The sequence below is a fragment of the Silurus aristotelis genome (genome assembly GCF_946808225.1).
Source record: "Silurus aristotelis genome assembly, chromosome: 20".
NCBI lineage: Eukaryota > Metazoa > Chordata > Actinopteri > Siluriformes > Siluridae > Silurus > Silurus aristotelis.
This window is the reverse complement of record NC_139593.1, coordinates 14,069,382-14,130,413: the sequence shown is the minus strand read 5'-3', so window position 1 is coordinate 14,130,413 and position 61,032 is coordinate 14,069,382. Positions and strand designations below refer to the sequence as shown.

Here is a 61,032-nt window from a genome sequence, read left to right as displayed (position 1 = left end):
TGGGATGACGGCCATGCAAACCGACTTGTTGCAGTTTGCGCCGTATGGTCTGAGCACTGACAAGCGACCTTCCGCTTCTGCAACCTCTAAAGCAATACAAGGCCTGTTCCGAGAGGAATCCTTCTTGGAAAACCTCTGTATGACCCTGGCCACTGTATTGTAACTCAGATTCAGGGTGTTACTGATCTTTTTATACTTCATAAAACTGAGGCCATCTATGTAATTCTCAATTTCTCAGAGACTCTTTGCCATGAGGTGTCATGTTGAACATTCAATGGTCAGTATGAGAAAATTGTACTCAAAGAACCACATTTTAACTGCTCTAATACAAGATACACAAACTTGTATGGTCCTCTCAAGCAGACAAAAACATGAGCATGATGAATAGGACTTGCGGCTTTGCAAAGTTTGTTGCCAGTTATTTAGACAGTAAATCTGTACTACTATACAAGCTTCACAATGAATACTCTAAAATATATCCAAGTTTTATTTCTATAGTATTGTCCCTTGAGAAGATACATTAAAATAGTTAGTGAAATGTGAGGGGTGTACTCACTTTTGTGAGATACTGTACATCCTGACCATTTGTATTGTAGCAAATAGCTGTACGTATGGTGTTTTTATTGCATATAAAGCAGAGACAGCAAATATACACACATCCCTCACTTAAGTAGAAGTACAGATACTCATGTTTTGAAAGACTCATAAAAGTTGAAGCACTGACCACACTTTTTCACTCAAGTTAAATTAAAGAAGTTTGGGCTCTGACACAAAAAATTATCCATTACTACTACCGGTTTTAGTGTCACTCTGGTAACTGGAGCTCACATCATAATAATATATTAATACAAAAGAATGTCCAATTTGTTATATTATTAATGTATCCAGGCTTAACAACCACTATATAGAACACAAGCAGAGAAGAGATGATGATCCGGTGATCAGGAACATCTCTGTTCTTTGTCATATTTACATTGCTGACTCCCTCTTTCTCATCCACATTAGCCAGACTTCTTGTTGCCTTCTGTTTTGCTTGTAGCTTTGTAGGCTAGACGACGTCTGTGGTGTGTGAGAGCCAGGAAATTATACACCAGTGGTTGGTCGAAAAAAGTCACATAATGACAAGACTTAGGTTGATGGTCTGAAAACGGCAACGAAAAAAAAAAAAATTATCATGTGATGAGTGTAAGTAGAAATAAAACTTTCAACAACAAATAAAACAATAGAAAATGCAGTGCAAATTTTTCCACATTGTGGGGTTTTTTTTGTTGTGTTTCTTTATGTTATTATTTATTCTTAATAAATTTGCAACTATTTCAAACAAACCTCTTTCAGGTTGTCATAATTAATTTAACCCATTTTGAAATACGGCTGTAACATAACAAAATGTGGAAAAAGTGAAGCCATGTGAATACTAGTAAAGTACTAGTACTAGTAAAGTAAAGTACTGGTACCAAAAGAACCTTCTTAAATACATTAACAAAGTATAGGTTTTATACATTACTTTCCATCTCTGCATGTAATTATAAATATATAAAATCATGACAATAATAAGTTTACATCACTATAAAGAGAAACTAGTATCAGCATTCCTACTGTTGTTACTTCGTTTAATATGTATTTCCAAGATACACTGTGAGATTAGTAGTAGTTCATTCATTTATTACTCATTTTTAGTCATTTAGTAATATTTAAAACATTTGTATTTGGAAATTGATAGACACTGGTGAAAATATTCTATACAAAACCAGTATTATTTTAGAATCTACAACACAATTTGTGCTGCTTGGTTTTATCTACTTATTACCAACATACACTTCAGATCAGTTCAAAAGCATGCAGAACATTTAAAGAGAAATAATTGATGGAAGAAATTCCTGAATTGAACTTGCCACAACATCTGTGTGGCCTTATATGTGCAGTTTTTTTTTTTTTTTTTTTTTTTTTTTAGTAGATGAAAAAACGTTTTTGATCATTTTTATAGATATCAATTACTGTTTGACTCAAGAGGCAGATGTAGAGGACAGGGGGGAATGGAGACGAATGATCCGCTGTGGGGACCCCTAATGGAAGAAGCCGAAAGAAGAAGAAGAAGAAGAAGAAGAAGAAGAAGAAGAAGAAGAAGCCGAAAGAAGAAGAAGAAGAAGAAGAAGCCGAAAGAAGAAGAAGAAGAAGCCGAAAGAAGAAGAAGAAGAAGAAGAAGAAGAAGAAGAAGCCGAAAGAAGAAGAAGAAGAAGAAGAAGAAGAAGAAGAAGAAGAATTACTGTTTGATTTATTAATATCATTTTATTAATAGATTGGTGTACTAAGAGTAACATTAGAGTCTTTTCACCTAAACTGAGTTGATTAAACAAGAGTTTTGTGACAAGATGATAATAGGAACATTATAGCCAAAATAAATCATAGTACTTTGGATACTTAAGTAAGGAGCAGGTTGAGAAGAGCCTGGAGAGGTGGAGATATGTGCTGGAGAGAAGGGGAATGAAAGTCAGTAGGAGTAAGACAGAGTACATGTGTGTGAATGAGAGGGAGGACAGTGGAGTGGTGCGGTTGCAGGGAGAAGAGGTGGAGAAGGTGGAGGAGTTCAGGTACCTGGAGTCAACAGTGCAAAGTAATGGAGAGTGTGTTAGAGAATTGAAGAAAAGAGTGCAGGCAGGGTGGAGTGGGTGGAGAAGAGTGACAGGAGTGATTTGTGATAGAAGAGTATCTGCAAGAGTGTGAGGGAAAGTTTATAGGACTGTGGTGAGATGTGTGATGTTGTATGATTTAGAGACAATGGCATTGAGTAAAAGACAGGAGGTGGAGATGGAGGTAGCAGAGCTGAAGATGTTGAGGTTTTCGTGGGAGTGATGACTATGGACAGGATTAGAAACAAGTTTATTAAAGGGGACAGTGCATGTAGGACGTTTTGGAGACAAGGTGAGGGAGGCGAGATCCAGATGGTTTGGACATGTGCAGAGGAGGGACGTGGGGTATATCAGTAGGAGAATGCTGAGGATGGAGCCACCAGGAAGGAGGAAAAGAAGGCCAAGGAAGAGGTTTATGGATGTAGTATAGAGAAGGGTGATCCGCAGTGGCGACCCCTAATGGGCGCAGCCGAAAGAAGAAGTAAAAGACTTTGGATATTTAAGTACATTTGATGGCCAATTCTTGTGTAATTGTACTCAATAAAATATTAAAAGGGAGCACTTTTACAGGAGTAGAATTTAATTTGTTTTGTTTATTTGTGGATTTAATTTCTCTAGCTGCTTGTGTGGCGTTTTCTAACACTGGTGTATCCACCAATTAGAAAACTAGACAACAACAAAAAAAAAATCCCCACGAGACTGCTAGTAGTTATTCACTTCCGCTTCCTAGTTTCTCTCTCTTCCGTCACTTCCGGCTTGCGCGCTCCGGACTCTCCGCGCTTATCTAGCATGCAGCCGTGCCGTTTTTGTTCACTTTAACTGCTCCAACTCCGTGCATTTTCCCCCCAGAGATTACTGTTTATCTGCGTTCACACACCAGCGATCTTTCCGAGTTTCCTTTGTGCACACGTGTCCACAGCGCGCGCGTTTCCGCCATGCCCAACATCGTGCTTTTCAGCGGGAGCTCCCACCATGACCTGTCCCAGAAAGTGGCTGACCGCCTCGGGCTCGATCTGGGTAAAGTGATCACCAAAAAATTCAGCAATCAGGAAACATGGTGAGATTTTTTTTTTAAATCTTCTGATTGGGGGGATCAAGTATGAGATCCTTGGAAGAGGTGGGGGGTAGCACGTGCACCTTAAACCGCGTGTGTGTTTACACAGCCGTGGTGCTCACGTGCTGGTTTCTCTTGAATTGTACGAGTGTCACGTTTTCTGAGAACTTTCTCTGACCGTACACACACACACACACACACACACACACACACGATCACATACCCACTTGTTAGGTTGTTTTAGTAAACACAACCAGAAAAAAGCAATATGCATGTCCAGAGGTTATTTAGCTGCAGATCTGGAAGTAAAATGTTGACGATCATTGCTCCACATTAGATCTTGTATTGACCCTCCAGTTTATTCATAATGGATTTGCTCAGATTTGCATTAGTTCTCGTTGTACATTCAAATGCAATAGTGAAACACTCAGATTTCCCCACATGCATTGGTCTTTGTATCACATGATTGCAACTTTTGGTATGTAGCTTTAACCAGGGGGGAAATAATAGTATACAACATTTACATTTATTGCATTTGGCAGTACTCTTATCCAGAGCAATTTACAACTGAGCAGTTGAGGGTTAAGGGCCTTGCTCAGGGGCCCCTAGCAAGTGGCAGATTGGAGTGGCTGGGATTTGAACTTGCGACCTTCTGACTTGCGTCCAATGCCTTAACCACTAAACTACAATAACAATTTTAACACATACAGTGTGGTACCTGTATCATTATATTATTTGGACATTCATAGATACACCAGCGCGCCACTGAGTATTAGTATCAGGGTCAGTTCTGGCATTGATCTCAACCATGGATTGGTGTCTGATCTAATCTGATGGTCATTTGACGTAAATACATGTCGCCAATGAGATTTCGCATGAACTTTGGACACAAGCCAAAGCATACTGTCCTCACTCCAAGGGTTTTGCATAGAGACAGTACCCGATGTTGGAAAAACTCAAATGTTTAAACTAGTATTGGAAATAATTGGGAAAAAATTGGTCAGAAAATCAAGGTATGCACTACTGCTAACAAAATGCAGCTGCTAACGTGCCAGATTCTACGATGCTGCAAACATTTATTGATCAGTTATAGGGAAATAGCTATAAAAAATAAACTATAAATAACTATCATTGAGCCTAATTAATTAATTCCGGAAATGGTCTTCCAGTTTGAGCAGTTCGACTTGTTGCTGGTTATAAAATGACCTTGCTGTTAAGATTTAAAGTCTCAGACAGAAAGTCTGAAGGTTGAAAACGCATTGCAAAAGATTAAACTTGTCTTAAAGGTCTGATTAGTTGTGTGTAGCTGCATTTTATAGTTCTCAATAGTTCTGGTAGCTGACCAGTTTCATTTATTGAGAAATAAAATGTCTCCATAAGTCTAAAAACCCTCCACAGTGTTGCACAGGTTATCTCGTGATCATAGGTTACTGGAACAGTGCTGAAATACGTAATCTACAAGATCTGTCCACAAAGCTTTACCTACTTTTTGTGGATTACCAAATCACCCTGAGTGTGGTGCAAGAACCATTATCTAAAAAAGAAAAAAAAGGGTCTATCACAGTTGGATAAACCAGTGCTGATGGGTCTACTGGTCAATGGGTTCAACATGAACGTGGCCATGCTGGCGTTTAGGCAGGTGAAAAATTTTAATTAATATTTTTATCAATAATTTGATAACCGATTAAAGGATTACCACTTTGAAGAACATCTACCTGTGTTTGGTAAATATTTTACCTCAGAATTACTTAGGGAGAACATGTGCTTTTAGCACTAGTACTTTTGGTACTGAAATGTTGACATTATTATGTTTAATAATGTTACACAAAGCATTTTTATTTATTTAGACATGTACCCCTAGTCTTACTACTGATATGCCTGAAAACCTCTGTATACCTGAGGTAGAAAATGGCTACATGGCTTTCTAAAGTTTGAAGTTCATTGTTAGCGTTTTTTCTGATCAGCCAAATTAACCAAAACAAAATACAGTCGTCCTTCGTTTATCGCGGTAGTTACGTGCCAAAACTGACCGCAAAATAACGAATTTCCGCGATAAACAGACCCCAAAAATGCCCAAAAATCAACAAAGGATGACTTCAAAGGATACTACAACCTATAAATAAGCGGAAACCTAACGGTTTATTTTAATGCTACTAATTTCTTGTGCCAAATTTAAAATCGCGTTAAAGTGGGACCGCGAGATTCGAACCGTGATAAATCGAGGCACGCCTGTAATATATAATGGTTTATACATTCATTTTATTTTATTTTTTGTTAATTAAGCTTTAACCACTTACCTTAACCTACTGCTACTGTTTCTGTAGTAGCAATAAGCTAGGTGACTAAGTGAATCCTGAAAACAAGAATTGCCCTCAGATCATGAGAGAACTTTTACAATTGTTTTTTTTTTTTTTTCCTTTCCTTCTTCTAATCTCGCATATAGATCCTTGTTTTTGTTCCTAATCGATTTGTCGTGGTCCCTTTTTCTTGTCCCCTCACGTGACACGGTTGAAGACGCATAAACAGAGGGAGGTCAATCTCCTGTCGGGAATTTTTTACACAAGTGCTGACTTGAGGAAACACACACACACATCTAAGACTCACGTGCAAGCAAATGTATAGTTCAAGTCTTGAAATTGTATTAATGCATCTTTGGTTTGAAGATAGAATCTAAATTGTAGAATCATTTACTTTGAAATAGCTGCACACGTGTGGGGGACATGGTAGCTCAATGGTTAAGATATCGGACTTCTGATTGAACGGTCATGAGTTCAAATTCCAGCATCCACTGTTTTTGACCCACAACTGCTCAGTTGTGTAAATGTGATAACTGTAAGTCTCTCTGGATAAGTGTGTCTGCCAAATGCCATAAATGTGAAAACAAAAATACTCTATTAAAAACTATAAGTTTGAAAATCAGTTAGAGATTTGGGTACAAAACCATGTATTCTACAGTTACTGCCACAGTTTTATCTTTTTTTTACTGTACTATTTCTTCTTTGATGCTATGTACAAAAACAATTATTGCAAGTTTATAGCTTTGTTCATAAGCATCATAAAACATATCTACTAATCATGGCATTCTTACCTGGAGTTGAATTGGTAATATTTGTGTATATGTACAGTACAGACCAAAAGTTTGGACACACCTTCTAATTCAAAGAGTTTTCTTTATTTTCATGACTATGAAAATTGTAGATTCACACTGAAGGCATCAAAACTATGAATTAACACATGTGGAATTATATATGGAATTATATACATAACAAAAAAGTGTGAAACAACTGAAAAATGTCATATTCTAGGTTCTTCAAAGTAGCCACCTTTTGCTTTGATTACTGCTTTGCACACTCTTGGCATTCTCTTGATGAGCTTCAAGAGGTAGTCACCTGAAATGGTCTTCCAACAGTCTTGAAGGAGTTCCCCGAGAGATGCTTGGCACTTGTTGGCCCTTTTGCCTTCACTCTGGGGTCCAGCTCACCCCTAAACCTTCTCGATTGGGTTCAGTTTGGGTGACTGTGGAGGCCAGGTCATCTGGCGCAGCACCCCATCACTCTCCTTCTTGGTCAAATAGCCCTTGATGCCTTCAGTGTGACTCTACAATTTTTATAGTCATGAAAATAAAGAAAACTCTTTGAATGAGAAGGTGTGTCCAAACTTTTGGTCTGTACTGTATGTGAAAGACCCTAGTCTTGGAGAATAGTAATCAGTGTGGGGTAGTTTAGTACATAATTCAGCAAAATAAATAGGTGTACACTGTTTCCAGGTTCATCTTATTTCATTTTGTTATAATTCAGGGGAATTTGTCAGTTGAAACTGTAACTTGAGCGTAAGATTAGCTGATGCAATAATTTCATATTGCAGCTCCTTATACAATAGTTTGGTCTTTAATAAAAGGTGCCACAAACTTTTTCCTGTTAAGCAACATTAATCTAACTTAATTAAGGGCTGTGGGCTAAAAAAAAAAAAAGATCCATTATGCCGAACATTATATTAAAATGAAAGTTTACCTGAAATCTGATTAACTAATGCAGTTTTATGTTTCTGGTTCAGTGAAGTACAATGAGAAACGTACTTTACTTTAATTTATTGTACAATAGAGTTCAGTGCCTAATAGAGCTATTCCGTGATTTCTAATAAGAGACATCAAGCCAAAGTTTTCCCAAATGCCATTTTTTTTCCATCTTGTTTTCCAATTTTCCAAATTAAAGGTCACTACATGCCAATCTGCAGGCTCTATTTTGGGCATTTCTGATCTACATGTTTTGTTTAGGCAACAAACTGAGTACCTATGTAATACTCAGAATAGTACTATGTTGTTGATATAGAAATATTATATAATTCCATTACTCTGTGATGCGCTGTAGATGTAATATGGATGTATATATTTTTCTAATGCATACTAATAAGCCATTATTTTCATTAATTAAAAACATGCAGTTGTTAATTGCCTGCTCGTTCAAAACGTATTGCCCCTATTAAAGCAGTTCATAATGTCGCAATTTTCTATTACCTGGATGTCAATAATACGAATAACCGTATTGACTACGTTCATGTTTTCTGTTGCAGTGTGGAAATCGGCGAGAGCGTGCGAGGGGAGGATGTGTACATCATACAGAGCGGTTGTGGAGAAATCAACGACAACCTCATGGAGCTGCTGATCATGATCAATGCATGCAAGATCGCTTCGTCATCACGCGTCACAGCAGTCATCCCCTGTTTCCCCTACGCCCGGCAGGACAAAAAGGACAAGGTCAGGAACCTTTTGATGAATCTTTGCTGAAACGTTCAGTCACAAATGCAGCATTATAGATTTAATTGATCTTCGCTCTCGCTCTTATTTCTTGCTAAGCATGAGATTTTGTAGATGACCTACTTGGAGTTGAAGAATAATGTTTAGCAGTAGATTAGAGGACATTGCTTGAACTTGTTAACCCTTCAGTATTCACTATTTTTATGTTATAGCAGTATGTTTGCTCAGATGCATTTGTGGCTACGACACAAAAACAGCACGGTTTTACAGCCGAGACTAAGTTCAGGGTTTAAGTGTTTAAAACGAAGTATATGTGACTTCTTAACATTGACCATATGTGCAAACCTTGTCACAGGTTTTGCAGACCTCTTGGAAAACTATTGTATTACTGGGCTTTAAAAAAAACTACCACCTCATCCATTCACCTCACCTATTCAGAGTACAATATGTCATGTTTGGTTTAAGATTTATTGCTATAATGCAGTAATTACAATAAAAGCAAATGTAATTGCTGTTTGAGCTAAAGGCTAAATGATTTTCTTTCAGAGCCGTGCACCAATTTCTGCCAAACTGGTGGCTAACATGCTGTCGGTAGCCGGAGCAGACCATATAATCACCATGGACCTCCATGCTTCACAGATTCAGGTAATGACTTGACAGGCAATGCAAACCTTTTTTTCCATGGATTGGCATTTATTTGTCACATACAATTGTGGTATAATATGATTTTAATGAATAAAACGAATGTTCATATCATCAGAGTTTTGCAGCTCAGCCAGAAAATACATGGTCGAGTATAGGACCGTTTCTTTTCTCCCTTCACTCCCAGCATCTTACCAGTCTTGTCTACTTTTGCAGACATTTGTCCATGTGCTTCTTGCTATATTTCTAATTAAAGATGAACGAACAAATGCCATAGGTTTAAGCCACGGCATGTTAATAAACAAGTTTCATTTCTTAGAGCGTGTCAGAAAAAACACACATTCCAACTTCTTTTTTTTTTTTTTTTTTTCTTTACAATTCCAGTTCAAATGCTAATAATGTGTCTCAAGCTCAGGCCTGTTTGAGCTAAATTGCTTACGACATCCACTGTGCAAACCAGTTTATGACACACAAAAATTTCATAGCCGTTAACAGCTGCTTACAGGTCTACTAAAATGTATTTATCAGTAGTTGATAATACAAAGTAAGCACTAGAAAAGGTACAAACTTTAATGGAAATATAAAAAAAAATCACACGAATGAAGGTAGAGGGAATTAGAACGTGTGTAGACATAGTTCTGTGTGTAAATGTGTACTGCAGTGGTGTGTGTGTGTGTGTGTGTGTGTGTGTGTGTGTGTGTGTGTGTGTGTGTGTGTGTGTGTGTGTGTGTGTGTGTGTGTGTGTGTGTGTGTGTGTGTGTGTGTGTGTGTGTGTGTGTGTGTGTGTATATATAAATTTATTTTCAATTAATAATCGTTTGTCTTACTGATGCACCAAGTCTCAAATCATGTACGAAAATCCACCATGATGCAAACGTCCAGCAATTAAAACCGTCCGTGTGGAAACATAAAAGTTCTGCTTGGTGTCCCGATGATTTGCGTAATTTAAAACACCATAATTGCTTAAACATTTACTAGAATATTTTGTCTTCATGCTCAATGTTGAGTTTGGTTTTACTAATAATAAACAAATATGAATGCTTTATGCAAAAGTATGTTTGTTTAGAGTATTAAAAACTTGAAAAGTATTAATTCAAGATGTATTTAGAACAGATTTTTTTATAAAAATGTGCGATTAAGTTGCGATTAATCACGATTAAAAAAAATTAATTGCTTGACAGCCCTAATATACGTGTGTGTAATTCAAACATTTGTTTATTTGACATGGGAAGTTTATTAAATGTTTTATCATTCTATTAAAAATAATCCGAAATATCAATGAAGTAAAAAACTTTCTGGCATCTAATTTGCACTTTGTGGTGTCTTTCGGCCTCCAGGGATTTTTTGACATTGCCGTAGACAACCTGTACGCAGAACCTGCAGTCCTGCAGTGGATCCGAGAGAACATACCTGAGTGGAAAAACTGCATTATTGTGTCACCTGATGCTGGTGGTGCTAAAAGGTAAGCTAACGGATAGTGGCCTTTGATAGTGGAACTGCATTGTAGAAAGCTAATAGTTTTTGTAATTTATCTTATTTATTACTAAGTAAATAATGAAGTAATTCGGTGATCACATGTTTGTTATGCAAATTAAAGGAAGGCATTGGGGTGGACTTTATATATATATATATATATATATATATATATATATATATATATATATATATATATATATATATATATATATATATATATATATATATATATATATATAAACTTTAATGTAGATCAAAAATCCTTGTGTGTGCAACTGCATTTGAAAAGTGGAAGAGTAACAAATACGATGATGTTTGCTAAGGATTGTGGGTGTTCTGTTCTGAGCTGTTGGTTATCTTAGGATTTCTTTTATCTTAAAGACATCTAAAAGATCAAGAAAATCAAATACAGGCAGAGGAAAAATGTAAAAAAAAAAAAAAAAAAATCAATATCGGAAAAGATTTTGAACGATCAGGGATGAACTTTAAAATTTCAGATTATATTTCCTCAGTCTGAATCTTTGGCCTTTTCAAAAGTCAGTATAATACACGTTTTGAAATACCGACTTTTCAGTCGATTTGAGAGCTGCCATGTATATCAATTTCAGAAACTGATATTTGAACGTTCAGTGAGGAAGTTTGGACTGATGAAGCTGTTGCAAATTTTTTTTTACATTTATTACGACATCATTTTCACGTGATTAAGTTTAAATATGTATACATGCCCTTAGGGTGACTTCCATCGCCGACCGGCTGAACGTGGAGTTCGCTCTCATTCACAAAGAGCGCAAAAAAGCTAACGAGGTGGACCGGATGGTGCTGGTAGGAGATGTAAAGGACCGAGTGGCCATCCTGGTGGACGACATGGCTGACACGTGTGGGACCATCTGCCACGCTGCTGATAAGTAGGTCAAAAGGCAATGCAAAAAAAAAAAAAAAAAAAAGGCACCCGTAAACACATGACTGGTTTATACCATAGCCTCGAGGTTATAACGCATCCTGGGAAATGCTACATTCATCTTAGAAAGTGACAGTTTGCTCATGGTGCTTGATTGTCACTTGTTGGAATGGACCTTCTGGCTTTTTTATGATATAAAATAGTGCTAGTTAGAATCTATCAAATCTGATGGACAATTTCTTCAAATGGTTTGAGGGTAAGCCTGAGGGAAATGACAAGGCATGGTTTTTCTGCCATTATTGAGAAAAAAATGAGGTTAAATGATGCCTAAGTTGAGATTTCTTTAAACTACGGGCAAGTAGCGACTGTAGGATTCATCTGAGGAATTCACTTGTTTTCCTATTTTACAGTCATTAAGTCATTATTCACTGTTTAATAAGTAATTGCGTATAATTATAAAACAAAAAAACGATTAATTCCCACTGTCCTAAAAAGGAGTATTTGCACAAATTCTATCTTTAGTGCACCAAATATCCATAATCTGTATCCATAATCGAAGTGGGCGTGGCCTATGCAATGTAGTTGGTGCTGTTTACCCAAAAGGAGCAAAGGCTTTAAATGTATTTGATGTTGCAAGGAATTTCAGCTCTAACTTAATCTTTGGTATGAGACTTAATAGCCAGATATAGACTTTTTGGGGGACACCTGCCTTTTTTTGACATGCGTGGTTCTTCCTTAAACTGTTTCTTTAAAGTTCAAGGCACACAATTATATATAATGGGTAATATAGGTAACCGATGTCTTTAAATGCGGTTCCCTCGAGCTAACGATACTCAACATAGAGCGTGAAGAAAAATATTTTTGTAAATGTTTTAAAGTAATTATGGTTGCTTAAATCCTCAGGACCAAAAGGAAATGTTGCCGTGTTTCCACACGGACGGTTTTAATTGCCGGATGTGTGCATCGTGGTGGATTTTGGTGCTTGATTCCAGACTTTGCGCATCAGTAAAATGAATGATTATCTAGCGAACCACTTGTTATATCTCTAATATCTGCCGTCTTTCTTGTCGTGTTATCAGGCTGATCTCAGCCGGTGCTATAAAGGTCTACGCAATTCTCACCCACGGCATCTTTTCGGGTCCTGCGATTTCACGCATCAACAACGCTCCCTTCGAGGCTGTCGTCGTCACCAACACCATTCCACAGGAGGAGAAGATGAAGCAGTGCCCCAAAATACAGGTATTCTTAAACTACAATTATCAGTCTTGCTCAAATCCTGAATTATTCAGAACATCATCTCGTGATCTGGCAACATGGACTTTGGGGGGGGGGGAGTACAATAATTAAAGGGAGATTTATGATTGGTGCATTTTACATGTTTATCCAATGGGAAGTAGCTCACAGTGGCTAGTTTTACCTTCCGACCAATCAGGTTGCAAGTTGGAAAGCAAGTAAGGAAAGCTTATATAATTGGCTTTTTATTGAGGAAACGTAGGGAATTTTCAGACATCATCAAAATCATTTCTTCTACAATGAATGTGTGTGAATAATAGGCAAAAAAAACCAAATTGAATAAAATGTAGTAGAAATAAACATAATTAAAATAAGAATTTAATATTTTGAGTTAATAGAAATGTAATGAATTTGATATGTTTAAATTTAGGGGGATTATTTAAATAATTTTTCATTTTTATAATTGCTGTAAGGACACTCTGATCAGTCCCGTTTGTGTTCTGCATTTATGGTTGGCTGAGTGGAAAAGTGTCACGTGCTCCTCGACCACTGTTAATCTGCAACTTGCTGTTTTCCGTTACGTGCTTTTATAATTTGTACGTCTCTTTTCTAGGTCATCGACATCTCCATGATCTTAGCCGAGGCTATCCGGAGAACCCACAACGGCGAATCCGTCTCGTACCTTTTCAGTCACGTCCCGTTGTAGAAGAGAAAAGCAGTTGCATCATCTTCCTCCTCCATCACCAATTCCAGTATCGTTTTCATGCGGGAGACCAGAGAGTCATTCGCATTCGGTAGCTAACAGCAAGCAGCCGGCACGTGTTTATCCTGCCCACGTCACTGTCTTATTAGCATTCCATTCACGCAACAAACTCTGGGACAGTTTACAGTGGTTCCGTTTTTCATCTTTCCATCAGCTTTATCCAAATATCTGATGCAGATTATTTCCTTTTTTTTTTTTTTTTTTCCCCCCTTCCCGTTTTGTCTCTCAGTATGTGGGATTGTTGTGGGCAAGTACATTTTATTGCCCTTGTTTCTTTTCTTTTCAAAGACACACACGTGTAACATAGATCCCGTACACACAGTCATTGTAATTTAGCATCACAAAATTACACATTATTTGGTCAGATATTTAGTTCTGCATTTGGGATCCCAAAAGGTTTTGTAGCATAGACGAGATGCCAGTATATCCACACACACTCACACTCACACTCTCTCTCTCTCTCTCTTTCTCTCTCTCTCTCTGCCTTTTTATGACCGTGTAATTCTAGGCATTATTCAACATTCAAGCTCATTATGTTTTCAATCCTGATGCCCCATGAAACGGATCGGTTCTTTGGCTCGAGTCCACCATCGTGGTCTTCAGTGCAGCACAACGCATTGCAAATTAACATTCGTAAGAATTTAAGAATCTCCATTTGCACAATGAATTTTCTGAACTGCAAGTAACCTGCGATCGTGTTTTTATTTTTACGCACAATTCATTTAAATGGCTTCGTAACCTTCATTTAAAACTGTTCGAGACTTGCGAATGTTCAGCTTTGTACAGACCTCCAGTGCCGGGCTGCACTGCGTTTGATTTTCCATGCACCAATAAGAGCAAACGGTCACGGATAATGCATGGAGTTAACATCGTACAATTCCAGACAGATTCTTTGTATTGTACCGTTTATCCATTTTCAGGCACATCATGACACACAGGCACATATATTCTTTGGAAATCAGGTTTACGTCCAGCACTGACCATATCTACGGTTACAAACGTGCAACTTTTAAAACCGCACCCAACGGTCACGCACCAATACGCCAAGTATCGAGTAACACTAAATGAATTGAACGTGCACGTGACTGCAAGATTTGTGTAGAAACCTTATACATTCCATGTTCAATTCCTTTCAACAGATTTAGTTTAAGAATCAAAAAAGAGCTGTTCTACGCTTCTATTAAACGCTTCTTTAGACAACAGTAATCATTTTCGCCAAGGGACTCGTATTGCTTCCTGTATAAAGAAACCGCAAAGTGAGGTCGTGCAGTTCACACGCATAATTACGAGCTCCCGTTTTCCTTAAACACGAGTAGAGCGTCGGAAACTGCAATCCGGACAAGCGTTTCAAGTGTTACTGTCTTAAAGTGACGATGAAAATAAAAGTATGCTTTGACAATTCCTCTGTGGTGGTCTCTTTCGGCTTAGAGGTGTGAAGTAACGCCTACAATCACGTTAACGACGTCACGTCTTCACGTTCTCGTGAGTGTTGAATCCTTCCTTCGTTCTGACGTGGATTAGTGCACGTCTTTTACATTAGACTACGATTAGAAAATCTAGATTTTGCATTTCATTTATAGTTGCATTCGAATTTTGCTGTTATCTTTAACGCTGAAGTTTTTTGTTGCCGCTTGGAAACCTCTGGACCACATGAGGGCGCCTCAGTCATGTTTATCAGCCAAAATAAGAATGAAATGACTGCTAAACACTAGGATAAACATTAAAGAATATTTGGATAGACTTTATTACTACTATTTATTTATTTTTTTATAGGGTAAAGGTGATTCTTTCAGGATTAATGTTATGCCAGGAAATTTCCCCCAGAGCACAGCAGTCACCCTCTCCATAGAGGTCAAGCATTATGGTCTGTACTGTTCTCTGCTTAATGTCTGGAAAGAATGTGTTAATGTTTTTTTTATTCGTCTTAGTAGGTTCATGCACTGCAACCCTACTATGAGGTATCAAAAAGATATCAAAAGCACTTTACGATTACAGACTTATCACCTTACAGACCTTATCGCCCCTGCACAGCAATACATCGTTCCCTGCGAATTCTGGAATATGTCCCATCAAGCACCTTCTGCTTTTCGCACTGTATGTCCACAATGGCGTCAGGTAAACTTTTGGATCCTCATCTCCGGGGAAAAGGCGAGAAGGGTTTGGAGAGAGAGCATGTGAATTGTTCTCTGACGATCGTCATGCACAAGTGGCCGAATGGTTGTAACATTTTTTTTTTTTTTGGGTTGAGCTCGTTGAAGGTCTCGTGATCTCAGTGATGATGTTTTGCGCTTAAAGCACTCGCACCACTCAAAACCAAAAAAAAATTACAGATTTCACGCAGAATTTCACGTTTGCTCTTTGTTCTAACTGGCTCGCCATGATGAAATCGCAGACGTGGTAACGCACGTATTCAAAATAGCACCAGTTAGCGCCATCAGTCTTGATACCATCTTATATAAAATCCCTTTTAATGTAATTTGGGGGCAATGTTCTTGCAGGCAGTCATATCACAATCTACACTGACATTCTCCCTCACTTATAATACAGTTATACATATCACATATACAGTGGCCCCCCCAGAACTCACAGGGGTTATGTTCTAAGACCCCACGAGTTCCGGATAACCGCGAGGTTTTTTAAAAAAAATGAAATTTGTTAGTGAAAACATCGTTAAAAATTTTATTTCTTACGTTCCCGAACATTCGATCCCGCTGCGGATTCCCACGAATTTTAAGATAATCCGCAACTTGCTGTTAGTAAGGTTCCAAACGTGAAATCGCGAATTTTCCGAACCGCGTTGACTGTAATCACAGACCACAATATAACAGTGAGCATGAGTACATAGAAAAGGATGCCAGACCATGACAAGACATTGAATCTGCACATGCATTAGACCTTAATAGGACTTTTGGCAGGGATGAGAATAAAATAAAATAAAAAGTCAAAGTGTGATCAATTTTCTGGTTCCTCAAACCTTGTACTAATGCTCAACATGCATTGGCTTTACTACATATCTACAAATTAATCTAACTGATGCCCACCAAAGCATGATTAAGCAATAAAACCACATCAAAATGGTTTCAACTTGCAATCTCGACTGTCTGAAATGGCAGGTAAAAGAAACTGTGGAAAACATGGCAAGAACTGGAAGACCAAGAAAACATGTATGAAAAGTTCAGCTGACAACATTGTTTGCACAAACATGATCTGAATGAAAGAGTCATTAGAAGGAGCTCTTATGTGTTCTCATCATTAAAGTGAACAACTGTGTTTTTGCAAAACAATGTCTAGATGAGCCAAAGGCAATTTTGTACAGTTGTTGTGGATGCTGAATTTATACAAAAATCTTTGGCATACAATCACCACTCGGGCAAGCCTTTTCTCTCCATGTGCATCAGGGAGCATTGGTCACCCATGACCCTGTCGCCGGTTTATCACAGTTCCTTCCTTGGACCACTTTTGATAAATACTGACCACTGCAGACCAGGAACAGCCCATAAGAGCTGCAGTTTTGGAGATTCTCCGAACCAGACGTCTAGACATCACAATTTGGTCCTTGTCAAACTCGCTCAAATCCTTACCCGTTTTTCCTGCTTCTAACACGTTAACTTTGAGAACAAAATGATCACTTGGTGCCTAATATAGTCAAGTCAAGTTTATTTCTATAGCGCTTTTCACAACAGACATTGTCTCAAAGCAGCTTTAGAGAAATCAACAGTCAAGGTGAACGGTGTGCATTTAGCTGTGGTGAATGTGGCAAGGAAAAACTCAATTAGATGTTATGAGGAAGAAACCTTGAGAGGAACCAGACTCAAAAGGAAAACCCATCCTCATTTGGGTGACATCAAGAGTTGGATCATAAATCTTTAAACAATACAGAACACTGGAGAGTGAGAACTAATATGAGCACTAAAGTGTTATTATAAGTAATGTGCTTTATACAGTCTTTATGGTTATGAAACTAGGAGCTACTGAGCAACTCATAAAATAGCTTGACATTTGTGATCATCAAAGATCCAACACCAGCTTCTCCATGCCAGAGCCTTTAAACACTCCAGGAGGTCCAATGTCAAAACTCCACACGTAGTGGGATCCAATTGGCACTGGTACGTCTCTAGATGGTTCGGAGTGTTTGCGAGTTCGGCATCTACTTCTTTAAAGGTCCATAATCTTCATGAGGTGGGACGTGACTGGAGCTGGCCAAACCTCAGGATGCTTCGGGATGGGGAGAGAAAGAGAAGCATATAATATAATATAATATAATATAATATAATATAATATAATATAATATAATATAATATAATATAATATAATATAATATAATATAATATAATATAATATAATATAATATAATATAATATAAATGTATGCAACCCTCTAACAGCTGCCATGATGGAGATAATCAGTGTCATTCACTTAACCTGTCATAATGTTATAATGTCATAATGTTATGCCTGGTCTGTGTATGTGTTTATGTTATGTAAAGAGGCAGTGGCACAGGGAAGGTTGTACAAATAGATGGAAAAAATGGATTCCAATGAATGTGAATTTTGAAGCTTTTGAAAGTGTTAGGGCAAATGAACACACACAAAAAAAAAAAAAAAACAACAACATTGTAAATAACATCAAAATCCATTATGAACTCCACTGTGAATATATGTAGATAGATAAATCTCATGTGTGCTCAAGAAGGTCCAAAGATATCCTGTAATTTGAAAGATTATTTGCAAGGAATGTTCATTAAAAAGGAATAGAAAGACTCCAAGTTATAAGCAGTAATGTCTGTTAAATAGGGTGTTCCTGAATACTGACATAGTTTGCATATCTCACAATACATTTTTTTATAGAAAAAAGGTCGAATAAAATGTTATAGTATATATTAATTATGCGTTCATCTCTTGCACAAAAAAAGAGAAGTATATATTCACTATTATGAATTAATTTCAGATTAGGCAGAAGTGTCTTTTGTACTGTGTATATATAGTAATAAAAGGACACACATCAGGGTCCACTACATCAGCAACCCTGTCTGGAAAAAAGAAATGTCCAAAAAACATGATTGGACATGTCGGATCGAATCGGCGGGAGGAGAACAGACGCAACAAAATATTATTTCCACGTCTGATTTTTATTAAAAAAGGTAAACCTCATTACTAACATCTATGTATAATGACAGTAGTAAATGCGATCAGCTAGCTTGGCGATGGCTCAATCTCAAATCTCTCCTTGCTTCGTACACGAGTGCCCTTCATAGGTTGTGACGCCATTACGTTGACACCCTAAACAGTGCACTACGCGACTAAGAAATAGCAGTTTGTAATACAGCCGTCCAAGTAAAACGCTGAACTAAGACTTTTTAGTGCTAGTGTCAGTGCCTGGGTTAGCTAGCTTAACTCTGTGCATAAACAGAAAACAGAATTTTGCTCTGTTTGGACAATTCACTCGTATATTTATCTCGATTGTATGATTTAAGACAAACGTGACGGTTGCTAACAGCTAGCTGAGTAGCATAACAATGTGAGCTAAGTACATTTCCCCAGTGCATTTTAACATGGACAGGGAATGTATTTCAATATGTTTTCAGAATTATTTCAAATATAAAAAGGGCATGTTTGGTATATTATTGTTTTTGCATGGCGCAAAGAAGAGCGCCGATTTTTAAACATGAAAGGTAAGCGCTATATTGCAAAAAAGGAAACAAAAAAAAGGGGCATTAAACATGCAGACAATGCGCATGCGCGTTTCCGCCGTGTATCATGAGCTAGGATGTTTTCTGATGTATAGTGAATTATTTATCATCACATATTATCAATAATTTGTGGGTATTTATGACGATTAGGGTCTTAAATGTAGCTTTTCTGGCTATTGAGTGGGTCAAGAGATAGTTGTAGGCTTTAAAACCTTGAAATAAACAGGCCTACTGGACAAAGCTTTATTACCAACGTCCAAAACTCTTGTCCCCTATTGTCCACACTTTTAGAATAAGGATGGCTAATCTAAAGGGTCTACATGGTTAAATATTTAATAATCATCATAATTATATTCAACTCATGAACAATATGTACTGGAAATCTTTTTATCTTTATTCTATCTATATTTCAGGAAGTTACCAAATCAAGAACATCATTATTTAAGCTACATTTGACAACAATGTCCATCAGCTATGGGGTTTGTTACTTTCTAGAAACACTACACTGAACACACACACACACACATATATATATATATATATATATATATATATATATATATATATATATATATATATATATATATATTAGGGTGTAACGGTACACATATTCGTACCAAAATTTCGGTACAGGGCTTTCGGTTCGGTACACAGGTGTACCAAATGCAATCCTTTTTACTTGCGGAACATTTTTACAATCTGAGTTTCCCTCTATAACGTATTAGGTGGCGGACCAAAAGTTTGTTTAGTCTCCGCCTTGCACTTCCAGCGCATTTATTATTATTATTATTATTAAACTTGAAAACATACACAACAATGCCAAGGGGGTATAAAAAATGAAACTAGAGTTAATGCAGCGTTACTGTGGTTACTGGAACTAAGATTTGTTTTGCGTATGCGTGAAAATGCTACAGAATCCATAGCGTTAGCCGCCAACCCGGAAGTAGCTAAGGGCTAACACTAACGCTAATGGATTTTTCTAGCTTTTTTATGTCCAGCTTCAAGAATTTCTTTTGAAAGAGGAAAATCCCTATAATTCTGAAAGCCATGTACTGATAAATTCCACACATATACGTATATATAAGTTAGAGGTGCACTTACTTCAGTGCTACTGTGAGGCAGAACGTGGGCTTTTGTGCAACCTGTGCATTGAAGGTTGAAAAACAGCAGTAAATTAAACCAGAAGAGATTTGATGCACATGATCTGTGTGTGGACTGTTTGAGTTTTGTGCAGAAATACAGGAAAAGGGTTTGATTCCAGAGCTCAGTATGGCAGTGTTTAGGTCAGGTTTACATAAACTATTACATCTTACATTATTATACTGTTCATAAACTTTTGTTAGAGTGTCAATATAATGGCTGACAGAAGGTGCATCCAAACACAAACAATTTTTTATACAGAAAGTCAGTTTTCCAAGCAGAACTTTCTATTTATTTGTACATGTAAGAAATAAAATTAATAAAAAAAAGTTTTTTAAAGTCTTAAATCTTTTAAGATCTCTGAACACAGTTGTCCGGTTGTGTGTTATACAGGCCACATTGTAGATATAAATCAGATGCACCACTGCTAACAAAAAAATGAAGGAAGGAATAAAAAATAAAATGCAGTCTATGTTGGTCACAACCATTACCACAGTTTTTTGTAGTCACTGCTATTGATGTGTTACACATAAAGTCAAAGCTGAGTGAAAATAATAGCAGTCAGATATATAGATGTCTTTTTACAATCTTGGGCAGAAAGAATTCAACCCATTGTTGTTGTTGTTTTTTTTTTTTTCCCACACATTTTTCGTAAATCTTAACCTTGGTCATACTGTTACGCTTGGCTCCACAAAGTTGTTTCAGTATGGAATATGTACACCGGAGAAACCTAGCATGCAACCTCGTTATGCAAATGATTTGAAAAGCTATTACACAGTTTTACATTCTGCACATGTTCGAGCTCCAGGCTCCTCAGATCAGGTATTCCGGTTTTCTTTCACTTGCTCAATGCTGATTTGTTTAATGGTTAACTTTAATCTTTGTAGAAAGTGAATTTATTCAGATGTCAGAAATCACTACTTTAGTTTTTTTTTCCATCGTCATCTTAATTTTATTCTGAAATGTTTTGTTTTTTGTAAGGAGATCTTTTTTTTTTCTTCTTTTTTTTTCCTTATGGCACAAGTCCACAACACAATCAGTCTTACAGCAGTCAATGGCTCTTCTGTGACTAAAGACCTGGCTTCAAGCTATATGCTATGTAGTTCTGTAAAATGCCACCTTGTCTTGACATGTATGGAGAAGGTGTGACATGGCAAAAAATTAACTTTTCTTCTTTACAGCTCCTCCAAGACTAGTTTACCCATGGCTTTTAACGGTGTACACAACCAGTTGTTCATTTGGCACAACATGGCACTGAATCCAACATTCATTTAGCATTTAGCTAATCCTGTCTGAGGGTTAAGGACTCGCTCAAGAGGCCCAGCAGTGGCTTCAATGTGGAGATTTGGCTGAAGAAGTATAGAAGTGTTTGCATTGAAACGCTGAGGCTCTAAAACCAGACAATTTGTGCTTCTATAATATTTTTGAAGTCACAGTTCGGTTCAATTTCGGGAGAAGATATGCGAAACATAAAATTGCTTGTCGGGTTTTTTTTTATTTATTTATGCAGTTTATTATTAACATTTGTGAACATCAACAGTTTACATTCTTAAAACAATTTTAAATAGCTGCTTGGTTAAATAATATAAAACTAATATTTATTATTATTTTTTAAATTATTTATTAATGTATTCAATTTATTAGTAATATTATTATTATTATTTCATACAAATTTAAATCAAATTAATGCAATACACCTTTTTAAATAGATTGATAAAATTGAGTGATCAATTAAATTGGCACAAATTAAATTAATGAAAAAATTTAATTAAATTGTTTACATTAGTTAGACCCCATTTGGGTAATACAGATGTGTGTGTGTGTGTGTGTGTGTGTGTGTGTGTGTGTGTGTGTGTGTGTGTGTGTGTGTGTGTGTGTTTTAATATAGAATTTTCTGAAGATATGATCTACTTAACTGTTCCACTTATTTTAGCATAACTTATCAGATTTCTTCATTCCTTCCACCCTTCATTCATTCACTCCCTCGATATGACGAATTGTCAGCCCTACCGAACAGCAACCCTCATTCCACATTGCACTAACTCTTGTTTCTTTTGTTTTTTTTATACCCCTGACATAGTTGTGTATGTTTACAAGATACATAATAAAAAAAATGGTGGAGACAAAACAAACTTGCGGTTGCCACTTAACACGTTCCGGAGGGAACTCAAATTTTAAATATGTTCCGCACGTAAAAAGGATTACACGCATTCGGTACACGTGTACCGTTAGACTTATATTATTGGGTAAAAACTGGTATCAATGATGTAACTATACTTTGTTTGTGTTGTGTTGTACTGCAGGCTCCGTCAGCGTCTCCATGGCCCAATGATGCGCCGTCACTGGCTGCTGGTCGGCGCTTGCGGATGGGTGCTGCTTATCCTCATGTTCGTCAGCAAATTCATCAACTTCAGCATCAGAATGCCAGACGGTAAAAATCCCAGGGTCACTTTTTAATTGATTTGCATTGGACAAACTATTGCATTTAAGTATTTTTGTATATAAGCATTTGAGGATTGTGGCATATTGTGCATCTTTAAGCAACACAGAAAGGCTCACAAATGGAGGTTACATACATTTGAAGCAGCCTAACTTCTTCTACTTTTTCTTTCGGCTGTTCCCATTAGGGGTCGCCACAGCGGATCATCCGTCTCCATACCCCCCTGTCCTCTACATCTGCCTCTTTCACACCAACTACCTGCATGTCTTCCCTCACCACATCCGTGAACCTCCTTCTTGGCCTTCCTCTTTTCCTACTTCCTGGTGGCTCCATCCTCAGCATTCTCCTACCAATATAACTCATGTCCCTCCTCTGCTCATGTCCAAACCATCTCAATCTCGCCTCCCTTACCTTTTCACCAAAACATCCAAAATGCGCTGTCCCTCTAATAAACTCTTTTCTAATCTTGTCCATTCTCGTCACTCCCAAAGAAAACCTTAACATCTTCAGCTCTGCTACCTCCAGCTCCACCTCCTGTCTTTTACTCAATGCCACTGTCTCTAATCCATACAACATCGCAGGTCTCACCACAGACCTATAAACTTTTCCTTTCACTCTTGCAGATATCCTTCTATCACAAATCACTCCTGTCACTCTTCTCCACCCACTCCACCCTGCCTGCACTCTTTTTCTTTACTTCCCTAACACACTTTCCAGTACTTTGCACTGTTGACCCCAGGTACCTGAACTCCGCCACCTTCTCCACCTCTTCTTTCTGCAACCGCACCACTTCACTGCCCTCCCTCTCGTTCACACACATGTACTCTGTCTTACTCCTACTGACTTTCATTCCCCTCCTGTCCAGCACGTACCTTCACCTCTCCAGGGTCATAGTCCAGGGAGACTCCTGTCTGACCTCGTCCGTTAACCTGTCCATCACCACTGCAAACAGGAAAGGGCTCAGGGCCGATCCTTGATGCAGTCCAACCTTCACCTTGTACCAGTCTGTCGTTCCTACTGCACACTTCACTGCTATTACACTGTCCTCATGCATGTCCTGCACCACCCTCACATACTTCTCTGACACACGTGACTACCTCATACAATACCACAACTCCTACAACTACTACAGTACTGTTACTGATGTACATTTGTTAACGCAAACTAAAATGCAGTTCTAAATATGTAACACGGGAATAGAAATTATCTAAATGATTTGACTTTCTATATGTAGACCATTACTTCTTGTTCAATCGCACTGAAATGGAACTGAACTGAATTAAATCTTTTTGAAATTCTATGCTGCATCTGTACGGTTGTAGCCCAGTCAGTTATACCACACATTCTCCAATGTAATGTCTTTTAATCTTGCAGCCCAATGGTTATGGGTGTTAATAATTATACAAGGCACTGTAGGTTTTGGTCCTAGATTTGCTTATACTTAGGCATTTAAAGACATGTTCTTTGTTTCAGACTACGGGGGAAGGGCTGTGGTGTTTAACTGGACCTCTACATTCTTAAAGAGTGAAAAACCTCTAATTCAGCTTTCACAGAACCCAGCCTCACAGCCGTATGCAGCGGTGAGTCAGTCAGCTTCATGCCATATGCCTTCCTGTCACTCTTATGTACTTATGTACAGTATTGGGGTGGCACAAACTGTGCATACACTACATATAATAGTAGAACACAGGAACTATATTTGTTGTCACTGTCACTTTAATACTATCACAGCTGCCTAATTCAATAACATAATGACTGGTAGCACGATGGCTTTGTCTGTCATGCTGCTGCTCCACACTGCTTATTTTGTCATGGGAACAGATCGTCCTGTGGGCAGCTATTAGAGTGTTTTTTTTCCACTTGTGTGTGTGTGTGTGTGTTTGTGTGTGTGTGGTGTATTTTAAATTTTTATTTTTTTATTTTATTATATTTTAATTTTTTTTAGGTTTTTTATTTCTTTGGTTGTTTGGTTTTTTTAATTTATTTATCTGTTAGGGGTTTTTTTTGTTGTTTTTCTGGTCGATTTTTTTTTTTATTATTATTTCTTTGGTTGTAGTTTTTTGTAGTTCTTTATTTATGTATTTTTTTTTTGTAGGTTTTTTAATTTTATTTCTTTGGTTGTTTTTTTTGTACCCAATTATTTAGAGGATGCTGTTTGCATGCAGGCGTTTATTAATGTTCGAGTAAATACGAAGTCAAGTGACTGCTGTGTTTTCCTGACTCTCTGCAGGCGGTACATTCAGTATCATCACGCGTCACCGCTTCCAGCGCGCGACACGTGACATTTATTTACTCACACTCGCTTATCAGTTTCTCAGCATTCAACACATAATTAGGTTATTTTAACAGGATTAGCTCAAAGCGAGTCAATAAAGCAGTATTCAAACATGGAAATTCTTTTGGAGAGAAAAATTATTTACTTTTACTTCAAGGTACTCGACTACTTCTCTAGGTGATCGAGTTTATTTCCATTACCAATCACGGCAGTGTGAGCGAATTGAGCTGAATCAGCGAGCTCGTTTATTATGCGTGTAAAGAAATGAGACAACAACTTTTTTAGAACAGCATGTCCTGAAGGGCTTTATTTATATCTTTACTCTCAATCTACAATCGCTTATGTTGTAAAGTCAGTTTATGTGGCTCACCTGCCCTTGAGTATCTGTCCAAGCCGTTACTATAGAAAAAAAAGGCAATAACTAATATAAAGTTGAAATATACTCAAGTCAAGAAGCTTTTATTGTGATTTCATCCATTTATAGCTGACCCAGTACACAGTGAAATGAAACGTTCCTCCAGAACCCTAATGCTACATTAAACCACATAGAGCTACATAATAGAAAAACACAGAGCTGAGGACTAAAGTTAATGTGTCCTCGCCACATAAAGTGCATCGTTAGCAACCAGAGCAAGACAACACAATAGTGCAGACAGTGTAGGATAAATACACAAAACACAAAAGAGCACTGCCAGACCTGCCAAACCTACTACACCTATATATATATATATATATATATATATATATATATATATATATATATATATATATATATATATATATATATATATGTATGTGTGTATGTATGTATATGTGTGTATGTATGTGTGTGTATGTATGTATGTATATGTGTGTGTATGTATGTATGTATGTGTGTATCTATGTATTGATGTATATGTATGTGAGTGTATATAAGTGTGTGTGTATATGTATATGTATGTGTATATGTATGAACATCCCATTTCACATTTAGTCCCTATTTGCTGTTATAATCATTTCCACTTTTATGGAAAGATTTTTGTACTCATTCAGCCATAAGGGTTTTAGTAAAAGTCAGATACTGATGTAGGTGAGGTGAGGAGGCCTGGGCTGCATTCCAATTCATCTCAGAGGTGTTCAATAGGGTTCACTCAAGATCTTCCACTCCAAACCATGTAAAGCATATCTTCATGGAGCTGGGTTTGTGCACAGGGACATTGGCATACTGGAACAGGTTTGGGTCTCCTAGTTCAACTGAAGTGAGCATTTCATGCTACTGCATCCAAAGAGATCCTATATAATGATGTGTCTCCAACTTTGTGGTAACAGTTTTGGGGAAAAAGGACCACATATGGCTGGAAAAGTCAGTTGTCCCAATACTTCTGTCCATACAGTGTAAATTTGGTTGGGGTTAGAAAACACGAAGACATTGTGTATACAGAAAATATATAAGGACTTTTATAAAAAAAAAAAAAAAAAAAAAAAAAAAAAAAGCATTGATATTGAAGTGCACTCTATATTTGTGTAGTCTTCAGGTAGCCCAACTCAGGTGGAGCTCTCAGACTGGGAGTCAGTGACTGTGCAGCGTTTGCAGCTATTATCCAGCATCTGCAGGAACTCCTCTCTCCGGAACCTCACACACACTGCACTGCGCAAGTTCGTCCTCGACCGCATCTTCGTTTGCGATAAACACAGGATTCTTTTCTGCCAGACGCCCAAGGTGGGCAACACACAGTGGAAGAAGGTCCTCATTGTCCTCAATGGTGAGAGAGGGTTGTTCAGCGCACACAATTTAAGCACTATACTTGGATAGCGATGATGATTTTCTCTCACATGTCTTGATTGTTAACATTTAGGAAAATTCTCCAAGGTGGAAGACATACCCGAGAACGTGGTCCATGACCACGAGAGAAACGGCTTACCTCGCCTGTCCTCCATGAGTGACGCAGAGGTCGCGGAAAGGTCTGTAAATGTTCGCTTTACCCCCAATGATTTGATGTAAAATTGCATAACTGCACATTGATGGTATTGGTATGGTGACGTCTCTCCCAGATTTAATCCATTCAGCCAAATATGACATGCAGTAATTTATTTATTATCCACAATAAAACTGTACACTCCAGTCATTACAATAAAAGCTTAATAAAACTATATGAACATTGTGTTACCATCAAGCCTGCTATGCATTATTGTGCATAAACAGAACTATTTAATAATGCAGTAATGACTACAGAGTGTTCTACTGATTCATAAAATTTCTTCTTATTCCAAATACAAAGAGAGAAATAGTTTTTTATTATGAAAGAACTCACAGCTGTCTGGAAATACGTTAACTATATTATAATTACTTTTATGATATCTTTAATGGAGCGGTAAAATTTTTCTGTGTAATCTTAAGAAAAAAAAAATGTATCCCTACGTCCTGATTGATTAAACACCATCTGAGATAGGGGTGTAATGATACACAGATTCGTACCGAGCTGTTTCGATACAGGGTTTTCGGTACGGTGCACATGTGTACCGAATGCAATCATTTTAATGTTAAAAATCGAGTTTACTCAACAAATATATTAAGTGACTACTCGATCCATACGGAAAACACGTTTTTTTTTCTTTCCCTGCAATAGAATCTTTTTTATTATTATTTTTATTTATTTATTTTTTTTAACGTTTATCGTACAGCTTAGAGTTTTTTCCTAAAATTAGAAAATCCTGACAATTTCCGCATATCGAGGGAGTGAATGAATTAAGGATAGAAGGAATAAAGATATTTGTTAAAGGTTGCTGAATGAAGTAGAACAGTTAAGTAGATCACATCTTTAGATCTTTAAATTAAATATTAAATGTAAAACACACATTTATATAAACATCTGTATTACCTAAATAAGGTCAAACCAATTTAAACTATTAAATTTCTACAATTTGTATAATTTTATATAATCAAATTAATTTGTGCCTATTTAATGGAGTACTCAATATAATCAATATAAGTGTATTGCATTAATTAGCTTTATTCTTTTTTAATTTTAACGTTGTTTTTTAAATTTTAAACCAAGCAGGCATTTTATAAATTATAATTTTTTTTTAATGTCAACTTTTGATGTCTACTGTTACACCCCTCATCAGATTAAGTGAGACCCTGTTGTTATCTGCCTATTGAAAAGAAAAAAAAACACCTCTAATATCATGATCCCACTACAGCCCTTACACGTTTCTTTTAAATCATTTCAGATTAAACACATACTTTAAGTTCTTCATTGTCCGAGACCCATTCGAGCGCCTCATATCAGCCTTCAAGGATAAGTTTGTGGAGAACCCGCGTTTCGAACCATGGTACAAGCACAGCATCGCCCCAGCCATCATCCGCAAGTACCGCAAAAATCACCGGGACGCCTCAGGGAGCGCTGGCCTGCACTTCGAGGACTTTGTGCGCTACTTGGGAGACGAGTCGGGCCGGAAACATCTCGACCGCCAGTTCGGAGAGCACGTCATCCACTGGTTAACCTACGCTGAACTCTGTGCCCCCTGTGACATTTCCTATGATGTAATCGGCCATCACGAGACACTTGAGCAAGATGCTCCATATATCCTCAAAGCTGCTGGAATTGAGGACATGGTATCGTACCCCAGCATCCCTAAAGGCATAACGCGCTACAACCGGACCAAGGTTGAACGCTACTTCTCTGGGATTAGCAAAAGGGACATACGACGACTTTACGCTTGCTATCAGGGGGATTTTAGCCTTTTTGGGTACCACAGACCTGACTTCCTGCTCGACTGATATTTGTATTTATTACAGTTTTTTTTGTTTTTTTTTGTAACCGGAGGAAGTGGTCCTGATGTCAATCTGGTCTTCCTGTAACTTTCGGTCAAACCGAATTGACGTGTGTTTGGCGGGTGGGGTGGGAGTTTTACGACCTCATTATGGGGCAAGAGAGTTGTTAGGAGATCATCTAAAAAGATCTGCGTCCAAGAAAATGTCACTTTAGAGCAAATAACAGATACGTATTCTGACCTAAAGACTACCTTTATGAGATCTAGTTTTTTTTTCTTTATTAATGCACTCATATTGAAATGTAATTCCCCCCCCTACATAAATGGTTGCCTACTAATAGAATAATACAGAGAATTCCCCACTATTGCTTTTCTAATAAACAATCTAAATGTCTTGGACTGAATGTGAATCTTTATTTATAGTTAAATACAAACAGATCAGTGAATAGAAATATCAAGCAAGGATAAGCCAATTATGTGTCAGATCCCCATTTGCTCTCTCTTCAGTGAAAAAGCACCTGAAAAAACCTTTCCTGTTCACGTGTATTTTCAAGGTAATATTGTACATTTAGTTCCTTCCTTTTTTTTTTTTTAGTTTGAATCACTTTAAGCAAATTACTAAATATTCCTTTCTATCACTGAATACAGCTACTGCTATTACCGTCCTCGATTGCTGTTTTGCCGACCTGACAGTATTTTTATTCGTGTTCTGTGAAAAAATGTATTTAATCTAAAACCACATATAAAAGAGCCTTAGGTCTTTCAATAATTTCAGAATTACAAAAATAGATTCACATGATTTTTGTGTCAGCCTGGTAATGTGAACATAACAAATCAGTTTCTATACTTGTACCTGATTATTTCGCTTTAAATCAGAATCCACCAAAGAATATCCATTAGTTCCTTTACATTTACATACATGGATGCATTCATATAGTTATGCGACGAGCACAAGATCCTTTTCGGCCCGAATACCGAGGGAAAGAACGCCCTCATTGTATTCTCTAGAGAAAAACCTCATGGACGACACACAGCGTCTTTGTCTTTAGGGAAAACCATGATGCCTGGTGCTGTGCAGTTTCATTGTCCATGTTTAGGATGTGTGAGTTGGATCCCAACTGCATGGCAATGTAACAGGAAACAACAGTAATGTTTCTGTTATTATACAATCTGGAGTGATGGGCTAAACTCTGGTTGTGAAATATTGAAAATATTTTTATATTGAGGAGCCACAAAAACAGTAATATAACATTAGTGATAAGGATTGCTATATAAAAAATATCCATTTCATATCTTAAATGGGATTCATAATTTGGCATGATAAATACCGCATTTTTCGGACTATAAGCCGTTTTCCCACATTTTGAACCCCGCGGCTTAAACAACGAAGCGGCTAATTTATGAATTTTTCCTGGGTTTTTCCAGGTTTCACAAACTTCAAGCCAAAAAACTGAACCCCATAACATTAGACCAATGATATTTCCGAATGGAAACGAAAAAACGCACCTCACCTGTGTTCTGAGCTGCACGGCTTCTTGAGAAAAAAACGTTTTTCTTAAACGCACGACGACGCCAAAAGATAAACTCCCGAGATAAATAGTTGTGAAAGGAAGGAGGAAGACAGTGAACAATGACTTTCTTGGTCGGCTACTGTTTAGATACAAGCCGTTGTAACGCGTTGAGTCTGGGTGAAGGGAGAGCTCGCTAACTCCAGTTGCAACAGAAATCATATAAGCACAGACAGGTTTCCAAAACTCGTGCTTTTTAATTTTTCTTGGCAACAGCGTTATGGGTTAGTCAAAGAAACTTAGAAATGAGCATCAGAAAATAATAAGGACATAATCCTCGGCCTTGCACACATGCAGTGATAGCGGAAAAATGCAGTGGCATGCTATTCCCAAAATACCACTATGCTCCTAAAGGAAACGCAACATATTTCACCCGTTACACCGTGTAACAGACACTGTCTTTCGTTAAAGCCTTTTGTAAAGTACATTTGTGTGGTTTATAGACAGGTGCGGCTTATTTATGTTCAAAATAAAAATCTTTGTCAAATTCAGTGGGTGTGGCTTATATATGGGTGCGATTTATAGTCCGGAATTTACGGTTATAATCAGTTGGGACCCATCATTTAACCTCTGATTTGAATTAAAATAATTCAGTAGTTTATATAATAGATATTTAAGATTTGCCTTTAAAATGACCTAAGCTGTTTGTTGACATAAGCTGAATAATACTATATGAGGCAACGTTAAAAAAATGTTTTTCTCTAAACTTACAAAAGGATAAACTGGGACTTGACCTGGAACTTTAGTAATCGAAGTGTTGTCTAATAAAATAGACCACCACCACCGGCGGGGGAAAAAATTGTTTTCACAGTTTGTAGTGCCGAGTCCAGGAATAGACACTTGACCTATTTAGTATTTAGTTTTTTTTTTTTATAGAGTTCTATAGACCAGAATGCACCACAAGCACTATTTTTTATAGTCTGGTTTCTTACTGTGTGCTGAGATGACCTGCAAGAATTTTTAGATCCTAAAATGACTGGAAATTCAATTTGTCCTCTTTTGACAAAAGTAAAAGCAAATACACGCCATTTTTTCGGGGCTATAAGAAATCTTTCCCTTAATGCGATGTCATAGTTGCCAGGAGAATGAATTGGTATTTGAGCTGCTTTCTCAGTAAGTGAGTGCATCACCCACTAGAGGGAACAACATCTAAAGGACACCATGTTCTCATCACGTCCCCTAGGTGACAAACAATCTACAGAACATTGGAATAAATCCTAACCAGGATGTGACTCACTTTTCTTTGTCTCAACATGAAAAATCGTTTTTATAGCAAATTATCAATCGAGATCAGATTCAAAAACTCGATAATTAATTAATCAATAAACTGAATATTAGAGAATGATAGGCCGATCATTTTAACCAGAGTAGAGCTGCAAGTGTGAGATATCAGGTCATGTTACAGGAAGTAAAGTATTAATGGGAAGAAGCCACAGTTGGAAAGGGTGATGGCTAAACTTTTAGTAGTTAACATCTTTAAACGTGAAAAAAAACAAACAAAAAAAAAAACGTGTCTGTGTTCTTAGTGACATATAAAACTAAATAGAAACATCGAGTTTTTAATTTTTTTTCTGATTTAACACAACTCCCAACTCTGAGGTGTGCTTTGTGTTCCTGAAAGCCACAACATCTTAAGAGTCTCGTCTGTGACTTGAAGGTCAATCTAAAAGGCCGTCATTTCTGAAGGGAACGTGAGTGTGGGCAAAACCGCGGTTGCCACGGCAACGCGCTCCCTTTCGCCGTCCTCCGTGTGCCGTGTTGCATGCTCTCTTTTGTTGAATCGCGTGACAGCTGGGTTTCATTTATAACCAAGAGGTCTTTTTTTCCATCTATACAATTCCCACGTAGTTAATTCACATGGAACTTGAAGGAAACCGTACCCCGCTGTGTAAAGGCCTTTTTATTGAGCGATAATGTGCTCACGGACCTGTGCGCTGTAGGGCATGTGAGACCGAGGTGGAAAAAGAAAAAAAAAATGGAGATGGGGGTGAGGCCGCTTGAGGAGAAGCAAAGCAAATAAACCTGTTTTATTACTACTTCTAGCGTCTATTACAAGTAACCACTTGCAGAAAAAGTGGGGGAGAATGAGCGAATTTGTTGCCAATCTAAACACATTTGCCCTTTGAAGGAGACACTTTATAGTTAATCCAGCTTACTGACTCAAATACGCTATGGCAGGTCCATCAGCTGCCATGTACAGTGAACTCCAGTATAATTGGCACTCTTAGTTGTGATAGTTAAAATTATAAGAAACGCCCTGTTGGTAATCTAGGATTTATTTGACTTACTATATTGCAGTGGTAGTTTGGTGGTGCTAGGATTTAAACTTCTGATCAGAAGGCCAACATCTTAACCGCTTAACTACCACATTTCCGACCATTCACTAGTGATGGGAAGATTGGATCATATTAGTAACTTGGTTCTTTGAATCTCGCTCATCAAAATGAATCTTTTTTTTAATCAATTAGTTCCTTTCTTCTTTTTCTTCTTCTTCTTCTTCTTCTTCTTCTTCTCTCGGCTTCTCCCATTACGGGTCGCCAAAGATCATCCGTCTCCATACCCCCCTGTCCTCTACATCTGCCTCTTTCAAGCCAACTACCTGCATGTCTTCCCTCACCACATCTATAAACCTCCTCCTTGGACTTCCTCTTTTCCTCCTACCTGGCAGCTCCGTCCTCAGCATTCTCCTAGACTCAATTAGTTCATTTAATTTCTTGAATTCTTTAATCACCTCCATAGCACCTATGGGAGTCACCTGACAAAAAACGAGTGATTTGGACCAGAATACTCATGAGATAAACTTCTCAATTCTGTTTTCTTTTTAATGCACCGCATAGCGTATATAGGAGTCACGTGATAAAAGAAGAGAGTTGAAAAAGAGTCAAAAAGTAAACTACACAATTCTGTTTCCTGTACATAATTAATGGAAATTTTGCGGTGCTTTGCTCATGCACGTCCAGCAAAAAAAATCGTTCGTTCGGACGCCTTATCACTAATATCTACAGGTAATTCACAGAAGCTGGAGTCGAGTCAACAAGCAGTTCGTTGTGTCTTCTGGCTTTCAGGTTTTCACATGGAGTCTGCAATCATTTCACCCTCCGCTCCAGGGGCTCTTCTAATAAACATCACTTTAACAAAGTAGTACAAGAACATTGAAGATAGACCTGGGTTTCCCCCAGGGGAGGTAAAAAGAGGAAGATGACAAAGGTGTTAACAGTGGTACATGAAAGCAGCTTTGGAATACAGTGCAGTGGAGGAAAGTCTGCTTAAGATCTAAGAAAGATAAAACGCAACAGATGGTGTTTTTTTTAGGGAAAGTAAGCTTAAAGATGTAGGTTGTTTGCACTTAGCAGGCATCAGATCACTAAAAAATGAAGCTAACGAGTGAATAGGCAGTACGTTTGTGTTTAGTGCGCCAGCTTAGACGGTTTTGTCAGCTGTGAAAACAATCTTAGGCTGATGTTCAGGAGTGCATTCTCCTGTTTCTGCATTTCTCTTCATGTTTTATTCCACTTCGAGTACTTGATTACGACATCTTTTTTTGGAAGCTTGTAAATGAATTGTTGGGGGTAAAAAAGTTTTTTTGAACACACTGCTGCGATCTCTGAACTCTTGATTTGGTTAAGCGCTGTGGTAACAAAACCAAACATCATTCTGATCTCTGAACTCTGAATGTTTGATTTGGTTAAGGACCATTGGAACAATCCAAACATGATTTTCTAAGAAATATATGACTGTTCCCAGAGAGGGCAAATTATATAAGCGAACCTTTGGGCCTCTCCGTATTTCTCTGAAGCTTTTGGAACGGAAGTGGCTCATTCCAGCCAGCACCTAAACTTGCTCATACATGTGATAGCAGGATGATGCCGACGAGCAAAAAGAGTATTATGATAGGTTTCATAAATTGGTGAGTCATCGTGCAGCAGCTGCAGAGCCTGAACACGTGCCATGTGAAATGAGCGCACGTTGGAGACTAACTTCATCAAAATAGCTCGAGGCAGCCATTGTGAGCCATTATACAGTGCTCTTTATTGTAACTTGCATTTTATGTGATTATAGCTTGTGAATAAAGCAGTTCAGATTTATACCTAGCTTTCTTTCGAGGAAAGTATTTGCTTTTGCACACAGCTCACAACAGAAGTGCAGTGGTATGATGATCAACATTTTGATTGTGCAATAACTAGTTCACTATTAAAAACAACCAAAGATGTTGTTACTTTTTATAGACTGTTGTCCTGAATCCCAGAATAGACTTTTGACCTATTTAGGTGGGGTTTTTGTAGCACATCGAGCTCTGTATTCTGTATTATGACAAAATTTATTTTTTTTAAGCATTTTTATACATATATTTGATTTATTTATTTTATTCCAGCTTGTTATTTGTCAGATATACGTTAGAGTGTTCTCATTGTCTTTGGTTGATCTATAATCATACTCCATTGTACACGGGCTGCTCTGAATGCACTAATGGCTACACAGACAACAGATGGTCAAGCATCTGATACTCTTCAGTGTTTGTTCCAGTTTGTTGACAGGCTTTAAACTGGCGAAAGTATTAAACAGAGTTCCTGTAAAACCAGTAAACACAAACAGCTTGATCAGTAGGTTGTGCAGGTTGAGATGTTGCACAATGATGATGACATGATATCACTTGCTACTTTGGCCAGCACTAAATGCTAATGGTCATAGTTTGCTGTGGCATTAAAGCTATAAAAGGCATCATGGTTTTCGCAAGCATTATCCAGCAATATGCTTTTGCATGTTTACTTTTAGATTATAGAGTCTTAGCCTTTTTCAAACATATACAACAGCTGCGATCCTGAAGACTTTCTCATCTTAGGCAAACAAAGCACCAACTTAGCCTGCTGTGATCACATAATCTGTTTTACAATAAATAAATATAGGTAAACAACACGTTCCCTGGGTAAATGCTTAGTGCGTACAATGCATGTGTATGTGCGGAATGCTTAGTGCGTACAATGCAGTGTATATTTTCATCCCCATCTTAAAAAAATGTCCACAATCTGTAGTGTTAAAATCCTGAATTTAAATGGACACAACTGGGATTTTTGCCATTTAATTTCCACAATGTATTTCTGTGAAAGGGTTAATTAAACCTAAAAGCAGCTATTCGTTTGATGCATAAGCATTTATCTCTTTAAGTGCAGCGCTCGGTAAAGCCAATTTTAGCATCTGCATTCGTCTTGCTCCAGCACCGATCTTGATACATCTTCTCAGTTGGATTGAGGTCTGGGCATTTACTGGACCTTTCTAACAACTCCACTGTGTAGCTTTAGCTGTATGTTTTAGGTTGTTGTCCTGTTTGAAAGTAAACCTTCCCACCATTCCCAAGTCTTTTGAAGATTAAAACGTTTGTTTTTCTATAGTATTATCCTGTATTTGGATCCATCTAACATCTAGCTCTCAGTCCTGACCAGTTTCTTAGGTTTTGCTACTAAAAAGAATCCTTATGATACACATAATACTACCACCACCATGTTTCACTGTGGAGTGTTCTCACGATGATGAACATCGATGTTTCCTTCAAAGCCACATTTAAAAAATGTAGTTGAAAACCTTCAAAGGAGAACTATCTCTGGAAAGAAATGTACAGAATGCACTAAAGGGTGTGATGGTTAGGTGTTGATCATATAGTGTAAATTGTATTTATAGCAGTAGGGCAATGTTAGTTGTTCAGGATTAGTTTTAAACCTAAAACAGCGAGGTTAAAGTAGAATATAAAGATAATAATAGAAAAAAATTATGTCAGGAGAAGAGTTTTGTAAAACTTCATAATTTAGCTTCTTCATCTTGAATTTAGGTCTGGAAACAAAACTTCCTTTCATGCTATGTGTCTGTTGTATTTCGAGTTGCTTTTTAGCATTTGGGGGCATGATATCTTTTTTAAATATGACATTCATTACTATTATTAATTAACAAATACGACGAGTAAATCCCATCCAGCCTCGTTGCTCCTAAACATGAGGACTCTAAGATCTTCTGCCAAAAGCATTCATGACATTGAAGGAACTCCCTGAGGTTATTCTTAATGTTATATAAGTACTGTAAGTAAATAGATTGGACTGTATGGACATTGTGCTTCAAAGAAGGTAAAAATATATACTACAATATTCTTGTTCATCCATATAATTCAGGATTGAGTTTGTTTTTTATTTGACAGATTATTAGAAAGTCTTTTTTTTTTTTATAACTGGAATATCAGGTTGGGTTGAAAAGGTTACCTAAGCTAAATGCTATCATTGTTTCCTTTTTATTTGTTGTTCTTTTACGTAACATGGCTCTGTACCAAATATTCAAATGAGTGTTCTTTTACAGAAGAGAACATCGTGTTCAATGTGTTCATGCAAGTAATGTCACTGATCTGCTTCGGTCACAGACATGAGACTTGTATTGTTCTGATAGAACAGTTTATAAAGTAAGCCCGAGGTGATGTGGAGGTTAATCAATTATTTGACAGACAGAAGCAAAGTGATTTTATTTCACATAAACTGCACCAATCGTCCAACAATATTTTTTATTTATTTATTAAAAATGGCGCATATATATACATACACTATATTGCCAAAAATATTGGGTCACCTGGTCATAAGTATGTGATTTTTGAGCATTGCATACCACATTTAGTCCCAATTTGCTCTTATATTTCCCTCCACTCTTTTGGGAAGATGTTCCACTACATTTTGGAGTGTGCTTATGGATATTTGTCCTGGGCCTGGGGGTGCAGTAGGGATGATATCAGAGCTCTATAGCAGGGCACTGAAGATCTTCCTCTCAAAAGAATGTAAACCAGATCTTCAAGGAGTTTACACATGGGCATTGCCATGCTGGAGCAGGTTTGGGTTTCCAAGTTTAAGTGAATGCAAAATTGTATTATACTGCATCCAAAGAGATTCTATGCAATTGTGTGCCTCCAGCTGTAACAATTTGGAAAAGAAGCACATATAGCAGGAAAGGTCAAGTGACCTTATACTTTTGCCTATATATATATATATATATATATATATATATATATATATATATATATATATATATATATATATATATATATATATATATATATATATATATAGTCTTTTTTCTTTTTTTCTTTATTTATTGTGGAACATTCAGAAAATCTAACAATTACGAATAATTTATGAGAAACAGTTCATGTTATCTGTGTCCTCATCAGCATCTTTATGCTTTTACTGATTTCTGACAAACTGCTGATACTGACGACTTCTTACATGATAAGCCTCCAAATAAGTCAAGCATTTAACACAAAATACCACTATAGAAATCGTAATATAATAAAACTGTTGTCAATGCTGCTGTTATTATGAAGAAATTTACCAATCAGAATCGAGAATTCAACAGTGCTTTAAGTACAATGGTACAGATTTGTTAGTAATGAGATTTTTTTGTTCTTGTTGTTCTTATGACTAGATACAGGTGTAGTGGTTTAAATAGTAAAATGCTGAATATGCATTTGGTGCGTTACAGAAGAAGCTGATGGTCTCTGGTACTCACTTCGTATAAATAATTAATGGGTTAATGGCATTTGAATGGACATTAAAGAAAACATTAAAGTCATCTGCTCTTATAGAACCACAATATATGAAAGTTATTAATAAAGCAATCATTAAATCTCATTGTAAATGAGATCCTACTATTTTTTTTTTATAGTTTTTTTTTATATTTCTAGTCAGTGAATTAGATCATTTCCTGGTTCTTTGACTGGCATGTCCTTGGCTGCCAGAGTTATGTGACAGACCTAATAGGAAGACAGTTATATGACCGACCTACTTTAACATGGAACTGCTCTCAAAGGTAAAATATAAGTCCAGAAAATAATAAGACTAATCTAACAAGTAATAAATGGTTCTAAGAAGCATAAAAAAAAGCAATGTTTATAAAAAAGATAAAACCAAAAAAATAATTGTAATCAATTTATAGTTATTTCTGATGTTGAGGAATGTTAAGGTTAACACGTATCAACCGTTCCCTCACCATCCCAGGTCTCATTTATATAAAAATATATGTATATTTTTTTAGTTTTCTCTATAACACATCACCAGTACCACCTTATCAACAACTACTAAACGTGTTTTTAAACTCCATTTAGTGCCACACCAGCCCCATGCTTTTCTTGACTAAATATAAATTCCCAGTCGTAGGCAATATCAAATTATATCTCTTAAACAACATGCTGTCTGTGGTGGGGATTCTTCTAGAGCATTTCGTACCTTTCTGTTTAGAATAATCATGCCAGGTTATGTAAAGACAGGATTGCATGACAGACCGTATTATGGAAGCAGGGTTATGTGACAGATCTAATAGGACGACGGTTATGTGACGGACCTACTTTTGGAACCGGTTCTAAGGAGGAACTGCTTCCTGTGAACATGTATCAATAGAAATGAAGTAAAAATAGATAAAGTATGAAGGAAAAGAGAGGCTCTGTGGGGAAGGTTTTATGGGTTACACTCTGTTCAGTCTGAAGCATTGTACAGGTTGTTACATTGCTATGCATTTAAAAAGGCTGTTATATAAAAACTTATAAAAACACATGTATACATAACTTTTTGGGGGGAGGGGGTGATTGACAGGGCAATCTGAGGTGGTGTAGGGTAGTCAACACTAGTTGTGTTATCTCCTACTTTAAGGTTACACAACCCGTGTGTGTCATTATATAAGTGAGCTACATAATGTGCCAATGGGAGGAGGCTTTGGAGGTCACGTGTGGTGTAGTGGGCGGGGCTATAGCGAGGTGTTTATTGTTATGTAGCTGGGTGGATGGAGCGCTTCTTCTCCCGGTTTACTGATCTTCATCTTTTGTTTTTATTATAAAACTGGTGACGATGATGATGATGCTGATTATGTAGCTAAGGCGTGTCATGCTGGATGAAATGGACTCCTCGGACTGGGTTTGGAGGGGCTTTCAGAATGGAAAGGCGACGCGTCGGAAAGCGGGGAGAGGAGACGAAAGCGCGAGCGCGCAGGGTCGTGCGGAGGACAGCCGTGACCGGAGGAGCGCGTGCTTTCTAGGGGGACCGCGGGACGCACCGATTAGATCGTCGGCGTCGCCGTTGCGTGTCGCTCGCGCCTGAAACGTGACCGCGATCCACCGGTTTAACGCTTTTGTCTCGTCTGGCCAGTGTGTGTGTGTGTGTGTGTGTGTGTTGAACCACAAGACCACGTTCCTGTTCTCACCCCCCCAATCAAGATCAATGGTTCTACAAGTGGCGTCCCGTGTAGCGCAGACCCCGGTGTGTGTGTTTGGAAAGAGAAACAGTGTGAGCTAGGGAGATCTGGATTGTGAAACATTTACGTAATTAATAGGCGATTAAAGAAGGAGGGAGTGCGCGTGCGATCCGGTTAATGACCTCACGATTCATTAGGGCGTTTGAATTACACTTGTGACGTCACTCTGCCCTGGACAGCATGAGGGAGGTAGCGTTCGGAATCGTCACCAAATAAAACCTGGGACTTGGACTCGATCGGTTTTGTTTATTATTGATTCCCGTGTTCAAATAATAGAAACATTCAGTAAGAATGGACACCGGGATTCAGAGTTCTGCGGAGCATTTCGGGCGCGAGCCCAGCTCCCCGGGTGTGTGCGCGGAAATGCTGGAAGTGGCTGAAGAGGCATGCCGCGCCGGGGATTACGAGCTGGCCGTCGAGATCTATTCGTCCCAGCTGTCCGAGCTCCACAAGCCCGACCGGGGACTTTGTCTCCGCAAAGCGGACGCTCTGGCCCGCGCCGGGCGGATCGCCGAGTCTCTGGACTCGTACTGCGTCGCCGCGGACCTGCAGCGGCTCCGAGCGGAGGAACTGCGGCCGCTGGTCGAGAGCATCGCGCGCTCGCTCCGCACCAAGGAGCCCCCGCAGCCGGTGGCCGCCACCTGCTTCGACCGGGACGAGCTCGACGACGGCGTGCACGCGCTCGATATGTTCTCGTGCCGAATCTGCCGGGGTCTTCTGTCCGAGCCCACCACGCTCGTGTGCGGCCACACGTACTGCAAACGGTGCTTGGAGGACACCGTGGTCCACGAGTGCAAATCGTGCCGCGCCAGTCTGAGCGGATCAGGGTGCACCATTGGCCTCCGGGCCAACGTGATCCTCAGCGGCCTGCTCGACAAGTGGTTCGAGGCGGAGAGTAAATGCAGGAGGTTCTGGCTCGAGGGGGAGAACTTGTGGAAGAAACAAGAGCTGCAGGGTGCCCTGGAGAAGTATAACCAAGCTGTGGAAATAGGTAAGGGATTTCAGTGATTGATGATGTACACGTGTGTGTGTGTGTGTGTGTGTGTGTGTGTGTGTGTGTGTGTGTGTGTGTGTGTGTGTGTGTGAAAACCTGCAGCATGTATTGCTTGACCTACTTCTCCTGGTAACAGTTATAAAACATCTAGAAGAGCTTTTAGGACATTTTTCTAAAAATAACTTGTGCCCTCAAATTTACCAGACTAGATCACACAGCATCCAGTCCTTCATGATGCCCCTTTGTTATAGCTCATGTGTTATGTTATGCATCATCCACCTGTTGAATTGACTTTATTTCAGGAGCAGACTGTGGCTTTGCAAATCATCCATTGCCCTATAATGCACAAGGAGACATTAAATAAGTGTTTGACTATTAAATAAAAACCAGTAGCAGACACTTACAGGAAGGGTCCAGACAGAAGGTAGTAATTATAGTAGCGAGTAATTAAAGGATTAATATGAACTACAGATATGTACTCCTAGGAAATAGCCTGCACTGAGCCTGTCTTCATACGTGGGTCAAAGACGGAAAGGTTCTTCATGCATTTATTTAAAAAAAACTTATATATATTAGAGAACGTTCCGAAAGGAAGAAAGCGAGAGATCATAGATTTTATAGATAGATATATAATGATAAAACTTGCAAAATCGAAAATGAATCGAAATAGTATCGGAAGGCAAATCTTTTTTTTTTTTTTCTAAATTATAAATTCACTGTAATTATTGCATTTAAATGAATCATTGCTTATGATTTTTTTCTTGATCTTTTGAATTTCTGTTGATTGCATTTGATGCATATTAAACCCCCTTTTTTTTTTCTTTTTTTTTAATTATATTTTGAAAACCCTTTCAGCATCCAACCCATACAGACTCATCTAATTTTAGCTTTAATTATGCAGTGTCAGGAGAATTCAAGTGTCAGGATCGTGTTGATGTCCCATGACTTGATTCTTAATAAAAAGTAAACGAGGTCGTATAGGTGCTTCTTTTAAATCATGATTTGAAGGGGGTCAGTGCAATGCTGGGGTTAGCAGAGAAATCTGCTTTCTATTCAGCACGCCTGCATCCTGTTTCTGTCTGCTATCTGCTAATGCCTGACCTAATTCAGCCCATCAGGCCCTATATTCTGACCCGTTTGTGTAAGGGAGATGGGTGGAAAGAGACGAGAACTCTCATGCAGTTTGAGTAATGGTAAATACACAGGAAAAAATATGTGACTAGCATTTCCAGCAATGTAAGTCTGGATGGTTTTTTTTGTTAAATACAGATCAGATGCTTTTAATTGTCTCCAGGGCCCCTATTAGACAGATCTGTATCTATACTTAATATACTTAATTTTTCAGGGAATTGAATAGAACAAAAATAATGACTGTGAAATGTACCGAAGAAAATAAACATCGGTCTATATTCAGCCACATCGCTACAGAACAAGAACACGGCGATCTCTAAAATATGTTTTTCTGGCTCACGTAAAGCGTCCTCTCGCTCGTCATGCTTTCCAAGCGAACGTTTCCGCCAGTGAAGCTGCTTTTAAAGATAGACAGTCTGAAATTCTGTCAACATGAAGTATTTGATTATGCACCTTTTCTGATGGGCCTAGTCAAAGTGGTTAAGCAATCGGAAAACCGTCTTTAGTCAAAATGTTTAGTTTAAAGTCTGATTACTTTAACTCGCTTGAAATGAGTTTTATAAGCTCACTAGAACAATCAGGATTTCAATATAATTATAAATTCCCCCTAAAAGAAAACCTGGGAAATGTTCACATTGAAAAAAACAAAACTAAAAAACCAACGATGCTGCAGATATCTTTCATATCCTTACGTCTATAGAGAATCAGGGCTTTCCTGCTTGGCTGTCAATCAATTCAGAGATCTCTACTGAAGTTCCTTCGAAATTACAGACTATACCCAAGTGTGGTATTGTGCAGCTTGGGACTTAGCCTTTCTGTTCTTCCTGCTATCGTTTCCTCTTTTCACTAAAGGAGCGTGTAGGCGTTCATATTGGCGTGTTCGCCTCATCTAATCTCTCAACATGCGGACGAAGGCGGCCAGTGAGTAAACACATAAGCTCAATTGACACTCGGCGCTGGAAAGCAGCCCGACTGTGGGATTCGCAAATTTTTGAACATGACAGCTTAGCTTTAAAAGCAACCGGTCATGTGCCTAGTCACAGGTTTGCACATTAGTTACGCTTCAACCGGGCGTTCGAGGAAAATGCAACGAGTAAACAATGGTGGGGGGATTTGTATCTTTTGTTTTAGAAAAATCTAGAAAAAGTGACGGACATCGATAGATAGCGAATGAAACGTCATATTTTGGGAACTTGAGAATTGATCTGGTTCCTGTTAGGATGCGCTACATTTCTGAAGTACATTTTGATCCAAGAAGCTGAACGGTTTAAATCAGTTCTTAATATATTGTTTGCTCTCCGTTCATTGTAGTAGCGCAGAGTACAATTTCGGCTTTATTGAGGGAGAAAGAGGCTCTAGAGGGAACATTGTGTTTTTGGTATATCTGGTATAAAACAGGGTTCAACTCTAAACAAGCTTATGTTACATAAGGCCGGGGTCTTATCATGAGCTGTTTGATCTAACTTTACCCTGATACCATATTAAAACCTGATGCTTAGATAAGATGTTCTCACACCGGCCAACCCTGTTTTTTTTGGGAATGTGTAATGACAGTGAGGTTCTGAAGTAGTAAACAGGTCCTTGTGGTGAAGCATTAGTGAGCTACAGTATCTTACAAAAGTGAGTACACTCCTCTCATTTCAGCAACCATTTTAGTGTTTCTTCTCCAGAGACAATACTATAGAAATGAAACTTAGAAATATTTCAGACTAGTCAATGTGCAGCTTGTATAGCAGTACAGATTTACTGCCCTCTAAAAATAACTTGACATACAGCCATTATTGTCTAAAAAGCTGCCAACAAATGTGAGCGAACATGTTAAAACTGTGTCCAAAGTGTCAATATTTTGTGAGCACCACTGAATTCACCAGAGCTGCACAGGTTGTTGCTGGGATCCTCTTCCTTTTCCTCCATAATGACATCGCTATTATCGTTATTATGTTAGAAAACTGGCGTTTGGCCCAGTTTCTGAGGGGAGGGAATCATACTCTGCTTCAGAATTCCACAGTACATGTTGGAATCCATGTTTCTTTCAATGAACCACAGCTCTTCAGTACCAGCAGCACTCATGCAGCCTCAGACCATGATGCTACCACCACCATGCTTGACCATAAGCAAGACACAGTTTTATCTAGTTTATAGGTCTCATCAGCCCACAGGACATAGTTCCAGTAATTCATGCTCTCGGACAGGTTGTTTTCAGTGAACTGTTTGCAAGCTTTGTCTGTTTTCTGAAGCAACTTCTGCTCCTGACGCACAGCACAAGGACTTAACTTTTTTGATGGACCCTTGCAAGGTCTGTTCCAAGTGAAACCCGTCTTTGAAAACCTCTGTATGACCCTGGCCACTGCACTGTAACTCAGTTTCAGGGTGTTTCCGATCTTCTTATAGCCGAGGAGAGAGCAACAATTCAAATTCTCTAATCCTCAGAGAGTCTTTGCCATGAGGTGCCATGTTGAACATGTGTTCAGTAACAAGTGGTCAGTATGAGAGAATTGTACTCAAAGCACCACATTTTAACTGTTTTAATACAAGATACACAAATTGGTATGGTCCATACAAAAAAAAACTAAACATGAAAAATAGGACTTGTAGCTTTCCATGGTATTGTCCCTTGAAAATATATACAAAAATGATTGATTGAAATGTGAGGGGTGTTTTTACTTTTTGCTCACTTTTTGTGAGACACTGTATATGCTGGGATTATTTTCTGTATATGGATGAAATGTGCCAGGTGTTCAGATGAGCGATTCCAACTGGTGACGAAAGAAAAGGAAAAAACAAGAATAAATGAACGGAAAAACAACGAGGGCAGACGCTTCTGGACATATGTGTTGCTTACTCTGTGGCATATTTACAAATTCCTGAATAATAAAAACCTCTAAATCCAAACACTCTAAGCCTAAAAGGCACCAGATAGTCAAGCGTAAACTGTAATAAAGGTAACATGTAACTGATGTGTCCTTTATGATTGTAAAACCGATTTTCTTCCTCTTTTCTTCCACAGCGTCCTCTATCGCTAGGTTGCTAGCACAGCGGGCTGAGCTGAACATGGACATGAAGAACTTTAACCAAGCGATCCATGATGCAGATAGTGTGTGTCGGCTTCTACCAACTTCACCAAAGGTAAGAATATAGACGAGGATTGAAGAGTTGAAAAAAACTCCTCCGCCAAGATTGCGTGCATGTGTTGGTCATTTTCCTGTGACCTCTTGAGCTCCCGTTCAGTTGCCTGCCACATTCAAAGATCAAGTGTTCTTCAGTCAGACTAAAGCCAAGTGCACACTGTGAGTTTGGCCACGAGTTGGTCGTACGCGACAAATTTCGAAAATTCCAAAAGATTCCTATAATCCTAGGCTAAAATCTGTAGCCTTTGATGGTTGGTTTTAAGGGTTCACCGACAGCATGTTAATGGGGGTTTGGATGGTTTTTGTCCTCCGATCAAATTCTGCCAGTTTCAGATTTCCGAAACGTTCCTGCAGTGTGACATCTGCAACGAACGTCAAACCGAGAACCAATAGGAGCGCTGAACCCGATGACGCAATCAGCGCAACAACTTTAAACCACCTCAGGGAAAATGTGGAAACGAGTCAGGTGGACATTACCGCAAGAAGAGTAACTTATTGAGGAGTTATGAAGGGAAAAGTGGAAAAGTTTAAAGAGGATTTCATTGTTAAGGCATTTCTTAAACAAAAATTAACGCCACAGGTCGTTTTTGCTTGCTGCAAGTTACCATCTGTGAGATGACGTGGGTCTGAACGCATTGTACACTTGGGTATAGTCTGTAATTTTGAGGGAACTTAAGTAGAGATCTCAGAATTGATTGACAGCCAAGCAGGAAAGCCCTGATTTTCTCTAGACGTCACGGCTCGATGACGTATAAACTCAGACGAGTCTTTTTCTTGTGTGCACAGTGTGAGCCCGACGTAAGCCTACTTAGAAAGAATTAACAGTCGTTTTTCATCCCAACTGAACTACTTCATGTGTTCTTGTTCTCTCTCTATAGTACCTGATTGCACATTGTTATAACCTTACAGCAAAATCATAGAACTGGATTTTAGCTTATTACAAATGAAACGCATGTGATGTATAGGATGATGTGAAAAACGGTTTATAAATACGTGTTAAAGCAAATTGAATGTATTCGCTAAGAAACCACAATGACGGAAATTGTATTAATTTGCAAACAAAGAAAGAACTGCAAAGTAAATGAAAATTAGCACTCAATTCTCCTATAACAGCACATTATTTCTGGCTGAGTATATAAGAATAATAATACTAAATTATAATATAGTTGATGAATATATTTGACCGATGTTTGGCTACACGACTGGACAAAATGTGAACGGTGCAGTCACGTGTTCTGGAAAGGCATTTGGCTAGATTTTCGAGCATCGCTGTGGAGATTTGTGTTCAATCCACTGTACCAGTATTGGTGCGATCAGCCTGGGGTGCAGTCAGCATTCCATCCTGAGTTCATCTGCACAATCTCTACAATCCATTCAAGGTTTTTTTTATTAGTCTTTGCTTTCATTAGTCGCCATGTCTTTGCTTGCTTTGTGCGCGGAAACGTTGTCACGCTAGAACAGCTTCAGCTCTCTTCGTTCCAGTGAAAGGAATTTCAAATGCAACAGCATACAAGGTCTTTACAGTGGTGTGTTTCCAAGTTTGTGGTAACAGTTTGAGAAAGAGCCACATATGGGTGTGTAGTTCAGGTGTCAATATATGGTAGGTCATATAGTGTACACACTTGTCTGTCACATTGCCAGGTCGAGCATTGTCCTGTTGATTTGTATTTCACTTCAATTCATTTAAAACATTCTTGGAGAGACCCTGCTCAATCCAAGGGCATGTGGAATGAGTGGAAGAGGCAAGGCTTTCAAGATGGCAAATAATTTTTCAGAACATTTGCCCAGATCATTCCAGCTGACCCACAAACTTTTTTACTGGGGAGAAATGATGTGCCCCAATGCCCTTTTTAAAAATGTTTGTATTTTTTCTAGCAAATTGCATAAAAGACAGCTTACTAATACAGTCTCCACTGTAAGTATTGGAACATCAGGGCTTTCTTTTTTACTGTACACTAATGGGTTGGAGCTCAAAAGACGATAAATCAGAATTTGAGCTTTCATTTCCTGATCTAAGACCCCAATATCTTCTGCGCAAGAACTGGACTTGCTGTTCCAATATTTTCGAATGATACTGTATAATATGCACTATATCAGGGGTGCCCAATATTTCCAATGTGTGCAATCCAAAAAAGAATTTTAGACGTTCATCTATCCTATTCGTCTATGGCATTTGTTACTTGATTGACGTACGGGGAGGCCAGTCTGAGCTCTCTTCTCTTCTAACGCACAAGATAAGTGGCTCCACTTATTTATGTGAGGCAGCCTTTACTCCCAAATGGAGATTATTAAATCCAAATCCCATTTCATTGGGCTGTGCAACCATGGCTGACTCCTTTTAGTGCAAGCCATCAGTTCAGGGTAGTGACCATAATTGTGTAAGGGTTCCTGCAAGGTATGCCAACATATATATCATCTATAGAATCTAGAAAGTATACTCGGGGTGTGTATATATACTGTTCTTCCCAAAACTGCTACCACAAGGGTGGAGGCACTCAGTTGTATAGGATGTATTTGGATGCAATGTTTTTCCTTCACTTTGAACTTTTAGACCCAAACCTATTCCAGAACGACAATGCCTTTATGCACAAAGCCAGCTCCATGAAGAAGGTTTACATAGGATGGCGTCTTATGATCAGGCGTCCACATACGTTTTGTCAATAAAGTGTAATCTGATGAAAGAATGCTGCAGGATTTTGTGTCTGTGTAATAAACATGGCACAAGCCAAATGAGCACACAAAGCACAAGGCAACTGATGCGGCAGGGTATGGTTTTAAATCTGTATTTCTGAATATGCAAATAAGATATGGCTCTTTCTTGCACCCTGTGCTGTAGTAGTAATGGTAGTAGTTGAAAAGGTGGCTGTAAATCTGCTAGTATCATAATAATCCTAGTTTAGACTGTGACATTTTGCTTGATATAAAAATAGCCTATTTGGTGCTCGACTGTATGATCCTTTAATATTTGTGTACTTTAAAGTGTGACCAGTAAACAAACATAAAAAAGATTTAACCATAAAAAAAATATACAGGAATTATATTGCTGAATAAACTACGTTTTTCTTTTTACACAGTAAAAGAACCGAATGGAATTGCTGATTGCTGTAATTTGGCCCAAATGATGTTTTTTTTTTTTTTTTTTTATCAGTTTGCAATGCACTGATCATTTTGTTGTCAAACTAATCTACATTAGATTTCACGTTCTTCCGGTGCGGCTGGGAATTCTTTTACTCCCAGTGTGCTAAATATTCAAGTAAAACATTGTCAAATGGGCAGCGAACCCACTCAGGTGACTTTAGTCATATAACCAGTCATTATATTCAATTCTTTTTCATTGCCCTTTAATTCTTTGAAAGCTAAATAAAGTTCAAATTGACTAGATACCAATTTTATCCTTTATAACATTCAGATCCCCGGTCAGGGAACCAACCAGCCACTCTTAGTGCCGGTCCCAAGCCCGGATACATGGGTAGGGTTGCGTTAGGAAGGGCATCCAGCGTAAAAACATGTGCCAAATCAAACATGCGGATGATTCGAGAAACCGAAAGAAAGTTTTATTACCTGAACTTGTTCAAGATATTTATTTTTTTTTTTTTTTTTTTATAAGTATGAAATAATTCACAGAGTTTAATTTTACTTTATAGCCCTCTACAAGGTGATTCACCCGCAAGGCAAACATTGACTGACTGACTCGTTAAAATTTGTGTTTATATAAACAAATGTATAGTTTTCTATAGAGTACAATCGTAAGAAATGCACAAGAGAATTTCACAATTCATAAGAAATTCTTTTGTACAAAAGCTTTGAAATGAAACAAAGAATACAGGCATTATTTTGATTTTGTTAAATTATTTTTTGCCCCCAGGCCTACTACCTTCGAGCCAAAACGCTTTGCTGTGCAGGCCGCAGAGAAGAGGCATTACAGGAGTATTTTATTTGTGTAGCACTCAAGCCAGACTGGACATGTGTTAAATCTGAGGCACAGAAGGTAAGCTTGATCTTAAATTGTTTCTATTGTCCCCCTTAACATTACTCCTTGCAGGTTGTAGTTTGTAATCTCATGCTGTTAAAAATGTTGTTTCTTCTCAGTGAAAAAAACATGGTCTTGGGTAATGGTGCACTTTTTTTCAGAGAACTGTTCCTAACGTCCTGCTTCTGTATTTTCTGCAGATCTTGAGCGAGATGTTTTCGTCTATCTTTCAGAACGACGGTCTGGTCACTCGCCTTCATCCGCTTCAAACCACAAGCTCATCCCCTCGCATTAAACCTTCATCACTCCTCAGCTCTCTTCACTTTCCTCTGATGAGGGACAGAGCAAGAGCTGGCTGCTCCAAAGTGCGTATACACACAGACACACTTTGAATTCATGTCAGTAACACATGATGGTGCACAGTGAAGAGCAAAAGCTTGTAAAGTAAAGTGAAGCAAATTAATGATGATAAGGAAATGAGGAAGGAAAGGCTCGAGTCTGTCCGTAATTTGTCAGAAAACCTTCAGTGCTTACCTTGTTACCTTGAATCCTGACACTTTTGTGGTAGAAAGCGTAAATGAACGCCTCTGTTACAAAGCATTTGCACTGGAGACTCCATCCAAAAAGACCTAACATCTCCTCAAAGTAAAATGAACTGTATCAGTAACCACACCTTCTTTTTTCCCCAATCCATGTGTGCACCCGATTCCAACCAGATGAGGACAGATTCCCTTTTGAGTCTGGTTCCTCTAAAAGTTCCTTCCTCATTTCCATCCCAGAGTTTTTCCTTGTCACAGTTACCACTGGCTTGCTCTTTAAGGATACACTTAAAACTATAAGGCACAAATATTCATAGATCTCTTTATATCTGCAAAGCTGCTTCGGGACAATAATCATTGTTAAATGCGCTATACAAATAAATATGAATTTAATAGAACCATAAAACACCTTCTGTAAGTTGTTACTATGGAAACAACACCAGCAGAAAGTGTTCATGTCACTGGTAGCAAATGAATGAAACCCTTTTGACCAATCAGAATGTTCAAGTAGCATAAATGGTGAAAAGGTGTATGTTAGGATGGTAATAATTTGAACTGCATGTGCATCTACATGTCACTCCATATTTGGTCTCAATGTTTGCACTTTTTGTATAGTTACATAAAGATAAAAAAAAAATCAATTTCCTCAGCATAGTGACACTCAACCGGTGTACGTGTTTTCTCCTCACAGGATCCTGCGCTCAGTAGTAATAAAGCTTGTGAAAGGTCAAGCTCCTCGTCCTCAAATCAGCCAGAGAGCAGCAGAGACGAACCCAAAAGCCTGGCAGCTGTGCTCTCCTCTTTCCCTGTAGCTCCTAGTGTTAAGAGAAAGTGCTTGGATGATGACAGTGCCTTTGTGCCTCCCAGCAAGATTCTCAAAGCAGGTATGTGCTGAAAAATACAGTTGTGACATTTTACTAAATGTTGGACTGTACAGTTTTAGTTAGGAACTCTCGATGTCCTGAACGTGAGCTAGACGTTGATAGAATGTTCCTGTGCAATAAAAAAAAAAGTAGCCAATTTTCCTCAGATTAGAATTAGTTATTTTTTTTTATTATTTGTCACTTTCTTTTAACTCCTGCTTCTCTTTTCTTTCATTCATTCACATGTTTTTTGACACGTGCAATGTGTACAGATACATTTTGTACCTTTTAACTACTTCCTGCACACGTTGTGTAACTGTACCTAGTGTTATATAGTTAAGGAACACATTTTTCGCATAGTTTTCGAATGACGTAGCGCTCTGTCCTAGAACATTCCGTCCTACAAAAGCGTTATTCAAAACATTATCGCGTGGATTATTCCGACTAGAATTACCGGATCGAATGTCTTTGTTGCTCTTATTGCTGATCGCATGACTGCTTGTGCATTCTGCCATGCTTTTCTGCTCACCATGGCTGTAAAAAGTAGGTATTTTCACAACCTTTCTTGTTTGCCTCAACTTATTTGAATATTCTCCTCTGACCTCTCGCTTATGAACGAGGGGTTACGTCTTACAAATGAGCAGCTCACTGCCTATTATTCACACCATTCTGTGTGGCAGATGAAGGCATTTATAAAGCAGTAATTAGGAAAAAGGCAAAATAGACGCCCCAAAATGTGCGTCAAAATATTAGAGATCACCCGATAGTGGATTTTACCGATAGCTAGGTCGGATCATACTTGCTGATAACTGATAAATCATCCTATAGTTTTTAAAATGGATACTGAATTTATTTTTTTTAAACACTATTTCATGTAAAGTAGTAGAACTTTTTTACAAAAATAAAGAAAAAACTGTACTGAATCAAAGAAAATGTGCTAAATAAATATTGTGCTATAAATTATAAAATTGATAAATTAGAAATAATAAACATAATCTAGTTCTCTCCATGCATCGCGCACTCTCCATGCAGCCCGTAGTCTCGTGATTAATCAGCAAAACAGATGAAAATATCAACCTCGGATAAAGAGGTGTCAAAGTTTTAACAGATGTAGTACATTTTTTCTTTCACCAGTTTCAAAAAAATCTCAGTTTTGTGGTTCTGATGTCAAACACTTGTTTTCTTCAAACGCAATATGAGTAAATAAGCTTCGTGAAATGGTTATATAGATATTGTGTGTGTGTAAAAAAATAGATGGAGGAGTGAAGGGATTTATTTATAAATTTTTTTTGAAGTAAAAAATATTTTTATTATGCATTGATTATTAATCATGCAAACAGATAGTATTCACCATACCTACCAATCATATTCAATGGTTTCTCTTTCCATCGTTTTCTCTTAGATCCATCCAGCTCCTCACAGACAACTCCTGTTCCACACGGGGCGAGGATAGTGCCGTCTCATCTTTTGGACAGTGCAGACATGGAATGCTCTCTGTGCATGAGGTAACCTCTTCAAATTTGATACATTATTGTTTATGTCGTTTTGTCTTTTGAGTGTAAGACTGTATTTGTATCAGTTCTTGTATCTATGTACTTGTGAGTTTGTCTTTGTCTGTATCTGTTTTTTGTGTCTTTGTCTCTTTGCCCTTGTGTCGTCTTCTTTGTTTATTGCGTGCACCCACACACGTACACGCTGTCGCACTTTAAATAGTGGGAGATGGGAACAGTGTGTCCCTGAGAGTCCATTAAAGAGCACTGACGTTTGCTGATCATGCAGCAGCTCTCAGTCAATGTCTCTGTCAGCCAGCAGCTTCATTATATTTAAAGAAAAGAGCTTTATCCTGTGCACAACGTGCTCAGTGCACAAAAACACGCCGCTAGGTTTCACTCGACAAACGCGCAAATATATTTGTAAAGCGTTTCTACATCTCTTTGGGCATATCCGTTACAACGGTGAGCCATTGGGGGTGTCGGGCTTCGGTTGTACCGGAAAGCGAAGAGAATCGGATTGCGATGATCAGATTAGAGTTTTTAACTGTCAGGGTGCCATTTTTATCTGAAGGCTGCGATGGCATACACACTACAAAAATTATCCTCCTAACGGTGTGTTCTGCAGAATGAGCGTCATAGATGGGATGTGCAGGTTGGCTCCACGTGTCTGAGCAAGCACGTGTTCACTGGTTGGTAGTTGTCGGGCGTTCGGTAAGAGCTGAATGGTGGGTGGGAATTGGCAGGCTGAGAGAAATACACACAGGTGTGTGTGTGTGTGTGTGTGGGGGGAACCTGAAAACAATCACTTCAGTAATACAATCCGCGAAGCCACAACGCAATGTCCGAATGCTCCACGTGACAACGTTTTGCGGAAGATTTTCTGGAACGGAATGTTCTCAGACGGAGCACGATGTCATTCGAAAACTATGCCACAAACGTGTTCTTTCAGCTAATTATAAACACTAGGTACAGTTACACAACACAAGGTGATTAAAGGTAATCGAGTGCACTCTCTGTCCTCCGGTTTACTAGGTTGTTCTACGAGCCTGTCACCACTCCCTGTGGACACACCTTCTGTCTCAAGTGTTTGGAACGCTGCCTGGATCATAACCCCAACTGCCCTCTATGCAAAGAGAACCTTTCAGAGGTACTGATGTCTTCATACATGTGGGTTCCTCATTGTACATGTGTCCTGTAGCAATGCGTTTGATGAACAAGGAAGTTGGCTTAAAAGTACACCAGATCGGACAGTGAACAGAACGTTCAGTATATTGAAATGTGTGTGTTTATTTCCTCCCCACTTTCCGTATCTTTTCCCTACTTTTTAGTTCGAAGGTTTTCTCTCGTTATGCTATCGAATATGCTATTTTATTAATTGCACAACGTGTTGTATACACTAAGGTGTTGTAACGAATTTTAATGGTTTCCAGTTGTTGTTTAAGACAACTGTCAGTAATGTTTACTATACTGCAGCTATAGCAACCGGTCTTCATTCGGAATTTAGGATTAGCAGCAAATGGGAACTTGAACCAAATCTCCCTCATAAAGCTGGAGGTATAAAGAGGATTTAGATATGATTTATGATTGAGTTTTGATTTATGTTCCACTTCCAGTTGTAATTCAAATCACAGGGTTATAGAACTGCATTATTGTTTCTATAGTAACAACTCGTTCTCAAAAGAATCTCTAAACACCAAAAGAAAAAAAAAAAAAAAAAAAAAAAGGCTGGTGAGCTGCTATAATGCAAGTGATAATAAGAACCAAGTGTTTTTGGATTTTCTACAACTTTAAATATAATTATTAGTGATTTTGTTAATGAAAGTCCTGTGGTATAAGGGAAATAAAACACTTTTTTTTTTTTGTCTGGTAGTAGGTACCTTTTTGTTGATTGTTGCTAACGGCAGACTGTGTAAACTCTGGGTTGCCAAACACCACCAACCTGACCAGTTTTGAGTGGAACGTGGAGTTACTTATACACTTTGTATAGAGGGTTTAAGGGACAGAAATATGGTGAAATGCGAGGTCTCTCTAGGGGAGCATGCAACTCGGCTAGGACTCGAATTTAGTCTTTGCTAGATTTATTATGCGTTTAAACACCTCAGTACATCCTGTACCAATAGTAATTTCTCATCCTGAAGCTAAAATCTGTTTTATAAGGTAGCTCATTATTTTTCAAAACACCACAGTAGTATGCCAAATGCACTTCTGGGTCCATCCAAGACCTATTCTGCAAATCTTCCTAAAAGTGAATCAATGTAATATTTTACAAAATTGATTCTCTCTCAAATAGACCTAGAAAGCAAGCGTGTTAGTAAATAATCGTGTTACTGATCATTTTACTGTCAGTTTTACATCAGTACTGGGTAGGTTCAGGTAGACCCATCGGATAGTTTGTGGTCCATTTTACCAATCAAATATTCTGTATGGGGTTCACAAGTAGCCATGCTCAGACCGCTAATAGTTTCATTATGCAAGTTATTGGCTTATCTTGGTTTCAGAATTATTAGATGTGATGCACACTTGGAACGATGTGTTGAGGTGCTACATACTTGTTTACTGTGTAAAAGGTAAAACATGAAACAGTAGGCACGTTTACATGCAGCATTGTGATAGGTTTAAAAGTCCAATCCGAATGAAAATGCTCCATATTAAACACCTCAATCGGAAAAATGCCCAAACCAAGTGGAATTGTAATGGTTCAAGAGGGGTGGGATAAACCTTTCTATAAACTGAAGTAAATAAAAGATTCTGCCATGTAAACGCTTTAAACCGATTGTATACAAACCTTTTTATTTCTTTTTTTTTTAACGGATTGATTTGCCATAAAACGTTTTTTTCGCACAGCTTTCGAGTTTGTATAAAAAACATCCGCGAAGCGCATTATCAGCAGAATTAGATTTCTGACAGTCTCTTCTTCTGGGCCGTATGTCCTTCTACCAGTCCACAAAGTGTGAATGACTGCCAACTCGTACAAAAGTTTCTATTCCAGGTCACTAAATTCCAGCAATACAACCCACTCCCACCAGTCCTTACTATGGACCTTCTTCCACACGCTTCTGCTTTTCAGAGGTGGGATGGGTAGTATTGAAAAGCTCCTTAGAGCATAGTTTTCTGCACCCGTCTTTTCCTCATACTTTCTAGCAGCAGTATGTCTACAAATTCACTCTGTTGCTTGATTTAAGAGCAACACTTACATCAAAAATAGCACGCGTAAGAAATAATGGAACTCCATGTTGACAGGAATAAAAAGTGCCAAACAGGACTACAGGCTTATGTGCGCATGTCACAAAGCACCAGTGCATGTAAACACCATATCGGATTAGATAACGTCTCTTGTAAACAGTACAACAAATCTTTCAGTCAGAATGATAAACTCAATGATAAAAAAGCCTAAATGTAAATGTGGTTACTGTGGATCGACTGATTAAATGCTGATTGTTTTGGTTGTAATTGCAGTTTCTGGCCACAAGAGGGTATAAGAAGACCTTCCTGATGGAGGAAGTCATTCACCGCTACCTGCGCGAAGAGCTGGAGGAGAGGAGGAGAGTGCACGAGGAAGAAATGAAAGAACTGTCAAAGTGAGTCCAAACCTTCTTCTAACGTGTTATATACGTCCACATGTAGGCAGCAAGGAGGTTTTCTTATGTCGGGTGTCGTGTCTATGAATGCCTTTATTTTCCAGAGCACTGATATGTTTAAGTTCACTAATAAAAACGACAGAGCCGTCCTTGTTTTGCCAATATACTTTGTTCCAGCTTATTAAACCAAGCTCAGTTCCAATAAAAGCTGCATGTGAGCCGTAAGACTGTTCTTGCCTGAAGTCCCGAGTGTGACTTTATTGGTGTGTCATGCTACAATAATCTTTTATATTACACTCTTTCACTCCAGCTTGAACCAGGAAGTTCCTATCTTTGTGTGCACCATGGCATTTCCCACAATCCCTTGCCCGCTGCATGTATTCGAGCCACGCTACAGGCTGATGATCCGCAGGGCCATGGAGACTGGAACCAAGCAGTTCGGCATGTGCATTTCAGACGAGCTGAAAGGGTAAGTGGTGCCAAGGCGAAAATTTTCGTCTTGTCGTTTGTCACTTTTGATATACAACGACGACACAGGACTGCACGAAACACTCAAAACGGTCAAGTAAATTTTGTTTCGTTTGTCAGGTTTGCCGATTACGGTTGCATGCTGGAGGTGAGAGGCGTGAAGTTCTTCCCTGACGGACGCTCTGTGGTCGATACAATCGGCATGTCTCGCTTTAGAGTGCTCAGCCATGGCCAGAGAGACGGATACAACACAGCCAAGATAGAATATTTGGAGGATAAAAAGGTGTGTGTGAAAAAGGTGTTTTGAAGGTTTTTGTGTTGGTGAATGAGAAAGAGAGGAAAATCCCAAGCCTTCCTTCCATCCTGACGTGTGTATGTGTGTAACTCCAGGTGGAAGGAGAGGAATTGACCGAGCTTCTGAAGCTGCATGACTCCGTGTACGATCAGGCCACAGCCTGGTTCACGTCTCTGAAAGACAACATGAAGAGCCAGATCCTTAGTCACTTCGGTCACCTGCCTGCCAAAACCCCTGAGCCACAGGTAAAACTGCATTCTGGGATTTTAAGACTTTTATTCCAATGTTTTTTTGTTTTGTTTTAAAAAAAAAAAGGACAACACATTCTTTTATCTACAAGGACTGTTACAAAGCTCTGACCCTGGAGTCGTCTTTCATAAGTGTTATATGAATGTCATATTGAAGACGATACATTAAATATGTCATCTCTTCATACCCACCTCGATTGTGCCAAAGGAATAGCCACCGATGCTGGCATGGCATTAAGCAATTAGCAAACAATTAGTTTTAGATTATGTTTTTCCCTCTTCATATTGGTTACATTGGCTAGTGTGAAAGCACACTTATGTTTCAGGCTGCAAAATTTATATTGGGTTTCTGTTGCTTATTAAAATATCGTAGTACTAATTATACTTAAAAATCATGTGTTAATCTGGTTTCTAGTTAACAGTATTCAAAAACCGTCAACAAGCACTTTATTAGATATTTGGGGGGGAAAATGGTATTTATTTGTCTGCATGTCTGAATCCAACCTTCTGAATGATGTAGGAACGACTGATTTGATTTGTGTTGATGTTTTTAGAGAAACCCCAGCGGGCCGGCATGGTGCTGGTGGCTGCTGGCTGTGCTGCCTCTCGAGAACAAAGCTCAGCTCACCATCCTCGCCATGACCTCACTAAAAGACCGACTCATCGCCATCCGCAGAGTGCTCATCTTCGTCAGCCGGAAGCGCCCCCGATGACCACGGTCTTCCTCGATCAGCACTGTCATAGTCATTATTGCTTCAGGAGCCACAAAGACAAAGGTAGCGGGCCACTGAAGAAGCTTGTCGAGTCTCATCATCTCTTCCGCGTACAGTCCGTGTTCATTTACAAAAGAAAAACTGAATGATTGACTGTAGCTAAAGAAAAAACCGAAAGAGGAAGCCCTGTGCTGATAACCGAATGCTGTGAACATGCCACTTCTGCTTTGTGCCTCGTACATGTTTAAGGCCGACCAAATGCATCTCATGGGCTTCCGGTATTTTTTTTTTTTATTACTGGTCCACTGGCCTGCTTGTGGTTCACACATCATGTAAAAGTTAAGCCTACACACCTTTTTGATTTATTACCTCTTTTAAAAATAGGTCCCTCAAAACCACAAAGTCTTCATTATGTTACCACCGCACATGATGCACGAAGGTGAAGATTTATTACAGCTTTGCTTGATCCCGGTTTAGAAAGAAAGAAATGTGAAAGGGAAAAATGTCAATTCTGTACTTGTGCCAGCGTGTCATTTGCTGTCACTGGTAATTGCTCAATTGTTTGTGTTCCAAACATGTTTCTGTTAATATACTTCAGCTCAGTAATTTGATCAAGAACACCAAAATGACACATTTCACAACCACCGACTGAACATATCTCAAATCTTTCTCGTTAAGGAAAAGGTCCGAGTTTGTCAACACGTTGTCAAAATGGCCACCATTCTCCTGCACAGTCACATTGTCGAAAAAAAAATATAAATAAAAATCCATTTACAAGTGCTGATTATGAAAATACAAACAACAGTCAAGTCAACTCATAGAACAGATATGACAGAATGAATCCCCAAGCCAACACACACACACACACACACACAGATCAGTAGACTGAAGTGAATTTGACCTCATAACGAGAGACAGACTGATTTTCCTGTTCTAATTCCTTAATGTTTAGCAGGATTCTTGGTTCTAAGCGGGTTATAAATGTAGGGGTAGGTGGGGTGCTGAGTGGATGGAATTGACATCTCCCCCCCCCCCCCCCCCCCTTCCTGTTCTCTTGTATTTCACTTCAGGAAAGCCTGTAGATTTAATAAAAGGTGAATGGTTTTCCAATAATGCAATTGGCATAAATTGTACTGAAATGTAATGTGATGTGTTACTGAAAAGCTTTAACTTTGATCTCTGATTGATTTATCAACTATATTTCGTTTACATTTTGCTTTTGTATGTCGTTCAGGCCAATTCAAGTTGCTGATTAAACAAAAAATATACTGTGATTTTCCCCAGAATGACTATTGCACAAGTATCACATAATAAGAAAACGCTGGTCATTCAGGTTCGGAAAATTGACTGTATCGATAATGCGGATGATTCCAGGTACTTTACAGCGTTAAATATAGAGTGTATTCGGCTTTAAATACGGATCATCTTTCACAAACATTCCCCTGAACCTTTTCTTATTGCATACGGTAGATGCACTGTGATGAAGTTAGCTTTATATGCATTTGGTCATTTGGGAGACGACCGAACCAGGAGCTGCCGGTGTCACTTCAGGATTCATGATTCGGTGATGAATAAAAAATGAACCACAAAGCATTGCACAACATAATGTCCTGTTTCCACAGAAAAATTATTGTAGCTCATATCATTCATTTTGAAGTTAAAGTCAGAACAGACCGTCTCTTTTACTTTCTTTCTCAGGTTGCAAAAAAGAGTCTTTAATTCCTCATTTTTAATGGATTCAGCGTTGGTCCCTGATCCAAAAAAAAAAAAAAAAAAAAAGAAGAAGAAGAAAATATCGAGTCCACTACTTTTACCTTGTAATTTCTATGCACCTTTAACTAATGTTTCTGTGCAGTGAGCCGTTTGTGCAACTTTACCTGTTGATGAAGGTTTGCGATCATGTGTGTACAGACAAATCCGAGGCCTTGGACTGACCATTTATTTTATTTTATTCCTTTACGTTTTCCACTGTGACTGATTTCTTCCTTTTTTTGTGTGTGTGTGTGTGATGTGCAAGACTCTGTTTGTGTAGCTCCTCTTTTCTCTTGTAGCATCTCCTCCCGGTTACTGCAAAAATGCTGCATTTTTATGTCGATTTGTACGTTCTGATGAAATTAAACTTATTTTATATTTTACATCAAAATCAGCCTGTGTTTGAAATCTTTTGTTTTCATGCCGTGCTTTTTTTTTTTTTTTTTACTTTTTTACCTTTTTTTTTTTTTTTTTCTTTCTTTTTACATTTTACCATGGCAACCTAAAGATGGTTTTGGTTTTTGCTACTAAACTAGACATGTACAGTTTTAAAGGTATAACTACATCTAACATAATATAACTTTGAATTATGAATAAATCAAAAGGAAATTGACTGAAATGGATTTATCTGAATGATTTGTTGCATTATTGTGGCAAGACACATAGTTTATGGTGTGTTTCTTCTAAAATATGCTAGAAAACAATGTAGCCTACATAGACAATGTACTGGGTACGAGTTTGTATTGTGACGTACCAAAAAAAACGTTATCAGGGAAAAATATATAAATTCTTCAATTAATAAAAGTGCAACTATGTGTTGTTCGATTCAAAAGACATCAACCTCAAATCACATACTGCTTTGAAATAAATATTTGTGCCTCTTATCAAGGATCAGGGAACTAGAGAATTAGCTACGGCTAACCGAAACAGCTTTACCATCTAAAATGTTCGCTAGTGTGCTAATAATACAAACTCATTCAATCCTAATAAACTGATCCAGTGTTCTGTATTGTTGAAAGATTTATGATCACACTCTTGATGTCACCCAAATGAGGATGGGTTCCCCTTTTGAGTCTGGTTTCTCTCAAGGTTTCTTCCTCATAACATCTAAGGGAGTTTTTCCTTGCCGCGGTTGCCACGGCTGTTCATCAGGGATAAATACACACAATTCACTTTGACTGTTGATTTCTGTAAAGCTATTTTGAGACAATGTCTGTTGTGAAAAGCGCTCTAGAAAGGACGACTTGATTCTATACAACCCACTAAAAGAGCACAATGGCTAGTAGCTAACCGTATAAACTACTTGTATGCTAATAGTTTGGTGGTCACATTACAACCTGTTTTAATAAATGCATAACTGTGAAAGCCATAATATCTTACTGTTTATGACTGTTTTAATTTATAATGTGGGTTTTTTCATTTTTATATCGTTTGTGTTAAGTTTCGGCAGCAGTTTCTATGAACTCCAGGAAAGTGCTTTAGCTCACACTCATTTTGTGATTATGGAAATGGAAAGATTCAAGATAAAAAGTTCAAGAATGAATTAAAGGTCATTATCTTCTAGTGTTATGCTAATTAGTTAGTTCCATATCTGGATACCACATTGGTGATTTAGCATAATAGCTAATTACCACATTTACTAACTGGCCTTTTTTTTTTTATGTTGCTAATAATGCTAGCTAGGAGGTAAACCATGTTTGTTAAAAGTCTAGCTGCGTAGGTAATCAGTTATAGTCGTAGCTTGGTGGTAAACCAGTTCATTTGTACAATAGCTACATAGCTGAATTGACATGTGGAAGAACAGAATCAATGCAATTGTACTTTTTTCAATCATTAATTGATATTTAGGCATATATTTTTAGCACATTAATATGAGAAGCTAAAGAACAACTAAAGGGACAGTAATGCCACTGAAAGACAAATAGGAAATAGAGGTAAAGTTGCTCATGCTAATGTTTGATATTGGCTGAAAGAAAGAAAGAAAGAAAGAAAGAAAGAAAGAAAGAAAGAAAGAAAGAAAGATAGGTGGGTGGATGGTTGGATGGATGGGTGGATAAAATGATTGATGAATTGTGTGGATGGATGGATAGATGGATGGATGAATTGTGTGGCAGTGACAATGATACTGGTATTGTGAGAGTGAATGTGAATTTGGGGAATATTTTTTTAGCGTTTGTCAAACCAACATAATTACATGGGAGGAAATGTCGCTGTGTGCCTTTTAGATTTATATCCTGCCTCATGTTGCCATGTTTTTATTTCCTACTAAACTAAAACTGGGATGC

The 61,032-nt window shown here is 38.2% G+C and overlaps 3 protein-coding genes across 7 annotated transcripts; all 3 read left to right on the top strand.

Annotated features, from left to right (window-relative positions):
• Positions 1–3,349: 3,349 nt before the first annotated feature.
• Positions 3,350–14,847, top strand: LOC310715770 (ribose-phosphate pyrophosphokinase 2). The gene is made up of 7 exons (XM_083522456.1): positions 3,350–3,684; positions 8,251–8,434; positions 8,981–9,079; positions 10,414–10,538; positions 11,284–11,457; positions 12,530–12,689; positions 13,297–14,847. The coding sequence occupies exons 1-7, from the start codon at positions 3,563–3,565 to the stop codon at positions 13,387–13,389; spliced, it is 957 nt and encodes a 318-aa protein (XP_083378582.1). The 5' UTR covers positions 3,350–3,562; the 3' UTR covers positions 13,390–14,847.
• A 3,889-nt stretch (positions 14,848–18,736) lies between these two features.
• On the top strand, positions 18,737–29,142 carry chst10 (carbohydrate sulfotransferase 10). 4 transcript variants are annotated; one of them, XM_083522428.1, is made up of 7 exons: positions 18,758–19,117; positions 19,549–19,614; positions 22,579–22,706; positions 24,189–24,295; positions 26,498–26,732; positions 26,826–26,931; positions 28,201–29,142. In XM_083522428.1, the coding sequence occupies exons 2-7, from the start codon at positions 19,610–19,612 to the stop codon at positions 28,748–28,750; spliced, it is 1,131 nt and encodes a 376-aa protein (XP_083378554.1). In that variant the 5' UTR covers positions 18,758–19,117; positions 19,549–19,609; the 3' UTR covers positions 28,751–29,142. The 4 variants fall into 4 exon arrangements, with proteins under 4 accessions (XP_083378551.1, XP_083378554.1, XP_083378553.1 ...); XM_083522425.1 differs by lacking the exon at positions 19,549–19,614 and having other exon boundaries at positions 18,737–19,117; XM_083522427.1 differs by lacking the exons at positions 18,758–19,117; positions 19,549–19,614 and adding an exon at positions 19,984–20,418.
• A 9,887-nt stretch (positions 29,143–39,029) lies between these two features.
• On the top strand, positions 39,030–58,555 carry lonrf2 (LON peptidase N-terminal domain and ring finger 2). Of its 2 annotated transcripts, none has more exons than XM_083522320.1 (13): positions 39,030–40,566; positions 44,708–44,826; positions 48,694–48,816; positions 49,032–49,163; positions 50,029–50,221; positions 51,603–51,705; positions 52,726–52,840; positions 55,150–55,271; positions 55,582–55,740; positions 55,860–56,022; positions 56,130–56,279; positions 56,837–57,843; positions 58,002–58,555. In XM_083522320.1, exons 1-12 carry the CDS (start codon positions 39,867–39,869, stop codon positions 56,993–56,995), a joined length of 2,238 nt encoding a protein of 745 aa, XP_083378446.1. In that variant the 5' UTR covers positions 39,030–39,866; the 3' UTR covers positions 56,996–57,843; positions 58,002–58,555. The 2 variants fall into 2 exon arrangements, with proteins under 2 accessions (XP_083378446.1, XP_083378445.1); XM_083522319.1 differs by having other exon boundaries at positions 48,999–49,163.
• The last annotated feature ends 2,477 nt before the right edge of the window (positions 58,556–61,032 follow it).

Excerpts from the sequence above, each read along its gene's own strand:
- LOC310715770 (XM_083522456.1), top strand. The coding sequence starts at position 3,563 with ATGCCCAACATCGTGCTTTTCAGCGGGAGCTCCCACCATGACCTGTCC. Across the intron at positions 8,435-8,980 it reads GGCAGGACAAAAAGGACAAG|AGCCGTGCACCAATTTCTGC; the intron begins GTCAGGAACCTT and ends ATTTTCTTTCAG. Across the intron at positions 11,458-12,529 it reads ATCTGCCACGCTGCTGATAA|GCTGATCTCAGCCGGTGCTA; the intron begins GTAGGTCAAAAG and ends TCGTGTTATCAG.
- chst10 (XM_083522425.1), top strand. The coding sequence starts at position 19,080 with ATGGCGCAAAGAAGAGCGCCGATTTTTAAACATGAAAG. Across the intron at positions 22,707-24,188 it reads CAGCATCAGAATGCCAGACG|ACTACGGGGGAAGGGCTGTG; the intron begins GTAAAAATCCCA and ends TCTTTGTTTCAG. Across the intron at positions 24,296-26,497 it reads CCTCACAGCCGTATGCAGCG|TCTTCAGGTAGCCCAACTCA; the intron begins GTGAGTCAGTCA and ends ATATTTGTGTAG.
- lonrf2 (XM_083522319.1), top strand. The coding sequence starts at position 39,867 with ATGGACACCGGGATTCAGAGTTCTGCGGAGCATTTCGGGCGCGAGCCC. Across the intron at positions 44,827-48,693 it reads TTCTACCAACTTCACCAAAG|GCCTACTACCTTCGAGCCAA; the intron begins GTAAGAATATAG and ends TTTTGCCCCCAG. Across the intron at positions 52,841-55,149 it reads GCAAAGAGAACCTTTCAGAG|TTTCTGGCCACAAGAGGGTA; the intron begins GTACTGATGTCT and ends TTGTAATTGCAG.